The 60,948-nt window shown below is 41.6% G+C and overlaps 1 protein-coding gene across 1 annotated transcript; it reads left to right on the top strand.

The window, feature by feature from the left end:
- The first annotated feature begins 4,497 nt into the window (after positions 1–4,497).
- On the top strand, positions 4,498–60,675 carry TBC1D9 (TBC1 domain family member 9). The gene is made up of 21 exons (XM_086464732.1): positions 4,498–4,624; positions 18,994–19,104; positions 27,116–27,234; positions 28,864–29,092; positions 30,157–30,418; positions 31,561–31,768; positions 34,502–34,708; positions 35,072–35,242; positions 35,705–35,855; positions 37,408–37,622; positions 39,122–39,239; positions 40,191–40,476; positions 41,637–41,766; positions 45,243–45,341; positions 45,462–45,530; positions 46,872–47,112; positions 56,365–56,430; positions 57,676–57,762; positions 58,667–58,741; positions 58,896–58,996; positions 59,949–60,675. The coding sequence occupies exons 1-21, from the start codon at positions 4,498–4,500 to the stop codon at positions 60,672–60,674; spliced, it is 3,798 nt and encodes a 1,265-aa protein (XP_086320858.1). The 3' UTR covers position 60,675.
- Positions 60,676–60,948: the final 273 nt, after the last annotated feature.

Consider the following 60,948-nt stretch of genomic DNA (forward strand, 5'->3'; position numbering starts at 1 on the left):
CAGTGAAGAAATTTTTCCTAATGTCCAATCTGAACCTCCCCTGGTGCAACTTGAGGCCATTTCCTCTTGTCCTGTCATTAGTTACTTGGGAGAAGTGAAGATCCACCCTGCTGCTCTGTAGGTGCCCAGAAGAAATGCTGGATGTTTCCATTCTAAGAATCACCACGTCAGTAGGAACAGAATGCCCTGCTGCTAGCCTGTTATTCTGAAATCACTTTCACTCAAACTGAATTAATGCAGAAGCCAATAAGTGTTTTCATTCATGGCATACAAGTCAGGCAAGAAAGGTTACAGAAAGGAAAATACTTTTTAAAAAAATTAAAATTGCTCTTCTGCAAAGCAGCAAATGCAAAAATCTTCTGTCAGCATCCTTGCAACGAGGTGCAGATGCTTACCTAGCCTATGCAATTAGGGCACACTTTGCCCCCCCAAATTGCTTTCATACTGGTAAACACGCCCCCACCTCTTGTTGCAGACTCCTGGGGCTTGTTTGGGATCCTTTCTGAAACCTTCTCACTCCCTGACCTTGAAAAATTTTTTTTCCAGATTCCCTTGGAAGACATTTTGACATTTTCCTTCTGGGACAAGATATTTCTGGTGGCCTAGTACTGAATAGCTGCCTCAATCCTACAGAAATTAACTACTTCCTATTAGGCCGGTCGTGTTGCAATTTGGAGTAAAGACCTGACACGTGTTGAATCCTACACTCCATACAAAACATACACCTTACAGCAGGTACTTGACACAGACGGGACTCCCATGCGCAACCAACCCAGTAGTGACTTTTGACACTACACCCAAGGCATATACAATAATTCTGGGATGACAACGTGCTTGAGAGTGACTAAGCGTGGTCCTGCCTGTGAAGGACACCGTGACCACAGCTGGGAAGTGGGGAACTGCAGGTAGCGGATGCTGTGGTTTGATAACTTCTGCTCACAGACTTGCTGGATGACCCACAGCCAGAATTACTTTGTATGATTCAGTTTGCTCATCTGTAAAAGTGCTCATAATCCGTACTTGCAGGTCCATGATAATTATTTTTGAATGCTTTGAGTTTCTTCAATACGGGGTGATACGGGCATATAAACACTAAGGTTCGTGGCACTCAAGTTGACCACACGCTAAGAAATCTCAGATACTTTTTTCCCCCCACTTTCTTTTTCATCCCACATCACACCTAAAGCAATGTCCTCCAGTCTTAAAGCTTTAGTACTATTTATAAAATAAAACACTTCTCACAAAAATCTAAACACCCACCTCTCCATGTACAAATAAGGTATTAATTTATAGCAGCTGAAGGCTCTAAGCTTCTAGAGAATGATGGCTGGGTGCTTCTTCATGCTAAGGGAAGTCCTCGTGTAGGACCTATACCACTATTGCTCCAACCTGAACAACGTGCGCATTCTCAAATACAATTTTTGACATCCTGATATTTTAACTTTGCTCCTCATCAGTCGAATGGCTGTCCTGAACCACTAGCAAATGCTAATTGGCTGCATCTAAAAAAAGAGGTCCATTGTAAGAAGGTCTTCAGAGCAATAAACGGTAAAATGTCTGCTTTATTTCATCTTTTTCTGGCTCGAGTGCTGTTTTGTCCGTTAGTCTGATGACATTGCACAGAACGGTTGTCTTTCAAGGATCATGTTTATTTTCTTCCCTGAGAGGTTTATAATACAGCATTATAAGAAACGACTCCTTCATTTGTATTGATATCTGCTCCTGATTTCTTTAATTCCTTTTCAAAATTGAATGGTGTACATTGAAGTTTTAAGTCTAATGGCACAGAGATCTTGAAACAGCCCCATGCAGTGTTAAAACCGCACTGAGGTTCCACCCTGATACAGTTTTTTTCAACAAAAGATTACAAAGCAAGCTGGGGCAATTATTCCTTTATTTCCATTTCAGATTTTTAAAAATTCCTATTACAATTCACAGGACTGGCCAGAAGTTCTGTATTTTGTTCCCAAATTACATGATGAAAAAGAAACTTTTGAAACTTTATAATGGAGCATTAAGATCTGAAAAAAATACACATAGACAAGCATTGTGCACAAGGGATAAAGCTATGTGATGGGCATGAAGGAGAAAATATTTGTATTGGCTTCAACAAAAAGGTCAGCCATGACAGCACAACACTTATTTTTCATTACTGTGAAAGCAGATGGGGTTTCCATTTCAAAACATCTTGATATTATCTACAACAGAGCAGCAAAGAGACACACTATAACCTCATTTTAAATGCCATTTACTCGAGTGACGACATTTTATTTCTTTCCAGTTTTATTCAAATATTCTAGAATCCTTGATGAAAAATAAACAGGAAGGATATTAGAAACTAAGCTTTTGGTGTTCTTTATGCCTGCTATATATGTCACCCTGCTCGCATCTAAAACTGACTAATTGGCACTAACAAGGCCTGGCAGCTGTTTTCAGTGCTTACAGTTTTGCGTGCATAACCGCCTGTGCCCGCTGTCGGAAAGCAAGTTAGGAACGGGAAGCAGGAGGAGGTCCCAGCCTCTGATAATGCCCTTTTCCTTCTTGAGGTCAACGGCACTGTTCACAAAGAAAATTAACTTTATCACCGGCTCTGGCAGCAGCAGAGTGTTGTTTGGTTATTCTTTCCCAAAATGGCGGCATGGCTTTAGTAGTTCTGCTGCAGGTTGTTGGCAGGGATGACACCGCTAGGATGTAATGCCACCAGTACTTCCCGTGACACCACAGGAGCATTGATGAGCCTTATGTGTGTGACATCCTGCCTTTACTGACGGAAGTTACTAGGAATTTTTGCCACTACTTTCAGCTGGGCTAGAATTTAACTTTCAAGCTACTTGGCGTGTAGGTTTCAACTAGAGCTGGTTTAATTAAAAAATAAAATAAAATAAAATTTAAAAATCCCAAAATTTCTTCTCAAAGCTATAAGAAACTTCCTTGTTCAGGATTTTTCTTTAAGAATACTACCCCTAAAAACCCCTGCCAGTTCAAAGGGCGAGGTCATTTCAACAATATCAAGACTCAAGATAATCTGATTCTGTGATAAATTGTGCACTCCCATTCGGACGGCGGTCGCCTGCCTTAGCAACAATGACGGATATGCCTCATGGTGCGGTGGGAGTGAGAGCAGCACTGTCCATTTCCAAGCGTTCAGAGATGATCACGTCCTCTCCTGAACGTTTCACCTACATAGTAACAGCCTCATGACCGCTACCTCAGATGGAGTAATTTCTCCCGTGACCATGACAAGGGGTGCCAGCTTCATGTCAGCACCACTTGATGAAGGGCTGAACTTACTGTAAAGCGTATGAAAAGTTGGTGCCTCGAACATGGTTTTAATATTTTCCTTGGGGTTTCAATTACTCTTCTCAGCATCTTTAGTAACCCAAAGATAAGTATCTGATCAGATGGTAACAGTTTTCTGACTAAAGGAAGGCCAGTGAGTCCAGTCCTTTCCTGACAACTTGTAAATCAAACAGTGATCAGATCTGCAAGGGTACAAAACACTTAGCGATATGTACTACTACGCTCTCCCAGTGTGCTTGGCACACCAGACAAGCACCGCGGTTTATTTTAGGGCTTTTCAGGCCGTCAGAAATTCCCCCCACTCCTAGGCAGCAGGCAGGCTGCGGCCTTCAGCAGCAGAGGGGAGCTTCAACGCGGGTATGTCAGGAGGGGCTGCGGCAAGAGGGCAGGCCCAGCGCCCCCCGCCGAGGCCCGAGCCCCCGCCTCCTTTCAACGCCCCATTTCACAAACTCCTCCGAGCTGCGGGACGAAAACCCGCAGTCTTTCAGGGCGGGCGGTTAAAAAGCGGAGGTAGCGCTCTCTTGCTAACCCCGCGGGTTAACGCCGCACGGACGGAGGGACGGACGGACCGCCAGCTCCTCCGCCGTCCCGAGGGGCGCGGGAGAAGGACGGCGCCGCAGGTGGGACCGGCCCTTCCAACGCCCGCCCTCACGCCAATGGCTGCCGTGGCGCGCGCGCCGCAGCCCCGCCCCGCCCCCCCCCCCCCCCATCCCATCCCGGCGGCCCCGCCCCACCGTGCGCGCAGGTGCGGGGAGTGCGGAGCGCGCGCCCCTCCCCGCGCCAGGCAGAGCGAGCGGCGGCGCGCGGGGTGCGGGTGCCCGCCGTTCTCCCACCGGCTTTTGTGCGGAGAGGCAGAGCGCGCGGCGGGCCTGCGGGGCGCCACCGCCGGCCGCTGATGTCACTGCTGCCCTCGGCGCTGCGGCGGGTGCTGCCGGGGCCGCCGCCGCCCCTGCCCCTGCCCCTGGCCGCTGCGGCCGCCCCTCCGCGCCCGGCCGTGGGCGGGTAGGCGGCGGGAGCCGCGGGGATATGCGGCTGCCGCCCCTCCGCTCTGCGCCCGCCGGTACCCGCGGGGCTGCGCCGTCCGTCGCCGCCGCGGCGGTCGGGCATGGTGGCGTCTGATGCGGAGGGTGCGTGCGTGAGTCACCGCGCCCCGCAGCCAGCCAGCCGGTCGGGCCGGCCTTTGTCTGCGCTGGGAGCATGTGGGTGAACCCCGAGGAGGTGCTGCTGGCGAACGCCCTGTGGGTGACGGAACGGGCCAACCCCTACTTCATCCTCCAGAGGAGGAAGGGGCACGGAGGCGATGGCGGCGGCGGGGGACTGGCGGGTAAGGGCGGCGGCGGTGGCAGGGGTCCCGCGGAGGGCAGGGCAGGGCGGCGCCGCGTTTGGCGCCGTCTCCCTCAGGGGCTCCCCGGGGTGGCGGTCGGTTCACGCCGGCCGGGCGGGATAACAGCTCTTGGGGAGCGACAGCCCGCAGCGGGGGGCTGCAGGGGACCCTCCCCGCTCCTCGCCACCTTCCCGGGCGGTGCGGGGCCCCCGCGCCGGGCCGGGAGGAGCCCGGCGGCTCCGCCGAGGGCGGCGGCTGGTGTCGCGGACGGCGCTGTGAGGCGGCGGGGGGCTCGGGCGCCTGGCTGGCGCTGGGGTGCTGGGCTGTGTGGAGCAGGCTACGGCTTCCTGAGGGCTGGCGCGGTGTGAAGCCTTGTGCGGGCGGGGGCCGGTGCCCGATGCCTTCGCGCGTCAGGGTGTGATTTGCCCCGGTTCGCGGCGCGTTTCCTTTTTTGAACCTCTAGCACATGTTGTTTAAAACAAGACCAAGTTGTAATTCACAAACGCGTACTATGAGAACAGATTTGCTTCTCCGGGATGTCCTTGTGAAGTATGTTCCCTGAATGCTTTGGTTTTGACTGCTGGTAACCGGAGACACTGTTGTAGATGTTTGGGTCATACGCATCTTGGTCTCCGTAATATCGTGCACATAGATTTGTTGAGACCTTTCATCGTTTTTAGACGATGTATATGCATGTCTGAAACTGGAGAGACGGAGCCCTATGGTGTTATCACTGGTCCTTCTTGAATTGGCAGAAAATACTCAAGCTCGTTCTCTGAAAAGCTGTGGGTCTTCCCTTACCCACTTGCATTGCAACTAGTTTTTCAGGCTAATCAAAATAAACGTATGGGCTGCTCTATGTTTGGTTCAAGGTCCTGTGCATATTTACCAGGAGATTAAGTGTTTCTTCAGCCTTTGAATGCTCTATGGACTAGCAAACAAAATATAATCTGAAGTAATGCACCGCTGTAAAGTGTGTTTTCACATAGGCTCTTGAGATCTTCAGTCTTCTTCAGTGTTGTATGTTGATAAACTGCCTCATTCTTGTGTGGAAAGTGACCAGTAGCCACTCCACCTTGGCTATGGATTTCTTTATTTTATTTTTTTTTTATCTTTTGAATTACAAACAGTGTTGGCAAACCTGTAAAAAGCATGTCTTGCCTCAGAGGTTCACCCCTGCTGTATTTACTGAGAAATTCTTTGCAGACTATTCTTTCATGGATTTACCCCCCTGGCCTCTAAAGGATTTATTCCTCTGCCTTACTGTAGGTGGCCTGACAAGGTGTTCTTGTACCTTTCCGACTTTGTTGTCTTTGAATTAGAGCTTGTTTGAGATGCCTAGTCAGTTTTCTCAGCTATTCTGGAAACATTTTGATAATTTGGGGTTTTCTCTTCAATGTATTTGCACAGTGCGTGTGTATCTAAGCCTTCTTGCAGTGTTATGTATAATAGTCTGATTGATGATACCACTGTACAGATGGAGAGATCACCTTTGAAAATGTAGTCCTTGAGTGGGAGTAGGATCTGTAACTGTGCCCTCCCTTTTTTGTGAAGGTCAGATAAGCCAGCAGCATTTGATAGGAGTTCAGAATGAAGAAATAGTTCTGTCCTTGTTTGGGCATTCCCCCCCCCCCCCCCCCCCCCCGGAATTTTTTTGTCCATTGTATCCATTATTTTAGTGTGTGAATGCAGTCTGTACAGTGAATAAGATTTAGGATGCAAAAGTTCTATATGTATTCTGAAAACTGCTTTCCATGTAGCTTTTATTAGTGTCTGTGCTTTGCCTGTCATTGCAGCTGCTGTGGCACTGAGTAGTTACAAATAGCTAATCAATTTCTACGGGGTTTGTCTGTCTGTATGGGGAAGGACTGGACACAAGTTTTAGCTTTTTTCAATGTGTTGCCAGAAGCGTAACTGAACAAACATCCATTACTAGCATGCGGTATTGCAAGGGCTGTGTGGGAACTTGTCAGACCTTGCCATTTCATCACGTGGGTTTTTGACACCATGCTCAACAAAAGGTGGGAGAGGAAGAAAGAAAGGGGTGTAGAGTGTCCAGGCCATTCCCAGCTTGGTATGCACAGTGATAAGTGAAATTCAGGATTACTTGGTTTTCGTTGAAATACTGGAATTTTTCCCTGTTCTGACAGCTGTGGTCTGCCCATTGAGAACTAAGGCAGGTGAAGGAAGCCAATGGATTGTTCTTTGTAGGTAAGACTGGTTAAAAGCAAGGGGTTAAGGGACCTAGCTGATCCTGAGGGTTCAGAATAAATAAATCTGCTGAAACGGTCAACAGGGTACATCATAATGATAGACAGCATGTAGCGTGACCCTGTGGAAGTTCTGTGGATGATAATGGTACAGCTCTCATGACAGAGGTGGAGGTTACCTGATCAAAAGTAAAGAAACAGGGAAAAAGAACCTTTTGTGGTTTTTTGGGGTTTGGTTTGTTTGGGTTTGTTTTTTTCCTTAATTGCTCTTTTGCTCTTTCTGCAGTGACATAATGCTGAACTTTGCTTAGATATAATCTAAAAAGTTACCCACCCGTGAATGCAGTATACAATTTGGCCTGGTTGCTCTGTGGGAAACCAGGTTATGTGTCCTTGAACTTGACTAGAGATACTGTATGCAAGATTTTTCACTGTGGTGGGAGTGGTCTGGATTTGTATATGCGAGAGAGGATGTAAATACAGCTGTCACTCTTTTTTTGTGATCTAACTTCTGCTGACTTGTACTGTCTCATTATTGACTGTTGAAGTCATTTGTCTTAAATTGTAGAATGACAATTGACTTTCAAATTGACGAGACTATGGGCTTGATGACATGAGATGGCTTCACTATGTAACTTAAGCAGTGGTTGGACAATGAGAAGAATTGATCGCTGGCATGGCCCTCGAATCTAGGTTTGCTGTGAAACTGACCAGTCAGCACACTGCTCAGGGTTAAGTGTAATGCCCCTCTCTTGATCTGCGAACTCCTTGGGCTTTGAAGAACTTTAGTTGGGGCTGCACTGTTGTGCTGTTGTGTTGGCATGACTGAAGGGGGAGAGTGAGTGCTTTCCTGGGGTGAATGGGAACGAGGGGGAAAGCTAGGGACAGGCCTCCTCAGTCGGTGCTGTGGCTGAATACTGTGACTGTGAAAATGTGGCTGAAGGTTGATGATCACTGCTAGGGTCTGTCTGTTACCTGTCCCCTGTCACTTAATTACCACCATCCTGTGGATGGAGGTTACCATCACCGGAGCAAAGTCCAGAAAATAGGATTTCTTAGGTCTTTTGACACATCTCAGTCTAAAACCAAGTAGTTTATATAGCCTTGGGGATGGGTGAAAGTATTCTTGGTGACTTTATGTTGAAGTACTCATGTTACCTGTTCTCCTGGATCCACTCTGAGTGCAACAACCCTTTGCAGGAAAAGGACTTAATAGTCACTTTGGGAGAAGAGGTGAAAAATTGGCCCATTCTGTGCTGATTCTCTCTTTTTGGCCTCAATTTATGTAACTTGGTTGAACAGAGAAAGCCCTCTTGTTTAGATACTCGTTTGGACATTGGAGACATTTTCTGCAGTTGTTTTAATACTGGACTGTAACAAGTTAGAAGCATGATGATCTTGTTATGTGTTAGGGCAGTGACTAGTTAGTGAGTCCCTAGAAGTCAACTCAGCTAAAAAATGTATCTGATACTTTACTGAAGTGATTGAGCTTTTCTACTAAGCAGTGTGCATCCATTTTTATTCTGAGGCCTGGACTCTTTTAAATGATTCTGTCCTTGTCAGTACCAGTCACATCAATGCAACTTTCCTTTGTAAGCATGCCTTAATTGAAGGGTTGTTTGTTTTTGTTTTCCTTTTTAACAAAAGAAAAAACTTGTAAAGAAAGACTTGTAAATTGGATTTTAAATTGAATTTTCATTGCTGTTCTACAAACTCACATTATCTTGCATCATTGCATTAATCTTCTAGGACAAGACCAAAAAATGTACTTTTCTGCTTTAAAAGTATTTGATGGTTGATGAGCTTTCTCCATAATTAAATTGTTTCATGCCTTGCAGATAATGCCATGCCTATATTTTTGTCTCTCTCTCAAGAGTTTCGTCTTCCTTTTGTTCACCAACAGGGGAAAAAGTCTTTTCTTTCCTGTTACTGGTTTCACAAAGGTGCCAGATGTTTTTAACCCTTTCTCCCTGATATCTGTTCTGCTTCCTGCTTGTTGGCTCCCTTCCCTGGGCAGCCTGGTAGTTTGGCCTGTATGAAATATTTCCTTTTCCGGAGGGATCCAGTGTATTACGCAGCAGCCTGCATCAGCTGAAGCAGAGGCGTTTGGAGAGCATGAACCCAGATCTCTCCCATCGTTTGGGCACTGTGCCCTGTATGACTGTGTTACTTGCACGGATGTAAGGATCTTGAACATGTCATGAAGTTTATAAATAACTAAAAGGCTCACGGTTCTGTATTATTAAGTATATCTTGCATTCTGATGCAACAAATAGGTTAAAAAATGGCTCTAACTGCTTTCTGCTATACTGTGGTAATGCTTGCCAAACTCCTTTACTTGGAGTCAATATTGCAAGGAATTAGGACGACAAGTAGTTGACGGCAGAGCAGTGCCTCCACTTAGAGCTTACAGGAAGAGAGGTTGAGGGTGTGGTACAACTAGCTTGTGACTGCCGGGCTCCTTTTGCATGTGTGCATTTGTGTGTGGAGGTGAAATTCTAACCAATATTGTTTAAAAAGTTGTTGTGAGGTCTCTTTGAATCCCAAGGCAACTAAGTTGTTCTTAGTTTGCAAGAACTGTTTTTAGGATTGAATTATTTTGCAGATAGGGAATTTATGCTTACAGCTGGGACAGTGCATGTGTGAGAGATTCAGTATGAGTTTGTAAGTCCATGAGATGTTGCCAAAGATGATTCAAATGCTTAAGCAGAAGAGAGCAGATGGAAATTTGCTGACTGCTGGTGATAAAAGAAATGGATGAAGTACTGTCTTTCTCCCCAGACAGTTTTGCAGAAGGGGTTGTCATGTAAAATACACATTGGAAAGGCAGAAAGGAGAGGTTCTGAGCTTGGCTGGCTCATGCGAGCCTTCAATGTCAAATCTAATGTAATTTTTAATACTGTGACAGTGTTCTAACTCAGAACACTTTTCTGCAGCCTTGCTGGACAACACAATTAGTAGCTCAGATTTGGAGGTAAGGTTCTATCTCGTTCTCAACGTCTCAATTCAGAGGGTTGAGGAAGAGGTTGCCTGAAAACCTCTATAAACTTAAGATTTAGAAGAGCTTTTAGCCAGTATATCATCTGTCTGATGAAAGGATGGCATGTGCTTTTACAAATTTGACACTTTCTGTCCTTGACTCAAACAGTTAGGAGTTTGCATGTCAAACTTGGTACGCTTGAGTAGAAACCAAGTGCTTTCTGATACTTTAAATACAGCATTTATGAAAATACACACAACTAGCATAACTGACACGAGTGGTCAGCCTGTCCTTCAGCTTTCTATGTTCATTTTGGCTCATGGGGTGGAAACTAGTCTCTTCCTCTCTGCTCTGGCATTTGCTGCTACACCAAATCTGCTGTGACGCTGCTGAGCTTCTCGTTAGGATCTGCTGTGGGTGTGTTTGCTTCACACTAGTAGATTTCCGCTTCAGGAGGACATGCAGATGTCTAGGGTTGAACTGCTGTTGGATTCTCCAGATTGACTCACCAGTCTTCCCGTTGAATTCCCAGATGCTTTCAGGGGTGCTTAATTGGAAGGTGTCTCATTTCCTGCCTGATGCTTCTCTTGGTCTTCGGTTCTTACAGGTAATGCACAGTTTGCACAAGTACAGTGCCTGAGATGCTGCTGGGTCTAGCTTTATCTTTGGGAGCAGTGTGACCCATCAAGGCCTCTGAGCCGTCATTTCCCATTCTTGCCTTCTGACAAAATGTTAATTGCATAACACATGCCACTCAAGGATGACATGCTGTTTCTCCTAAGATCTCTGTTTGTATGAAACCCTGTTGGAAGTGTCACACAGGATCACAACATAGTAAGCAATAAATATCTAGGGCTCTTAGTCATTTCCTGCATTATACCAGAGTTTGTGTGGCTTACAAGGGTTTTGGTATTACTCTCTGGTGCCACACTGAAAGGTATAGAGAAAGTAGTACTTCTTCACATCAGTTTCCATATTTCCATCAGTCCACTGTCCGGTTACGCATCCTTGTAAGACAATACCCTGTTTCACAAGGGTTTGGGCCTGTGACAGTTTCAGTTAGGGTTCTGTAGAAATAGAAGAGGTTCCACAAGGTGTGCCAGTGTATGCTTTCAAATGCTTTTGAAAGTTAATTGAAACATATGTGTTCTGATATTATTGTTGTTCTTGTAAATATTTGGTATAGGCAGAATCCATTCAACTTTCTCTACCCTAAGTTTTGCGACCTCTACTTTTTTTGTCCTTCATAGTATCACACTTTGGGTGGCTTTTTCATGTAGTAGTCAGGAGCTGTTGCTCCCACTGACTTTGCTAAAGTGTGACGATACAGGGTGTGTGAAGGACTGTAAGCATTTGACTGAAATCTTGCTTTTCTTTAGCTCTTTGATCACTTATCATACTTCTGATGTCTGATCAATGTCGATATTCAGTAATCTAAATTTGCATTTTGCTTTTAAATCTGGTCCTGAGGTGGTCTTAGGTTCTGGAGAACTTCTTCAAAACCTTTCCTCTTGTTTTCTCCTCAAAAGAGAAGTTGTATTTTCTAGGCCCAATTGTTCTTTTTTTTTTTTTTTCCCCTGAAGTTTCCAGGTAAGGATGTGTGAATTCCTACTGCAGCAGCGGTCTTAGTTTCAGCTAGTAAGTTTTTAATGTGTTTTTGTTTTTTTTTTCCTCACAGTCCGATCTTGTGCTTCCTTTCTGTGTTTTCCAGTGTTTTATTAGCCAGGGTTCTTGGGATTTTCTGTTCAGTGTTGTTCCTTCCCCTGGTAAAGTGCCTCCTCTGATAGCTTATTGAAATATCATCTGCCTGCAGGTATTTAGTCAGAACAGTTAGAATTTGAGTGATTTTTTTTTTTTTTTTTTTTTTTTTTTTTTTCCCCTGGAACTATTGCCTCTCTTCAGATTTAGCTTGTGTTGACCATGCTGGGCTTCAGGACTGTTCCTTAGTTCAAGCTCAATTTACTGTGCATGCTTCAGTGCTCAATTTGTGCAATTGATTTTGTTGGCTAGATTCAGTTTACAGTTGTGTTTCTTAATTATAGTGGTAGTTGGTTTTTATTTTGTTTTGTTTTTCTTCAATTGCTCATACGTACTTGGTTTATTCCTTAATCTTACATAGTTTATCTGAATCTTATCTTGGTGCAGTATATTTTAATTTTGCTCTTGGACAAAATTTGTTTAATTTGCTTATGCTACTCTGAGAGAATGGGATACTTAAAAAGAATTAGTTTTGAGTGAAATTCAGTAACTTCCCTTGCTGTTTTGGTCAATGGTACTTGACCAAAATGGCTTTTCCTAAGTGTGGTGTGTGGTTTCGGTGTTGTTTAGAAACTTATGAGTAAATGTTTGTATCGTACCTTGAAGGCATTTAACTCCTTCTGTATTCTTTTCACTGTTTCTCCATTTCATATAGTCTGCTGTGATTGTCATGTAATATAAAATTTATTCTCTTCGGATGTATGAGATTACTTGTTTGGGGTTTTGTCCAAATATCAATTTCCTCTGTGTTGTAAGCCTTCACATACCTGTAACTGGCTAGTGTGTCCTGTCAGTGCTCCTCTCTTTACTTGGCCTTTTCCTACTTCTCCTAGGTTTTTGTTTCAGGTCAAATTGTGGTGGGTTTGTTTCTGGGAATGTGGTGTTTGGATGTATTATTGTGTGAGCGTCTGCACCTGGACGTTTAATCATCTGCAAACTGCGCCTCAGTGGAAATAAAGGCAATTCTTTTGCTGTGTGTGTATATATCTATATGTGTCAAAGTACACAGATTGTAATGCACATTTCTTCTCTGAAGAGAAAAACAGCAAAGTTTTATTTTAAATATTGCTTGGTAGATAACACTGCTAAAATATTTTAGATATTGCTTGGTAGATAACACTGACAAGCGTGGCTGCGTTTTGCAATGATTAGGGCCCTTCAGCTTAGCAGATGAAGTTACAAAAAGTTCTAAAAGCTGAAAGTCTAAACCCAGTCAGATTTAGGTTCAAGTTAAGATACAGATTTTTACAGGGATGGTCATGAGTTGTTTGCATGCCCTGATAAGTACTGTGGTAGATGTTCAATGGCTGATTACTTTTAAGATGTTTGGAAGATAATCCAATTCAGTCACAGTTGTTAAACTTGAAGGGCGGATGAAAACTTTGTCCTTTGTTGCTGCTTTATCCTGCAGTAGTCAAGCCAGATCATCACATTGGCCCTTTCCAAGCTGTTTTTTAAAGATTAGTGCTTAGGTTTTCGATCTTCTCTTGTTTGTATTCATCAGTCTGAAGACAGAAAAAGTAAATACTGTCAGTTTCACTGAACATGTTTGAAAACTCGCCTGCAAAGGGAACAGTGGCTGGGCAAATCAGTGCTCTATGAAACTGATTGATAGAAAAAGAGAGCAGCAAAGGCAGGCTTTGGGGAAGATTGAACAAATCTTAGGCTTTAATTTCAGAGGAAGAATTTGTTTTTCTTGATACCACATTACATGTCTATGTAAGCCAACCCTCATGGGAAGACAATTACCAAATAAGTATTTAGAGGTTATTGTGCTTTTGTTCATATGAATGAACACCTATAAAACAAAACTGTATAACCCTTCATAAAGTTCCAAGAGTGGTATTCACAATGAAGAGGTTATCTACAAAAGTATGAAGATACTATTACCAGGATTGGAAGTTTAACATTGTAATTATTTTTGAGTGGTGTATAATATTTACTATTTGTTTAGTCTCTCCCCTGAAATGAAATAAATAGAATTGACCCTCCCCTTTAAAAGGATTTGTCCATAGTATTAAGCATGGAGTTCGGAGTATTGCTTTACATAGAGTTTTGACAGACAAGTAATTGGATGACCTCATCCTGTAATAACAAATGAAAGAGCTAATCACAGGGTGCTTTCTCAGAAATCAGCTGACCTCTATAATCCAAATAGGTCCCTTGGATGTTTCAGATTTATGACCAGAGCTCATTGTGTGTCCATCTCACTTTAGTGGAAAGAGAACGGATCATCAGCACACTTCAAATATCGGGAACCGTTTAAGCAGTGTGTGTTTAATTCTGTGTTGGAATGTCACGATTCTTGCTCATGGCACGTGAGATGCAAGTTTTCCTGGTTGCGGTGTTGAGCTCATACTCAAATAGACTGCTGACATCCGTGGGGCTTTTTGAGTGATAGCTCATGAGCGTGACTCCGAGTCACAGTCTGACCTGTAATAAATCTTAGCTCTTTTAGAGGGTGTGCTTTTGTGTTTGCTCTATGTGCTAAAAAGATGTATGCTGTTGGTTTAGGGACTTTTAAGATAAAAATATCTTAACAGAAGGTGTTTTGAGAGACTGTCAGGCTCTAGATTATATTGGTATAGAGCTGGGAGAAGGATGTGGCAGGGCAGGGCTCGTCTCTCAGGAGCCAGGTGAGTAACACATGCTTGTGGTCTGGCAAACTGGAGGAGCGGAGGGTGTCTCTGGGTGGCAGTACCAGGCACGACAATGGCACCAACTTCCTTCCAGCTCTAGACAAGGTTTGATGCAAGTTGCCTATGACACTGAAAAATGGCTGTATCACAGGTCCCTGGTGTGTGCTGAAAGCACCTCAAGTCTGAGGACTGTGTGTTAAAGCTGAATGGGAAGTGTCACTATCTGATATTGTCCTGAGCTTTTTGATAGTGTTTGCTGTGCTACAAAGCTGTGGTTGCTGCTGATTTTTGAGGTCTGAAGTGTCATTTATTATCATTCATAAACAGTAAATAAATTGGCTTTGGTGTTTTAATAAGGGGCGCTAGAGGTAGTATGTAATCCAGATCTTCACTCTAGAATACGCAATCCAATTTAGTTTGAGAACTGTGTATTTGAGCAGGTAAAACACTGCAGGCTCACAATCAATCATAAGATTGCTGCCAGGAAGACTGTAGAAAGGTGATGAAGACTGCTTGATCTTTGTGTGTTTTATTTAAATCAAAGTGTGACTTTTTGTGAAAGTGGATTAGTGGTTGTCAGTAAGAAAATCCTTTTGTAATAAAAAAGATTATTTGTGTGTAAGGTGCATAAACTTGCTTTTCCTTTAAAAACACCAATAATTTGTGTTTTGCAAAGAAACTTGCAAATTCTTACAAAAGATTTAAAATAATCTACTACTTGGATTTTAAAAGAAAGAAAAGAAAGAGGGAGGAATATTCCTGCAGCAAAGATCTGCGCCATGGATATCCGAACATCTGAAAACATCGTGACTTATTATGAGTATTTGGGTCCATATACTCTGAAGTGTGTGTGTTTTCAGTGTGGTGACTTAGAACATAACAAGTTGATTCTTCTGCAGGTCATCCCTTGGTTTCATTACCATTTGTGGGAAATTTGTAATCAGTCTGGACTGTAAGCCATCTGAAATGCTGGTCTCCAAAGAGCAGAGAGTGGAGTGGTGCTTGGAAGAGTCTTAACTGACTGAATCAATTGGCTTAGTTTTCAAATCAAGATGACTTGTCTGTCTTGAAAACATCCTTTGGTCATATAGAAATAGTTTGGCTTAAAGGGGGTCTGTGTTATGCAGGAGGTCAGGCTTCCTGTGGTCATAATCCCTTCTAGCAAAAACCAGTTTGAAAATTGGTTGCTAGTGTAAGGGTACCAGTACAGTACATCATAATTTAGTGCATGGATACAGACTACTGATGTGTGTACTTAAAACAAAATGTGAGGCACAGTGGTCAGATAAGTAAAATGTAGTGTAATTTCTTCCTCCAGCATAAATTGTATCAGGTAATCCCTTTACAACTTTTATTCAAAAAGTTGTGTCAAACAAAATGAAGGCATTACCCCTCCCTTTTCCCTCCTGCCTCTGTATGTAGGTCTGATTGCTCTAGACGTTTGGCGTGTGTGTCTTATGGGGCTGTTCCTTGATATAAGGTTACCTGTGCTCAAGTGCCTGCTGGATCGGGGCTGTCATCAGTTAGCCAGATGCTAATCCCAGAAACTTTAACACGTGCTTTAAACCTTTGATCATGAAAACTGCTTGCTTGAACAAGGGCTTGCAGATTAAGTATTTTTACATTGCAAATTCCTTCCCTTATTTCACTATTTAGTCAGAAACCTGATGAAATAATGAGGAAAAAGTTTGCAATCTGTAGAGTCACAGGATTTGATGCCTGGATAATTCACTGGCTCTTGCCCAAGGACCAGTCTAATCTAAGGAATATGATTCTTTGTTGCCTGTTCTGTTTCTATCGAAACTTACAGTTACGTATTTCTTAATTGTGTCTCAAAAGGTACTTTCCTATACGAAGAATTAATGAACAGTATTAAAATAAATGGTTATACTTTTTTAAAAACTTTATTATCACTTACTGTAGAAATTCCTCAGAGAGATTATCAGTTTGAACTGCTGTGATTTCATTCTGGTTTCATCACATTGTCTGCATTACAAAGAAAACCCTAAACACCCAAACCCAAAAAACCAACACTAACCTACAATGCAAAGTGGAACAGTTCCTGAAGGAGAGCAGTCAGGGGTCTTGCATGATTGCAAGAGTAAATATTAATTTGCTTTAATGTATATAAAGCCACCTAAATTATTTTTTAATATCACATGTATGATCTATCAGAACAGCTGTTTCGTGATGTAAGTAAAATTCTACTGATAAACTGTCTGTTGCAATTATCTTGGCAAGCTAAACTGAATTTCCATGGGGTCTTCTGAAGTTCTGTGAATTTTCTTCCTTTTAACCTCACTGCATGGTTATTTCTACAACCCATTTCCATTGCTGAAAAGGCACTGGACAATTTCTACTTACTGTACCCGTGGAAAGTATTCTTTCTTTTCTTTTCCTTAACTACCTCTTATCTGTTGTTTCAGTGCTGGCTAATCTCTTTAGTTTTCAGGGTTTTTTTATAGAGTTCTCAACTTTTCTTGAATACATAGCTCTACCTTACGTTGTTTCGGTTTGGTGGGACAGGGGGATGCTCCTCTCCTATCTCCCACATACTGGGGAGAAGGAGGTAGGATGGGAAGCCTCTCTTAGCTTGATGTTGCTGCACAAGTCAGTAGGTTTGTTCTGGCTTCCTGACCTTACCTGTGTATCCCAGTTTTTACAGCTGCAGCACCGTCCCAGAACTAGTTGCAGAATTGGTTGGCAGGACCACCCAGACACCAACAGATTTGCAAGTATAGCAGGAGGAAAGAAACAAGCATATTTTTAGAGATTATAGGGACTTAACAGTGTATCTGTACCTCAGAGAAGATTACATTTGGCCAGCTTACAATTTTATTTAGATATTACATCATGCCTATTGCATGTTTAGTACTGTCAGTAGACATGTGAACCTGCAAAGCATGAAGAATCTTTGGCATAAGCCCTGCTACGTTTGCAGCAAACCCAAATGATTAACGCGGTGCAGTGTCTGGCTTGGTCTGCTCAACTCCAGTTGAGAAATACTCTTGAGCTCGCTAGAACCTTTAAGCATTTGAAGATCTTTGCCCATGGTTATAGCACACAAGTGCTTTCTGGGCCAGGACTGTACTGGTTTGGTGAAGCTAGAATGAAGAGTGTATTTAGCAGAAAAAAAAAAGTTTAAAGGAGCATTGTAGCCTACTTCAGTCTCGTGATTTGAAAGGAGTCAAGGTGTATCTAGGAGGGCTGGTGGAGGATTAGAGGCAGTTTGTTAATGTACACCAGTACTCAAAATGCATGAGAGATGAGGGTTTAAGGTGGCAATAGAACAGCTAAAGCTAGTTAGACTGAACATTGGGATATGTTACATTAATATTTTCTGTTCATATCCTGTGATAGGCAGATAGCTCTCTAACACTGCTTACTAATGACCTAATGTTGTGTTCAAGTTTTTCTTGTGTATTTCAGAATTCTTGGGTTAAAAAGTGGTGGGTATTAATGCGTTGGGCAGGAGGAGACTACATTTGATCTTGCCTGTGAAGATCTATATAAACCAAAATACAAATACAGAACACAGAATGGGCAAACACAAAATCACTCGTAGGTGGGGTATTTCCAAATATCAGTTTCAGTTCAGATTTAAGGGATCTACTAAGATGGAAAATAGGTAGTGCTTTTAAATCTTTGTGATGCATAAAGCAAATCTGAAAGAAGAACAGCGAGGGGGACAGTCTTCTGTACCAGTTGTGACAGTGCAGAATGAGGAACTGATAAAAATATGACAGTAAAGAATGAAAACAGCCACTTGAAAGGAGAAGAGGATTTTAACAGGAGTGTTTTAGAATGTTTTTTTTGGTGCATGCAGTTTATTTCAGCTGTTTAAAAACACCTAATTTCTACCCCACTAAATATTTGCAGAAAAAAAAATTTTTTTTTGAAAGATCATCCATCTGTTTTCAGTATGTGAATTTGCTGAGAACTTTAACATGAGAACTTAAATCTGACATCTCTGCAGGGGAGATGAAAAAATATTTGCAGTGGTGAAAAGGGGGGAAACTTTCACATATTTTAAAAATAAACGAGGCTTCCTGGTTAGAGTTTTGGTTTGTGTGTAACTTCTTACTAAAGCAGGATCTAGAATTTGTGGAAATATAGTTAGGAATTGTTGGTAGCATTTGGTATGCAACTGCTGATGGCCTCCTTGGTAGCAAAGAATTTTCAAAGCTACTTCGGGAAAACAGTATGGCTTTGTCTTTCTTCAGTATCCTTTCAGCTGAAAAACGGCTTGACTGTTAGGCATTTTGATCCCTTCTGCCCTAAAGAATCAGACCATTAAGTAGCAAAATTATTTTTGCTGGAAGTCTTAGTTTTTCCTAGCTGGTATTTGAGTCTTGAACCTTTCTAGGGTGTATCGTCTGGGCTTTTTTGTTGGTGTTGGGGGGGGTGTGGTGTTATGTTTTTTGTCTATTTTCCCCGGGGCTCCAACAGTATATGAAACACAGGAAAGGACTAAATAACTTTTAAACAGGGTTTGCTAAAATGGCCACCTTCTGTTTTGCTTCAGTTTGTCTGCTTTTATGCTAGGATCAATGTGTATTTCAGAGTTGAAGTCTTGTTGAAACTGAAGATTTCCCTGTTGAGTCACTTCCTTTCTTTACAGCAAGAGGCAACAAGTGTGCGGATGAATGTATAGGTCTGCATTTTGCTGTGGAGGGTGAAATGGAAGCATGGGGGTGGGGGGTAGGGGGGCTGTGGAGCCCCCTTCTGTGGAATCTTGGATGATCCATCACTGTGTATTCATCAGAATTTCTTGTTCCATAGGTCTCCTTGTGGGTACTCTTGATGTTGTGTTGGACTCCAGTGCCAGAGTGGCACCGTATCGAATCCTCTACCAAGCACCAGACTCCTTGGTCTATTGGACTATTGCCTGTGGTAAGGACAAACATACTGTCATGCGCATTTTTATTCTTCCTGGATACTGTGCAACAGAACTAATAGAGCATCCTGAGTGCTGAGCACAGTCATTTCAGGACAAATAAATGGGTCAGGATGAAAACCTGCTCTAGTGGTTAAATTAAGAAGCTCCAGAGCTTCAAATACTCAAGACCTTGAACACCAGCATGTGTGTGTGTTATGCACAATGACTGAGTAAAGCCAGAAGTGACCAGGGAGCAGGGACAGAAGCCTCTGTTATTTCCCACCCTTCATCTCCCAAAGATGTTTCCAGACAAGCGGTCTAGTATCGATCCCACCTCCTTGCATGCCACCTCTTCTACATGCCCATGGCTCACTCCTACAGCACTTCTAAAGTGCAGCATTTCTTGTGATGGGGTATCTCTAAAGAGTATGGTACACCCAGGAGTACCTAGGTTATAGACCCCAAATTCCCCAGACAGGGCATCTGGCTTCCCTTGAAATGGAAACCAGGAAGGTAAGTGCAACCCCAGCTCTCACCTGAGTACTGAATAGCAGTATGGCATTTCCTGGGTAGTGAGCTTGGTCTCCTCCAGGATAAATACCATGTAGATTTCAGGGATGCTCACCTCCTGAACGTTTATTTCGGATGGTGTGTTTGCCTTATAAATATGATGTACTTAGAAATTCAGAAAGATGCTAGCTAGGTTAAATACAGAAGTGTGTGTTCTTATATAGATGCAACCGCTCTTAAGAGTTTTTGTCTTTAAGGCTCAAACTTTGACAGATCTAACTGTAAGACTTTCTTCTATCATTATAGTAGTTGGTGAAATCAATGAAGTTGACATTTTGGTACATTAAATAGGATTCTTGCATGCATCAGATCCTGTAAATACTAAATGCTTATTTTTGTGGTCAGGTACCTATTGTAAGTAACATAAAGCAGTATGTAGTTGGTTTCTGGTTCTGTTTGCTGGTTCTGAAAATAGTGACTGAAGCTGGATGCAGAAGGTTGAGGTTATTTAGCTTTGATTGGCCAAGCTCGTAAGGTCAGAGCCTCAGTTTGGTAGTGTTGCTCTTCCGTTGTAGCAAATGGAGTCTTTTGAATGCAGCTGCTGTAGTTCTAAAGTTTCAAACACTGCTTTAGGCAGCGGCCAGAACTCTGCTCATTTGAAAGAAAATTGAGAGAGAACAAATGAAAAGTGCATACATGCCTGTCGTCTCTTCAGTAGACTGGTAACTTCCAGTGCACCCCCAATGCTGCCTGACATTCAAAAACAGTAGTTAATGAAGCTGCAGACTTCTGGCCTAACAGTGCCCTCTCTGTGCCCATTCTTCCAATAACATTTGACATATAGATTATTTCAATGACTTTTCCTCCAGACAAATCTTCTCTCTTGGGAAGGGGAGGAGGGACGGATGAAGGTTTGCCATAGATCTAATAATTTTAGCAATTCAAAGCAGGTTCTATTCTTATGAGCATATGATTTGTGTGTCTGACAAAGGTGATATCAAAGTTGTGTCGTGTTCTGAATGCAACAGTAAATTTTTTAATAGCTTATCTTTGCCCAAGTATTTCTTACTTTTGATAGTATCAGACCTGAAAGAAGGCAGCAATTTAAACAGCCCATTTCCCCTCTACACCTATTAGTGCCAATTCACTGAAGATTTAAAATTCGTATAACATAACTTGCTTTTAGTGACAGCTAATAGTAAAACCAGGTATTAACGAAATTGTCGATATTATGAAGGTCATTGCCAAATCTTCATTGAACTGCTTGCTTTGTACTGCCAGCTACTCTGCTGTGACCATGAGTAATGGGACTTTGCGTGTCAGCTTTCCATGGATCTTATTCATGAGAAGGAAGGGTAAAAGGACTTAATAGTACATTTATTTACACTGTTTATACACAAGCAGAGGTAGTTGCAAATGCACCTACAATCCCCTTCAACCAAATGTCAGTACACAGCAATTAGGAAGAACCTCTGTCCCATAAACTTGAAAGGGAGCAACTAAGGGCACAAATTTTCTTGCTGTTTGTAGACTCCCTTCCAAAGAAAATAGCATATCCCAAAGCTCTTAACAAAACAGTGTTGAGTCAAAGACACTTGTACTATGCACATGTTCAGAAATTAATTTTTAAGACTGTGGAAATAGGCCAAGTGACTTTGCTTTACGTGCATTTGCAGGTTTTTTGCATGACACCTATAGATAATTACTATAATTTTATACCTACAATGTGTGTCTTCTGATAACCAGGGGCACAAAATTGGAGGCAGATAATTTATGGCCCCAGAATAAACAAATGTACCATATGTGTAGAAATTTATGCTGCTGCTGAACTGTGAGTGTTTTGTTTCTCTTCTGTGACAGACACTGCAGGTTTTATGTAGAAATACGGTACTGTGTTTACATTTAAGCTAGTTTTAATAAGCATGCTCTTCAATTATGAATCTTAACCCTAATTGGAATTACTAAAGTAGTTAATATAAGTATCTGTGCTTCCATTTTGTGGAGTGTTTCTTGAATTTTTACTCTCCTAATATCTAGCTGGTTGACTGGGTTAGTTATTTTTGTTAAATTAGACTGTGCTAGCTTAGTCTCGTCACCGGGAGGGAATAGTGTGCCTCTTGCAGGGAGGTAAAATTTTACAGAGAGCGAATTATTTGTCTACACAACCTTGAAGCTGAGCAGCCAAGTGATGCCTAAGGCTCTGCGCTGTGGTTATTTTATAAATTTGCAACTAAAGCAAATCCTTCTGAACGGATCAAGGGCTGTTGCCATTACACAGGTTACTAAAGGATTTGGCTGCATTTAGCTATGCAACTCTGATTTGTCCTGCATTTTACAGCTATCCCTCCGTATTCCCTAGGGGTAGACTGCTGGTTATTTGGTACTTGTAATCACTTATTTTTACAGAAATTTGTCGTATTTTCCTCTGCCTTCCATAAAGCGATAATCTCCATCTTCAGTAAGTAGCTATACAGAGTGACTGGAAGAAATGTGACTATTTCCTGCTTTGTTCGTGCTGTGTGACATTTGGTCTTGTTCTGTACAAGATTATTCTGAGGGTAAAAAATAATCCAAGGGGGTTTATTTGCTCTAAAGTGACTATTTAAGTTCTGTTTAGACCCCAGATTTGTTTATAATTAATTTTGGATGTGAATTTTCTTGGTTATTAATTCTATTAAATCCAGACTGTATGAGGATTCTAGCTGGTAGATCTGAGGCTTTATGGCTCTATAAAGGAGGCCTGTTAACGGCACATTCTCCAGAGCAGTATTGTGTTGAAGATGTCATGAGTTAGAGTTCTGTCTATTGAACTATACAGGAAAGATGTTACTGGTAACTTTTCAAGAACAGTTTTAAGCATATTAATTTTGTAATGGTCTAGAAATCCAAAATGTTGTATGGGATCAGCCTGTGAATCAGTGTATTGTAATAGCCCTTCTGTGTCCTGTGTCAGTGTCCCTCCCCAGTCTGCTGGTGCTTAATTTAGGGGGAAAAATGATGGTATATGTAAACTCTGTTTGGAAATGAACAACTTTTTTTAGATCCTTCTCCACCTACAAAATTTGTGTGCTTTTCAGGTATAGAACCATTGCTGTAGGTTTTTTTTTTGTGATAAGGGTGATTATGTGCATTTTCACAGAAGTTTCTGAATCTGTATTTCACATGCGGAAAAATAAAATTATGGATCCTTTTAAAGCACCAACCGTGAAGTTTTATTACATGCCTTGGTTTTCAGAAAAGCCCATGTGCTTTCGTTAACAAAGCTATAAGTTTTAGTTAGAGTCCTGTTGAGTTTACCAGCCATAACTATTTTCTCCTTCCTCCCTGTGCAATTTGAGGTTTTGCCACTCCGCTCCTGAGCCTGCAATTGCTGGCAAGAACAATTTTAGGCTCCCTGAAGTGTTACAGGTTCTCTTGCAGTGCATTCTGTTAATGGCAGCAGTTCAGGTTGACTAATAAGCATCTCGGGTAAGTCCCTACTTGGAAGCTGTCTCCAGTTATACTTCTGAATGTGTTTGAAAGCATCCCAAGTAACTAATAAGACAAGAGGAAACAGCCTCAAGTTGTGCCAGGGAAGATTTAAATTGGACATTAGGAAAACTTTCTTTACTGAAAGGGTGGTCAAACATTGGACCAGACTGCCCGGGGAAGTGGTGGAGTCACCGTCCCTGGAGGTGTTCGAAAAACATGTAGATGTGGCACGTCGGGACATGGTTTAGTGGGCATGGTGGCATTAGGTCAGTGGTTGGACTTGATGATCTCAGAGGTCTATTCCAACCTTATGATTCTATGTTTATATGACTTGCTAATTTTCTTAGTCCTGAAATCAGTCACGTTCCCTCTATACCTTCACCTCTCACCTTAGACAAACCAACCCAGATACAAGAAATCTAACCCTGACACCCTGAGATGTTCCCGTGTTACTCCACTCTGCCTGTCAGGCAATTGCCCCTTCTCATCCTCTCTCCAGCACCATGCATCCTTCGTCCATCTGGTCTAGATCTCCCTTAGCTTTTGACACGCTTATTCATCTCCTCCCTGAAGGCTGAGGAGGAAGGCTCAGTCTCCCAGGGATGCTGGCCGGCATTACACCGTTTCAGCAGTGGAGCACACCATAAGCTGAGTGTACCATTTAGAGCAGGGGAAGGAGTGATTAGTAGCCTACTGTATGCATTGTAGCTATTTTCCATTTTCTTTCCTGACAGTCTTGAGGGCTTTATATTCCACAGTGCAGTGGTTTAACTGTTACTTTTTTTTTTCCTTTACATAAGGGAGAGATATTGCTTGATTTACCTAAAAGGCCAATGATGGCAGAATGGTGAATGCTTCTAATGTGCTAAGATAGACAAAGACGTAACAGTAGCAGAGTTAAAATTGACTTGTAGTTTAAAACATTGCAGCAAAAGTGTTTTTTAATCCTGAGTGAACAAAGCAAAGAGAAAGATCTAGACTGATGATAAATTGATGAGACCTGGGGTATGGGTTTTGGCCTGACTGCATGAGCTGCTGTAGATGGAAACGGAAACAATGAGATGAGTTGTTTCAGGTTGAGAATAAGCAACCAAAGCTGTTTCATAAGAGCGATGAAAAATAATTGATGAACTGCAAACAAGAAATAGACAGCTTTAAGAAATCATGATAGTGTGTCTGCACTGCTTGTCACTGCTTTCAAGAGATGAGTGATTTTTCTGGTGACAGTCTAGTTCTATATACATAGCTCATGTATTTCATCATTGCTTTTTACAGCAGTGTAAAAGCCAAGAAGATATAAATTAGTCTTCAGACCACCCCCTGAGTTCCAGAAAGGTCTGGTTGCATCCAGTAGTTTTAAGGAGAAACAGCAGTGGCAATCACTTGTGGTTCTGAAATATTTGTTACATATGCAGGCTGTTCTGCAACCTGATTTATGTATCCTTACTAGAATTAGAATTGCGAAATTCTTCTGGAGGTTGCACAGAATGTTACTTTCTGTTGCTTTAATTGGAGTTGTGTAAAGCTCTGATGGTATACAGTAAAGAGAATATTTTTCACTATCATGTGTCACTGAACAAGGGAAAAATTTGTTTGGTATGTTTTCAAGATGGTTGCATTGAGTTCTACAAACCATGGAAAAACTTATGTGCAAACATGTGACAATTTGTGCCTGTAGTGAAGCTGAAGTTATTAGCAACAACTTGTTGTAATTTAGCCTCTTTCTAATGGTTGCTTCCCCTGAGTCCCTTTGCTTTGTTGGATTCTGTAGGTATTAGTTAGCAGGTAGGTACATTTACTTGCTAGTTCTGAGTAAAATGAGCCAAATTTGTGATTTGAATAAAAAGATGACATAGTATTGGTGCTATTTCCTACCTGGATTGAGATAGGAACATCTGTACCTGAAGCGTGATTAAAACTATATGAACATGTAATGTTTGTTTTCTGAAAATACTTAAAGTCCTGGTTTTGAACATAATTGTCATCTTTTTGGGGGGGAACAATTTTTTTTGTAAGTGCTTGAATTTATTCTTCCTTCAGGGTGGGTACAGAGAGATCCTGAAGAGTTCCAACAACTTCATTCTGCAAGATTTTGAGAACAGGGTCAGAATGGAAGTTATATTTATTACAATCCATCTCAAGTAAAATAGAGGTGAAAATTCGCATATATGAACTAGTTCCTACAAGAAGCTTTTTCATCTGTGTTCTATACTACTTTACAAACTACATGTATGCTGATTCCTCAGCCTCAAAGATATTTCATTTGAACCCTTTTGGTCTCCTAAGCAAACTAGGGTTGTCGAAGTTTAGTTTATTCTTATGTCACTAAAAGTAAATGACCCCGACAACCCTCTTCCCCTAGAAAGATACAGCTTTCTTAGAGGTCTTTCAGCACTGTTCTTTTGAAGAAGAGACATTGTAATAGACTGTGGTGGGTTGACCATGGCTGGGTGCCAGGCACTCCCCAAAGCCACTCTAGCACTCCCCTCTTCAGATGGACAGGGGAGAGAAAATATAACCGCAGGCTCGTGGGTCAAGATAAGGACAGGGAGATCACTCAGCATTTACTGTCACAGGCAAAACAGACTCGACTTGGGTGGAAAACCATAATTTATTACCATTAAATCAGAAAAGAGTAATGAGAAATAAAACCAAATCTTTAGAACACCTTTCCCCTACCCCTCCCTTCTTCCCAGGCTTACCTTTATTCCCAGTTTCTCTACCTCCTCCTCCTGAGTGGCTCAGGAGGACAGGGAACAGGGTTGCAGTCAGTTCATCACTTGTTGTCTCTGCCCCCCTTTCCTCCTCAGGGGGAGGACTCCTCACATTCTTCCTTTGCTTCAGCGTGGGCTCCCTCCCGTGGGAGACAGTCCTCCATGAACTTCTCCAATGTGAGTCCTTCACACAGGCTGCAGTTCTTTACAAACTCCTCCAGTGTGGTTCCCCTCCACAGGGTGCAGTTTTTCAGGAACAGGCTGCTCCAGCATGGGTTCCCTGCGTGGTCCCAAGTCATGCCAGCAAACGTGATCAGGTGGGGGCTTCTCTCTGCACGGGGACACAGGTCCTGCCAGGAGCCTGCTCCAGCACGGGCTTCCCATGGGGTCACAGCCTTCTCTTGGTGCATCCACCTGCTCCAGTGTGGGGTCCTCCACAGGGTGTAGGCAGACACCTGCTCCACCGTTAACCTCCATGGGCTGCAGGGGGACCGCCTGCCTCACCATGGTCTTCACCACGGACTGCAGGGGAATCTCTGCTCTGGCACCTGGAGCACCTCTTTCCCCTCCTTCTTCACTAACCTTGGTGTCTGCAGAGGTGTTGCTCTCTCATTCTCACTCCTCTCTCCTGCTGCAGTTGCCATTGCGCAGCTTTTTTCCCCCCCTTCTTAAATGCGGTGTCCCAGAGGCACTGCCACCATTGCCAATTGGCTTGGCCTTGGCCAGCGGTGGGTCCGTCTTGGAACCAGCTGGCATTAGCTCTATCAGACACAGGGGAAACTTCCAGCAGCTTCTCACAGAACCCACCCCGTAACCCCCCCCCCATACCAAAACCTTGCCATACAAACCCATTACATAGACTTTTCAGGAAAGTGATCCTTTTCAGCCTTTGCTACTGAAATTTTATATTTTTTTCATTATAGATATATATAATGATTGAAGAATTGGGAAACAAAGGTAGAATATAGAACTGTTGGGCTTTTTTGTATTCTTAACAGCTGCAGGTAATACCATTGCTAACTCTTTAATGTGACTTTGGGCAGCTCAGTGTTGTTGCTGTGGTTAGAATTCTCAATGTTAGGGAGGGTTTGCTCATGATACTGCTATTGGTAGCTTGTGGTTCTCACAGAATAATCTTGAAGATTGCTACCTATTTATTATAAAATTAAAAGACTATGGGGAAAACTTTTGGAATTTTCCAGGGACAGAGCATCTGGTACAATATTGCATCTCTAGTTACCGGTGAATTTTATTAGAGTCTTTTGTTTATGATTAAGAGGACATTGACAATGGTGAATTACTTATTTTGTGGCTTTTTTTTTATATACAGGTTGCTCAAGGAAGGAAATCACTGAACACTGGGAATGGCTTGAACAGAATTTGTTGCAAACTCTTTCAATCTTTGAAAATGAGAATGACATAAATACATTCGTCAGAGGAAAAATACAGGTAGTTTAAATATATTATTATAAATGTTGTTAATGGTAAGTGTGACTGGAAGGAAAACTGATGTGAATTCTGAAGAAATTTGACCTGGCAGTCACCAGCTGCTCCACCTTTTTGAAGGAAAACCAGATTCTAAGTAGCAACATATGTGTAACAATTAGGGGAAACTGGGATTATTGCATGCAACTACAGCAGTTTGATTAAAAAAATAATATATCTAAATATATAGGCAGGGCTTCAAACATTGTATGTTCTAAAATTAATTGCACTGATGCTTCTGTCTTAAATTTTGACAGTTTTCTATATAACTGCTCTTCCAATACAAAGCTTTAAATTTTTTTTTATGCATTCATTGTATAATGTCTCCTTACCCTCTTCTGTGTAGTTAGATCCTGTAGCGTTGGCACTTACACTTCATTATAGGTGTTAGGAGTTGCTGGTCAATTTTTTTATTTGTTTGTTTTTTGGTTGGTTTTACCAGAATTTCTTTTCTCCTTATAGGACAGATAGTAGCTATATGGGCAAGAAGTATTTTATCCACACAAAGAGTTATCTAAAAATAAATATTTTGGTAAAAGACTGATTGTAAGCAAAATTACTGTACTTAACTTGGTGTGTGTTCTAAGCATTGGCTTTGTCTCTTTCCTCTTTTAACATTTCATGTAGTAAGTCAGCGGTCTTAAGAATCCCGTAGTTGTTTGTGTTTTACTAGCGAATCAAGTATGAGGGCTGTAGATGATCATGGAAGCACCTTATGTTTGTGAAATATAATCCTTTAATGAAATTGTTACTTCATAGAGTTGGACAAATATTAAATGTGAATTATTGTTCACTGTCTTATACTCTGCTTTCCATGTAAATATGGAGCAATTTGAAGGCAAGATGTCACTTTACTTCTTTTAACTTTAATATAGAAGGCAATAGTGAAGGTTTATGGAAGAGATTGGGGAAAATAAGTGACTAGACCAGAACTTCAGTATAGAACAGAAGGAGCTGTATAGCCTTTGGTGAAAAGCTGCCCTTTGATACCTCAGACTGCTGCCACTTAAAATTTGATGAAGGTCACCTGCACCTGAAAGTGTGAAGGATCTTTCCATCCTGCCAGTTAATCTAATAGGAGATACTTTTTTTTTTCCCCCGTTGTTCTTTTCTTTTGCTCAAGGCCTACTAAGAGGGGTCAGAAAATTAATTTAATATTTTCCCTAATGAATAGCAGATCCTTTTTTCCTTTTACCTTTTTCCTTCCTTTTAGAAGAATTTTCTGGCGAAATCCTATCCCCTATGCTCCTCAGGGAGCATATTTGCATGGAAGGGGATAATATTACAAATCATAGCTGCTTTACAGAGTTGTTATGAGTATTTGAGAGAGGCTGGTTAATTTAAAACAAGGTACTGGCAAGTGATTGGTGTTTGCTTTTGACATAGGCATGGTAGGGAGCAAGGTCATCAGAAAGGCAGCCTTGAATAAATAACTATATAAACAAAAGAATGAGCAGAAGAATGAGATGAGCAAAAGACTTTCCTGACATTGCAGTAACCGTTGTGGCCTCTGGCCCAGATAGCAATGCGAACAAGGATATATGATACCCCATGGCAACTAACATGCTGTGTACTTCTTTCACTCCCTACTAGGGCATCATTGCTGAGTACAACAAGATCAATGGCATCAAGGAGGATGACGATACCGAAAAATTTAAGGAAGCCATAGTGAAATTTCACAAGCTATTTGGGATGCCAGAAGAAGAGAAATTAGTGAACTACTACTCCTGCAGTTACTGGAAGGGGAAGGTTCCTCGTCAGGGCTGGGTGTATCTCAGCATTAATCACCTTTGCTTTTACTCTTTCCTTATGGGCAGGGAAGGTATGTTTTACAGCGGAGAAGTGATCTGTGCTTCTAAGAATTGTTAGGGAATCTTCTGTAGTTTGTTACTGTTCATCTGCTGAACTGCTGGGGGTGCAAAGACACTGCTGAGTAAAAGAGAAACAGGCAGCAAGTCCCTGATTGCCACGCTGCTATCTGTGCGCTTGTTCCCTTGTTTGTTTTGTATTTCTCAAAGTAGTTCTCTGTAAAAGAATACCTGGGCATTATTTAGAGGCATGGTTCACTTCAGGGACTGTGCCCAAGAGGGAATGAGATCACACCAGTTTTGGCTCCTGCTCTTATGCAGTCCTCAAGTACTACTGTGGCAGACTTTGCAGCCTCAAATGCCACACTTAATCTTGTACAACACGAGAGCATCACAGGGGGCTCAGAGGAGACCCGGGATCAAGAACTACATAGTGTGGATGCAACCAGTCTGCTCTAGAGGGGAGTTAATTCTAAGCAGTGTAGAGGTGAGCGAGTCTGCAGCACTTGTTCATGGGCAATCGATCAGTCCCAGGTCTTTCTGTTTAGCTGCATAGACCTATCCTAGTGAATGACTGGATTTTTTTTTTTGACAAAAATATGTGTAGATTTAGTCCCTGTTTAAGGACAATATCCTAATCTGTAGTGCCGTCAGAAGAAAAGCCAAGGATCTGTCATTACTGTAATATTTGTAGTACTGTAAAATTTGTGAAACTTTTTAATGTATAAAAAGAACGCAGGCCTGTCTGGTATGTTTGGGCTACATTTCTTTGCTTCCATAGGAAAAGAGGACATCAGAGTCTGAGCAAGTGCTGTGGCAATGATAAACTACGTTAGCCCACCTAGTTTTGTAATGCTTTTGTGTTCTGTACAGAAGTAAATGCTATTTAAACTCTTATCTGCTGTTTGTGAGGTGATCATAGTTTGTTTGTACAAGCTGGGTCTATTTGTGCTGTCCTCCCACCTTCTCAAGATGCAGGAAAATTTTGGCTGAATACATTTTGTAGGAAGAGAAAGATAAATGCTTTCAAATGTGATAATTTTTGTACTGAATCTTCTTTTTGTTTGCTTCTCTTCAGCAAAGTTAGTTATCCGCTGGGTCGATATCACTCAACTTGAGAAGAATGCTACTCTGCTCTTCCCTGATATGATCAAAGTGAGCACAAGGTCAAGTGAACATTTCTTCTCAGTATTCCTTAATATCAGTGAGACATTTAAACTGATGGAACAGCTTGCCAATATAGCTATGCGACAGCTTTTGGACAATGAAGGATTTGAACAAGACAGGTCATTACCCAAACTGAAAAAGAAGTCCCCCAAAAAAGTGTCTGCACTAAAACGGTAGGTAGCACTGGCTCTTAGTCGTTTCTTCTCAGTCCTTTTACTTGAAGCACTTTGTCCAAAAGTTCTCTAATGTTGCTGCTGTTTACTGTTACTTCAAAAGGAATGATTGATTCCAGTAGTGGCAAAATGTGGATAATTAGTTAAAATATAATTACTTGGTCTCTTGTTGAAATAGGAAAGGGAAAACGTTTGAATATGAACATGTTGCAAAAATAAACATTTGAGCCAAATTCTCATTTATTCAGGAGCTCTTTAATTTATCTCTTGACACTGGCTGCATTAGGTATCTGTTGTAAAGCCCTTTTATGTTACCAGGAGAAGGTAATAAAGCAATTTAAGTGTTCCTAAGAAATGTGCCTAAAGTTCATGCTTCCTATAACTGGAACGGAAAAATTACTCTAGCTAATGAATTATCCCTAAAACATTTTAGGTAACAGAGATACAAAAAATGACGTAAAATTCTAAGGGATAAAAAAAATACCTGGAAAATATTTCTGCTTCTTTTATAGGTATCATACTGCAATTTGATAGTTTCTTGTTAATTTTTCATTATTTTATATGTTGGTCATGTTAGTGAACCATACAGAACCTGTGCTTGTTTATATTTCTCATTACTTAGTGACACCTGACATGCATTATATCATTTAGGTTTGTCTTTCCAACTATTTAATGTTTTGCACTGTGCATTTTCAAGACTAGGTTTTGAAATTGTTAACAAACTCTAGCCCAAGGGATTTCATCATGTTAATAAATAAGCCTCAGAGAAGCATTTTTGGTGCGTTACTTGGGGTCATACATTATTTAATAATAATTTAATAATAAAGGGATTCACCATATATATTCTCAGAAAGCAGGGCTGAATGTGAAAAGATCACCCAACCTGTCCCGCCTGAGAAGTCAGGATGAATGTATCTAAGTTGTTCCTGGCAGAATTTTTTTTCACGTAGTTTTAGAATCTTTCAGCAGCAGAGACTATACATCCCCTATATGCAAACTATTTCCACTGTTTGCTGTACACTCAGTGCTTAATTGAGTTGTATGTTGGGGGTTACTTGCAATGATTTGTATAAAATATATCTTAAAATGTATTATGTATTTCTTAAAACAAGGAAAGCTTTCTGTGGGGTTTTTTTTTTTAGGGATCTTGATGCCAGAGCAAAGAGTGAGAGATACCGTGCATTGTTCCGACTTCCCAAGGATGAGAAATTAGATGGACACACAGATTGTACTCTCTGGACTCCATTCAACAAAATGCATATTTTGGGTCAGATGTTTGTTTCTACAAACTATATTTGCTTTACTAGTAAAGAAGAGAACTTATGCAGCCTTATTATCCCTCTTCGAGAGGTAAATATTTGTGTTTGTAACTTTACAGGGCAAATAATAAAGCAATATCCTATTGGAAATTGCATCCTAGCTTTGATGTTCTTTTCATTATTGGTGAAAAACCTGTTTTCATCCCTTTAATCTCTTCTGAGCATATATTCTGATGTGTTCTAAGTCATATTTAATGACTGTGTGTCTTACTTCAAAGTTCCTACTACTGAAATTCACAGGGAGTTTTCTCTGTCAGTTTTTACAACCCTCATGAGTCCTTCCTTTCCCATAATTTATATTCTGATTTACAGCCCTATGGTACATTTTTTGTGCCTCATAGGGAGGGGCGGACAATAAAACTTCATAGATTGATGAGTGGAACTTCTATTAAAGAATCTGTCAGATAAGATTTGCTTTTGTCAGATATAAGAAGATTGATAATCCTAAAGATCTGGATTCTCTTCACACAGCCTTGCAATCATTTGTTCCTGTATATGGAAAATATTTGTCAGCATTTTACAAATTGGTGTGTTTCTCTTTTTAAAAGCTGGCTGCTTAAAAGAGATGTTCAGTAAAAAGAATGAAGTTTGATGGAATAAAAAAAATGATGCTGGGGAGGTTTTTTGACTTGATTTGTGGGTTAATGGAAAAATGTGTAAAGTAAGTCTTGGAAATAGTAGCAAAGCTAATGTAACCAAGGACAGTTTGCTTGACTAAAGAACCATGGAGTATTTCAAGGCACTGTTTTCCCCCTCAATCACTAAGAGTAAAATCAAATGGTATTTGTTTGGTAACTTTGAAGTACAGCTTCTCCACGGTGTGTTGCAATGACTTTGGTTGTTTGAGAAGAGACATTCAGTTATAGTTGCAGTGTTTGTCTGAAACTCCAAGGCAGCAATGATCCTCCAGGTAAAGCGGTGGTGGTGAAGGAGAATAAAGTCTGCATTTAATAGGACCTCTTTTCTTGGATGCAGATTCAGCAACTGCTTTTGATAACCACAGCCGCAGCAGCGTGGGATTCGAAGCAAGTCTAAAGCTTCAAGAGAAAGAAATAGCTGGAGGAATAAGTGCTTTAGTGTGAACAGGTTAAATCTCAGCACCGGCAAGGAGAACAGTAACACACTGGGGTAGCAACAGTCCTCAGAACAACTGATCAGTACCCTTAATAATTAAAGGGAAGCTTTCTGTTTAATTAAAACTTTGGGTCAGACCCTAACCTAGTTCCAGTATTCTGCGATATCCTGGAGATGGTTTGACAGATGAGACAATAACAAAACATTGATTCAGAAATAATGATTGGAAAAAAAATGGTTGTGGCTGACTGCACTGCTCACTGCACCCAGTAGGTGCAGCCTCCAAGATCAGCACTTCAGATATGTGCGTGTGTCTGCTTGAATAAGAAATAAGCGGATATGGGCTCTCGTTATAGTAAAGCATTCTTGCTGTAATGTCTGTCCTGTGCCTCTAGAACTTGTCTGTCTGTCTGTGCTGATTACACCCAAACAGTTTTTAATCGGAACAGAAAAATGACATAGGAACACTTTTTAGCTAATTTTAATATGCTATTAGTGAACGTCCTTTAAGTTAATGAACAATGAACAGATTTGTAGTTAACAGAAAAATAAAAATAAGTTGGAAGGATAGAGAAGTGATTTAGCACCTGAGCTGTGCATTGCAGTCTTTAAATACATCTTCAAAGAAAATGTGTGAAAAATGGTTATCCTATCCTTTTAGCTAGAGATATATTAATATTTATAGCAGTAATATCTTACCATTGATCTCTATTTTTAAAAGGTTAAAAAGAGCAAAAGTAAAGGTCCTAGTAAACTGAAATGTGCCACCGTCTATTCTGAAGGTAGTAAGACAGTTTTCATTACCTAGGAAATTGTTACAGAAGTCACAAAAGCAGTGGTTAAAAGTACTTACAATTGTGATTTGTGTTTTGGTTGATGTATGAACTGCCCAAACTTGATTCGTTGGTTTATTTGTTTTTAAGGCTAATTGGTAATGTTTAGAACACACAGCTGTTACCCACAGTGTTTGACATCCCTGAGATTTCTTTGTGTTAATGTGCTTTACCAAAACCTCGGGGAACTAGTGCCCTGTACTCGGTAGATTGTAGTATGAGTGCTGTTTACAGGTTGGAGTTCAGTTAGATTAGTGACCATTTCACTAACAATTGGAACCTCCACCTCACAGGGTTGTATGTTTTCCTTTGTAAGGAAAGATGCGGGGTTAGTTTCCCTTTGTGCAGGTTTCTGCATACGGCCTAAATACAGTTGCAATAACAGTTATCACAGTATGCAACTATATTAAAGTAGAACAGAAGTGTTATCCCAAAAATGGCTTGTTCACATATACTGGCAATAAAAAGTAAGCAAAAGTCTCCGATTCAGCCTGTACTGGTGTTAGAGAGCAGGAGAGGGATTTGGAGGTCCTACAAAAAAGCCCATAGATGTGCATCCCATAGAAGAAATTTTATTTTACTGATTCTTTTAAAATAAAGCCTGAGGAAAATAAACTAAGCAGTGCAAAGGAATTTTGCTGGATAATGTACTGAAGCCAGTTATTTGAGGGATGACAGTCTTCATCTTTCAGACTTGGAAGTCCTTGTATCCAAATCCTGTTTTCCTGCAGAGGGATGTCAGTAGTGATTTGATATAAGGGCGGAAGGAGCATGGGTTTATTGTATTAAGATGGTTTCTTAGACCAAGCCACTTGATTAATTAAAGATCTTAAACTGTAGCTACTGTTTCTCCCTAGGTGACAATAGTGGAAAAGGCAGACAGCTCCAGTGTGTTGCCCAGCCCGTTATCAATCAGCACGAAAAACAGAATGACGTTTCTCTTTGCCAACTTGAAAGACAGAGACTTTCTTGTACAGAGGATCTCAGACTTTCTGCAACAAACTACTTCAAAAATATACTTGGAAAAAAATATTTCTGGAAGCTACATCAGCTCAGATGATGAGGTATGTGGAGGAACATGAATGCTTTACTAGAAGAGAGGGATTACCTCTCTTGTGTTAATACCTTTAGCTTCCTTAAGCTGAACAGTTAAAAATGTTACGATTATGATAGCTATTTTTTTCGTGTTAGACCTAAGAGAACTCACCATTGCTGGGGGGGGTGTGGGAAGCTGTTGAGAAACTGGAAGCGATTTCATTATTCTATACTGGTTTAATTTCTGCTGTTATGTGCTCAGTCTGTGAATGTACTTGGGTGATTTAATTTGCTCAGATTTTGTTAGCTGTTAGCATGGATAAATTTTGAAGTAAAAAGTCCAGACTCTGGCTCAGCCCTGTGTCGGTATTGCTTATGACTGCTTTCTACAGGTTTTTACAAGATCAAGTAGTTTAATTTCTGCCAGCCCTCATAAAAGCCTCAGCTCTGAGTCGGAGGGAGAGCGACAGTTCAATCTCAATGACAATGGCATTCCCACAGCAACTCAAGCTTTAATGACGATGTATCGGCGGAGGTCACCTGAGGAGTTCAACCCCAAGCTGGTAAAATACACCTCGGAGTGCTGTATCTGACTGAAAAAGTTGTTAAATTATGTTATCTTTAAAACCCATGTTTCTGACCCAGAAGAGTTTCATTGTGCCACACAAGATTAAAAGGCAGTATTTTTCACAGAAATAAAGCATTGAACATGCTGCTGTTTTACCAATGCAAACAACTTCACCGCATAAAAAAAGCGAAGTTGGATGTGAATCAAGGAGAGGTGGTATGCCTGCTCTTAAGTACAACTGCTTCAACAATATTCTTTTAACGGTAAGGTCTACTGGGATAGAAACTAAGAGATGGGAGGAGGCAGCCCATTAAGAAGAGGATTGGACTGTGGCCAAGTTATTTCTTGCTTGCTTGAGAAGTTAGGATGTTGCAGGCTTTTTAGCACTTAGCATTTCAATGGAGCAGAGTGTTAGAAAGAGAAGCAGCATCTTTATGCCTGCCTTTTTTGCTTTTAGGCTAAAGAGTTTTTGAAGGAACAAGCCTGGAAGATTCACTTTGCTGAATATGGCCAAGGAGTCTGTATGTATCGTACAGAGAAAACCAGGGACCTTGTGCTGAAGGGCATTCCAGAAAGTATGAGAGGGGAACTTTGGCTACTATTTTCAGGTGGGTATTCATTTGAATGTGACTGTGAGATACAAGCAAAAGTGTGAGGGAAGAAAGAATTTGAAGTGTCTAAAATTATTTGGAGCAAGTAAGGCTGTGGTAATTAGCAGGTGCCAGACTGGTTTAGACAAGAGTTGTGTTTAGACCAGTAAATATCCTTTCTCAAACAGGCTCAGATAGGGAAGAAAATAAAAAAGTAGAACACCCACTCTGTTATCAGTATTCAGTTATCAGAAGCTATCAGTCTAGGGGCTTCTAGATGTTCAACAACCACCAGCAGGCCTGCTTCCCATTTGTTTAGTCATTTCTGAATCCAGTTAAGCTTTTGGCCTTTGCAGCAAATTGTTGCAAGGAATTCCAAAGTTTAAGCATGTTGCATGGAACCACTTACCTTTTTGTTGGTGGTGGTGATAAAAAAAAAAGTTATTTATAATTAACTGCTCCCAGTATGTGAAAAATGGTGAGAAAATATTTCTATCCATCTTCTGTGCCATCAAGGATTCTCTAGATCTGTGTCTCCTTAGGCTTTTTTTCAAAGTTAAAGAGTATTATTAATTTTATTACTAGTTGTATGGAAATCGGTCCATGCCTCAGGCTTTCTTCATAACCTCTCATTTACTGTATGCCTTCTGTAGTTCTGCCCCTCCCTGAGATAGTTACCACAGCTACCCATACTATTTAGGATGTGAGCACACCGGGGACTTCATATGATGACCTAATGATGCTCTCTGGTTTGTTTTCTATTTCTTCCCTAATAATGCTTAATCTTGTACATCTTCTCTTTGCTGCTGGACATTAAACAAATGTTTTCAGAAAACATACGCAGGAATGCATAGATCTGTCCTGTGTCTGATTAATAGCTAGTTTGGACCAGTTTTCATGGTGGATGTATAATTGGTATTTTCCATGCACATTACTTTGTGCTACTGACACTTGATTTCCTTTGCTGCTGAGATTTTCATTTCCAGAGAAGTTTTAAAGTTGGCAGTGAAATCTCATAGCAACTCTGTGAGCATGCGATAGTGTCCCTAAGACAGGCTAAGTGCCCTGCCCAAGAGGAGAGTGTCATTTTCAGAAGCAGGAATAGAGCTCAGGAGTTCCTGTCTCTTGCTTTTGGCTGAGGTATCATACTTTCTGCAACCAAGCATTAGTCTGCTCCCTCCTCAGGGCAAGTAACTTTCTCAGAGGCCTGTTTGGAGTTAAACCCACAGCCAGCTAGCTCCAGAAAGAGCTGTGACTGCACAGCTGGTTTGTTCTTCATGCCTTCTGTTTCATTCTGGCTGAGAGAGAGGCTTTATCTTGCCTTTTTTTTAACATGATTATAGAATGCATCTAGAGAAGACAAGAAGGGGTGATGCCTCAATCACCTAAGCACATTCCTTTTTTTTTTTTTATAATCACTTTTACAAAAATAAGATTGCATGTTTGCTTTCAGAGTTCTTGTTGGTGACGTTCAAGGTGAAAGGGTAGCAGAAGATCATCCTGTTGGGACACTGTATTTGCTAACCCTTGCTTTGTTCTTCTGGTTTTAATACTGTTCTCCTGCTCCCAGGAGCCATTAACGAAATGGCCACTCATCCTGGCTATTACGAGGACCTAGTGGAGAAATCAATGGGGAAGTACAATCTTGCTACAGAAGAGATAGAGAGGGATCTGCACCGCTCCCTTCCAGAGCACCCTGCGTTCCAGAATGAGATGGGTATTGCTGCTCTAAGGAGAGTCTTGACAGCTTATGCTTTTAGAAATCCAAACATAGGATATTGTCAGGTAATTGAAATACCTTGGCACTCCTTCAGTTTCTGGAATTCCAGTTCTTTCCTTATACTCCTATTTCTTCAGTCGCATACACGAGTATTTGGCCGTGTAAGGTACATTGGTACAGTATAATACTGTGAGGTAAAGCCTCAGTGCTGCAGAATTACAGTAATGCTGAGGTCAGAGGGATTTGACGTGAGGACCTACTCTAACAGAAGTATTAGCAGCGCATGCTGAGATGTGCGTAGTTTTCTGTAAGCATATTTTCTGCCCATAAATCTAGAGACTGGACAGAGGATGATAGCTGTCCTGAATTGCACCTACAGAAAATGACAAATGGACCCTGAAGAAAGGTTGTTTTCTTTTAAGCAGGAAAAAAAATACCAAACTTGTAATTGTTCAGCTTTAAATTTTTACCTACTTGTTTAATGTATTAGTTGAAATAACCCTCCAGAGCTTCCTTTACTTTTTAAAATTATGCTGTTCAATCATTCAAAACAAAACTAAAAACAAAAACACACAAAAAAACCCAACAAAAAAACCCCAACAAAACAACAAAAATAAAGCACCCTAGAAGATGTCTTATCACTGTGCATCACAACCATGTGTCGGTAGAGTTAATGCTGACCAGCACATGGTTTTGGAGTTCTTATGCCTGTGATTCAGGTCAGTTTGGTTCTGGTCCCAAATCATTCTTTCTTGTTATGTAACTTTGACTTATCACTTGGGCCATTTTTTTGCCTTCCTACCTATTTTTGCAAAAAGGAAACTTGAATTCATGAGTATTAAGAAGCCTGATTAATGTCTGACTGTTAAGACTCCTAGATACAACATGAATGAGTGAAAGTGCAAACAATTCCAACAGATACCATCACAAATTATTTAATACAGGCAATAAAGAACTGTCAGGTACACAGTCAAACATGGAAGATGAGCAACAGAAAGACACTTGCTGCACTATGCTCTGGTTGTTAGTGACTGACACTGTTACAGGCACTTGCCTCAGCTCACAAATGCTGTGTCTTCACCCTTTCATAGGAGCAGAAAGCATAGGGAGTGCAGACTGCCTCTATGAGGAGTGGGTGGTACAGCAGGGGCCGTCACTGGTGCTCTAGGATGCATTTTATCTGTATCAGACATAGATTCCCCAAGAGCACCTGTTGGCAGAATATCAGTGGCAGTGTATCTGGATGCTTGCAGACCTGAGTTGGCTCTTGATTATAAAAAGAAACCTTGATTTATTTTTTCTTAAAAAAAAAAAAAAAACAACAAACAAAAAACACCAAAACCAAACAAAAACCCCTAACAACTTTTTATGGTTTGTTTGAGGCTTTCTTAAGCCTTCTTTGGGGCATTGGGAAAACACTGCCTGCTGTTTTTACAAGAAAATACTTGAATAGTTTGGGATCTGCAGGGGGAGATGTATCTAATTTCCTAGCCATTTATCTGCCCAGTTACTGTGCTAGATACTGAATAAATGAGTCTAGCAATTTATATTCTCTTTCTTTCAGGCTATGAATATTGTCACTTCAGTACTCCTCCTTTATGCAAAAGAGGAGGAAGCTTTCTGGCTGCTGGTAGCTCTGTGTGAACGTATGTTACCTGACTACTACAACACAAGAGTTGTTGGTATGTTACGGGGAAATTTTCTAAAATGACAGTACAAAAATGAACAAATTAATTGGTCTTGTTTGTGCTGAAACAAGCGTGTGTAAATGTACACGTGGCATAGATAGAACTGTGAATGCTAGTGGCAAGACAGCTTGCTCAGGGGCGTCGAAGCCATTCCCTAAACAGATACTGTGATAGATAATAGTGCTTTGCTTACTTAGGATTAGATGGCATTCTGAAGTGAGCTTAAACAAAGTGAATGAAAAAGAGATGGGAGGCTGAAATTTGAATTTTAGATGATCCAGTTCTCTGTTTAAGGTAAGGTGGAAACAGGAGCTTTGGCAATTTGCAGCAGAAGTCTTTGTACCTGTTTACCTCTGATTTGAAAGGGCATCAGTATCTGAAAGCCATTGTTGTCAGATGACAGTTTCCTTGTGTATGTGGAAGTGAATGGCTCTTCAGTTTATCACTGTCTCTACTGTAGCTCACAAATGCTTGAGATACTCATTCAGCCTTAGAAATTATTCTTCCTGGCCTGCTTAAGACACTGATGTTATGGCACAGATATGTATAACACAGGGTTCTCTTGAAATAAATCCAAACCCTCGCAGTTACTCTGGCCTCCTCTGATAAGTGATGCTGAGAAGCCTTATTCTAGTTAGTTATGGTAAGTACTAAGCCGTCATGTAACTTCTTTAGCTGCTAAACCAATTTGACCCTTGGTTAGCTCTTATGAAATGTATAATTAAACTAAAAGCTTTAATTAGAGTTCATGTGGTGTGTACAGCTCAGTAGTGGAATAGAATCCGTTATTTGTTTGAAAGTGAGAACATGTGTATAAGCATCATGTAGAATATTCTTGTTTCGTATTTATATATATAGAATATATGTATGTGTATTTTTCTCCCCTAAATGGTGATGTGGTCAGTTGCTCCCAAATTAATGCACATCCAACTTTATTTTCAACAGGAGCATTGGTGGATCAGGGTGTCTTTGAAGAGTTGGCTCGTGACTATGTTCCACAGCTTTATGACTGCATGCAGGACTTGGGTGTGATATCCACCATTTCCCTGTCGTGGTTCCTCACTCTTTTCCTTAGCGTAATGCCATTTGAAAGTGCAGTGGTGGTTGTGGATTGTTTCTTCTGTGAAGGAATAAAAGTGATATTTCAGTTAGCGCTCGCAGTCCTCGATGCTAATGTAGACAAGCTGCTTAACTGTAAAGATGATGGAGAAGCAATGACAGTCTTGGGAAGGTATTTATTAATGAAAATAAATTCTCTTCATTTTATTTGCCTTTTTGCTTGCTTTTCTGATTTGTGGTTTTCTTGTGTTGAAATGCTCAATTTAAGCCAATACAGTATATGTAAATCTTTAAATGCTTATAGTCCCCTTTCACCTATATAAGGTACTTTTTATATTATCCTAAAATAAAGTTAAGTGACCAACAAGATGCAAATTCTCCTTTCAAGACATTCAAATTAACTTCCCAAACCTGGTTAGAGAAACTTATTTTGGTTTGTTATTTTGGTTGACTGCATGGGTTTTGTTACTTCATCTTTTTCCTGCCACCTTTTAAATGCTGCTAAGAAAAAGCCTTGCCCTCAAGGGAAATTGTTTTGGGAACAGACTAAGCAGAACTCAGAAGAATTAGGTGGGCTCTTGAATGAACAGATTTCAGTGAGATGGGAGCCTGATAAATAGACTGGATTGAGTCATTTCATATAAACGAACACTGCTGAGTGTAACCTCTGATTTCCTTGTGTTTGGTAGTAGTGTTTAGTTTTCAAGATGCTGCTGAAACTTTGGATTTCTTTTTCCTAGTAAGTTTCATTAGTATAGCCTTAACTGAAGCCTGTTTCTGATTTCTTTGGGATTAAAGACGACTGTGGTTGTGTTTTCTCTGAAGTAAGCCCCAGTGCTTGCTGAGGACTTAAGTGTTCTGCAGCTGCAGGGTAGAAGACAGATGATCCACAGCAGCTGCACCGGTGGGAGGAACAAGCCCTTAAAGCCCCTTGCAGCGAGGCTGGGCAGTAGTAGGACAGGGAGGTATGTAGACTGAAGCACACTGACCCTTGTTCCCATGGTGTCATAATTCCCTTAGCATATTTAAACAGCCAGAAGCAACAGACCTGTTCATTAAGCCACTTGTTTGTGGCTAGCTATGTTTGAGCTATTTCTTGGTAAGGATAATGAATTAGCAGGGTTACCTTAGCTCTCTTTGAGAAAAAGCAGTGTTAGGATTTGTCAAATTACTGATGTCAGAAATCATGTAGTCTATTAGTAGAGTGATTTGATCATTTTTACATTTAATAATCTCTATGTAGCTCTTATTCTGTTAACACTCAGAAGTGAGCGGGTTCAAATGAATCTTGGGTTTCTCATGTCTTTTTTTTTTTTTCTTCCCCCCCACCAGATATTTGGACAGCGTAACAAATAAGGACAGCACTCTTCCACCCATCCCTCATCTTCACTCACTGCTCAGTGATGATGTAGAGCCTTATCCTGAGGTGGATATCTTCAGATTAATCAGGTCTTCCTATGAGGTAGGATAGGATTTCTTAACAGGAGCTTGCCAACCCCCACTAGTTCTGCTTTACAGAGGAATTTGATATTCTATAGTTTGGCTTTGCTTGAAACCGAAAGAACATAAAAGAAATCCTGACTCATCTCAGAAGCCTGGAATGGGGCAGGGGAGAGCAGTTAGTCTTTCTTTTAACCAAAACTTTTAGTTAGAACTGTTTTGTATAGAAACCTGCGGCGTTAAAGGAGAACAGCCCACAACCAAAAAGTGTTTTACAAACCTAAGACTGAACTTAGATGAGAACCTTTTTTGAATTAAAAGTTTTTCATGCTTTTCCAAACTGGAATATTAGTGAAATCTGTATGATTTCAGAAGAGTTTCCTATTATCGGTGGAAATCTGTTTCTTCTACCTTTTTTTTTTCTCAGCAGGTGCTGATTATAACTGTGGGCCACTAGCTTTTGTATTATCACCAAAGCTAAAAAAATTTCAAGTGAAAGGAGCTAAAATTTGCAAACCAGTTTTATTGTCCTTAAATTTTAAAAATAAGCCATCAGTTAAAATAGCCCTGATGATTACACTGATGTATTGATTTTTTTAATAAAAGCTAAAGAATAACTTTAAAGACTTATTCTCCTTAATTTCCTTTTTTTCTTCCATTGACATGGAGGGTAAATTAGTGATTTTAGTTCAGGATGTAGGTTCATACCTAGCAACATGACTTCCTATGTCCCTAAAACCTCCTTGCTTTAATAACATGATACCTGTTTAATGAGGAAGTAGGTAGTGCTCAGTGTATTCTACACTGAAGGGCAAACTGAATCAAGTTGGATGTATAGCAGTTCTCCTTCACACAGTGTTAGGACGGGGAGAAGGATGTTTATGTGAAATTCTGTTCCCATTGTAATTTTCTGATTTCCTCATCACGAAGGCAGCTTGCATTGCCTTAACTGCTTTTAGATGAATAACCTGACTCCACCCAGAGTTGTCTTTTTGGGATTTATGCGGCACAGAACCTTGTAGCCCCTTCTAGATAAATAACCAGCTGTACTCCAGTGTAATTAGGCAAAACAAATAGCATGGGGATTGAAGAACTATGAGGAAAGCAGGAGTTGGTTGCAAAAAGAGAATTAGTTTCAGGAGAGTTATTGCTGTTGGTTGATTTAATTATTAAAAAAACTCCTAACAATTCAATAGTAAACTGTCAAGATAAAAAAAACTTTAAGGCATCTGCTACTCAATGACTGTTACGTTCCTGAATTAGTTCTGTGCAGTCGAGGCTGGGAACTCATTTAGCTTTGTTGCTGCTACAAAGAGCGAAATACTAAGTAAGTGAGTGTACCTTTGCTGTTTTTAGAATTTAAGCTGTTAAAGATACTTGTTGGGTAACAATCTATCCTTAATCTTCTAGACATTTATTGTTTTGGAAAAAATAGGAAGACTTCCAGCTGAAAAAAATGCGTTTTCTTGGCTCCCTCAAACTCACCCATACCACCCCCAAGGAGGGGAGAACCTTGTCTCTTGCAGACTGTCCTATGATATTTGTCATGGGAGTGTGATGGGTGTGAGAACTTGGTGAAGGCGTAGCGCTGGCAAAAGCACAATATTTGGGCTGTTCTATGAAGAGCTACTTTCCATCATGCTCTGATCCTGTCCAGCTCTTAGGTAATCATGTTAGATGCATATATGAGAAGTCTCCAGTGAAAGCTGAAGTGATGCAGAGAAATTTTTTGGTGATTGATTGGCACCCCTTTCTCTGATATTGAACTGACTTTCTACTTTTAAAAGAAACATTCTTGAAATAAGAGGATATACATAACAAGTACATTTTACCCTGCCAGTAATTTTTTTCATTTACTGAAAATACTTTTAATTAAGAAATCTCTTTTCATTCGTTTTTGCAATTAATTCAGAAGCCATAGAGCCTGGTGTTATAATAATTACAATAAAAGTGACTGAAATAATGCATCATCACTACAGCTTTAAAAGCCTCTGCATAGCTCAGTAGTTGTCAATGGAGTGTAGACTCAGATATTCAGAACTATTACATGCTTAACACCTTTGATTTGTGTGTTAGTTAATTTAGGAAAAAAAATAGGCCTTAAACACTTAAGCTGCATCCATAGTAGTATCTGGATCTTGGCCATTTTAACTAAACAGCTGACACTCAAAAGTCTCTGCTGTTGAAAGGTTTGGTACGGTTTTGACCTAGAACAAGTGACACACTTCCAACAATTCCTTGTACGATTTTAAAAGTTAACACAGTCAAGGGAGCATTCCCAGACGGCAGCTGCACGCAGCCTTACTTTTCTGTAGGCTATGTGAGTTTTAGTTGTAGGGCTGTGAACAGACCATCTCATTTGGCCTCTGGACCAGAGAATAAGCCCTGATTACTGGAACAGATGTGGCCTCAGAGCCACAAAAGACCTCTCTTTTCAAGGTTTTGTGACCTCTGTGGTGCTTGATATTCATGGATGGTTATCTAGATTCCATTTTTTCAAAAGAGTTCCTTATTTGCAAAACGCTCCAAATACACGAAACATGTTTTTTACTCCTGAGGTACGTGATAAAGGTGCGCAGCTTTACAGATAAACACAGGTTTAGTGTTAATTTGATCGCATAAGAATGTTCTAGCAAATTATGACCTGCTTATGTAGATGCGCTTGCACTGGAAATGTAAATCCATCCTGTATGAAAGCATATCTTGCCACCACCTTTTAATTTAACATGTGGCATACTTGATGTCTGGCATTATTGCTCCTACTGGTCATCTGTACGTTTCTAGGTATGTTACAAGTGTTTTGATGGCAAAAAAACTTCCACTTGCAGTTTGCAAAAATGAATCTTGGGGATTAGGCATTCCTCTACATATGAAAACATGGAGTGTTATTCCTAGTGGCTTTCCCCTAGGGTGCTTCTGAGTACATACAGGAGCTTGCTGAGACTAAGTGCGTTGTCAAAAAAACTTATGAAAATAAGATTTAGGCACTTTAGAGAATCTTGTTCCTAATGGAAGTTGCATTCTTGAGGCTTGGTTTCACATTCTTGTGAATGTAAGGACTACTCTACTGTCTCAGCTGTTAGAGAACCAGTTAGTCTAAATATCTTCTCTCTCTGTAGCAATTAAGAGAGATTCCAGGACAAGCTGAAATAAAACCCTGCAGAAGGAGTTATGGAACAATACATTCATAGAGATTTGCCAAGCAAGAAATTTCTTAACTACTGAGGTTATGGTTTCAAATGTGAGGATTTGTAGCTTAATAAAGACCTTTCAAACTAAATGAAAAGAAGTTACTGTGAACAATAAAATCTAGTGAGATATTCCTAAAGTCTTCCTAACTTTTTCATGTGTTAGAAAAATGCCTTAACAGCACTTTTTAAAATATACCATTTGTGGTATATCACATAATTAAATTAATTTTTCAATTATATTAAAGGCAAGCTAAGTATTCCAGATACCAATACAGAGACTATCCTATACTTCTTTTTCTCTTTTAAGAAATTTGGAAGTATTCGAGCAGATTTAATTGAACAAATGAGATTCAAACAAAGGCTGAAAGTTATCCAAACCCTTGAAGATACTACAAAGCGCAATGTGGTAAGTATGGAAGTAATGTTCTTTGCAAAGATTAAGGTCAGTCAGCTTCTGAAATTTAATTGAGCTTTTCAATGAGACATGGATTTAAAATCTGTAACTGTTAATGTTATGTTTCAAAAGGTGCGAACTATTGTGACAGAGACTTCTTTTACTATCGATGAACTGGAGGAACTGTATGCTCTTTTCAAGGTAAAGCTAAGTGAAGATAAGGTCATGTGCCTGCAGGAAATGCAAACATTTATTTTTTCTATATGGGACTGTGTCTTTTGTAAAGACCAGGTTGAGTCTGTAGTTGATTACTATCAGGTATCTTAATACAAACTTGAATTAGCTGCTGTATTACTGAATATATACAAAACCCCCAACCAGTTTTTAAAAGCTCAGGAAATAAATAATTCACTAAGTGATTTGTCCATGGAAAAAACTAATATACTGATGAAAACTATTACAATGAAAAAGTGAATCGATAGAGGCTTTTGATCAGTCTTTAGAAACCTACGTATATGTGTCTCTACCTGACACAAGTTTTGGAATTTAGCACAGAAATACCTTTATTCTATTGTCTCAGACAGCTAATACTTCCATATCACAACAGCTGATTGTTGCTGTCGTAAATGCTTTCATGTGGACTGTATTACATGGAAATTTAGTATCACAAAGGGATGCATCTTTGTAAGTTTATTGTACAGCAATGCTTTTAGATCCACAAATTTAAAGGTGAGCGGTTAAAATGCTTTAACTTCACCTTCATGCCCGATGCCTTAAAACAAGCTACTTTCTTCCTCTGTTTTGTTATAACAGGGATTTTTTTTTTTTTTTGGTATACTATGAAGAATTTCTTTCCTTTAAATTTCCTATCTGTAATGTCAGGTCTTAACAATCTTAACAAATCCTGCAGTGCCTTCTTTCAGTCCTCCATGGAATCAGGGAGACCGAGTCAGACAACCCACCCCAGTTAATCACTGTGCAGTGCCAGGACATCTTTCTCTAAGCCTCTGAATCGTTTTGAATTAAATTCCACCAAAATCAGCTCCAGAGCTTTCGCTGACTTCAATAAGACTGAAAAAGTAGGACTTTATGCAGCATTTTTTGGACTATACAGTTCAACAAAAATATTAAAAATAAGCAGCTATTTTCCTATGCACTGATACTTCACAAGATTCCCCTTTCTGACTTGACTGTGTGATGGGGTTGAAGGGGGACTTAGCACAACAAGCATGTGTATATATGCAAGCCACACCTGCTTACTGCCATGTTCAAAACAGGTATTTCATGTTTCATCTGACTGGGAGGCAGAAGTTGTTTTGCTTTATCTTCTTTTTATGTAGAGGGATGTGTTTTTGTGCTGGTTAGAGGAGAAACCCCTTGCAGAAGTGCAAGGGCTAGGTAGATGGGAGTAAATCTGCTAGTCTTGTGTTGTTTTAAGAATGTGTGTGTATGAGTTGTTTGGATTTTTTTGTTGTTGTTGCTGCTAGCAATGAGTTGTTTCTAAAGGTGATGACAGTCTCACAGCATTTGCCTTCTGTTCAGGCAGAACATCTGACTAGCTGCTACTGGGGAGGAAACAGCAATGCAATTGACCGGCATGATCCCAGCCTGCCTTATCTGGAGCAGTACCGTATTGACTTTGAGCAGTTCAAGGGGATGTTTGCTCTCCTCTTTCCTTGGGCATGTGGAACTCATTCAGATGTATTAGCTGCACGCTTATTCAGGCTTCTTGATGAAAATGGAGACTTGCTCATCAACTTCCGTGAATTCGTCTCTGGGCTAAGTAAGGAGAATTCACAGCACTCTCAAAATAATCTGACCAAACTAGTTTGTTTCTAAAGGGGATCCAGTCCTTCAGAAACACAGATGTTACATTAGCTGACAGATAATGAGTTTGATGTGTGCCAGTTTGCATAAGTCACCTTTGTTTTAAGAGCTGTTCATGCTACCGTTCAGTTCATTTTATCATGCCTGTGACAGTGGTCCCCACCGGGGTTTAGGCTGGTCTCAGTAGGTGCATCTGCATTAGCCAGTGGTATATCACACTGGGAGAAGGACATGAACTACACATCCGTTAGGATCTGAGGATTTCCCCGACTGCTAACTCTGAACATGAAAATGACCTGCAGCTTGTGTGCTTAAGTGTAATTACTTCTAACCAAAGTATTTCCTTTGGGAAAGTCTTTCATATGTTCTTCTGTAGTGTTCCTCTCTCAGTGACGCTGCATTTTGTTATCTGCTTCTCAAACTTCCCCTGAAAGTTGGGAATTTATATCTGTTGTCACTGCTACCGGCTCTGGAAAGGGGAGGGAGGCAGCATTTGCTCCTGTGGTTGTTCAGGAAGAAGACCTTTGAGAAATTTATGTGCCCATATGAGGAGCAGGGGAAAGATAGAGTGAGGATGCTAGTTTTGTTTGCCCCTGAATAAAAGTACTTCTCTTCATAAGTCTGCTGACACCCTACATACGTGTGTCCCTGTGTGAGGGGAAGGTGTCACACTTCACAGTATATGCAGTGAGAGGTACCACCTGTATTACTACTGAAATCAATAACCAAGACTGCAGACTGGAACTCACCTGAAAAGGAGAAAGTGGAGGTGCAGGTCAGATAGTAAGGCTGAATGTCATTAATGGAAGTTACAGCCCGTGCAAGTCTTGCAGAAGGAAGATTTCAGGACAAATCCAACAAAGGAAACATGCAAGCCTGAGGCTTAATGTGAAGAAGCAAAGATAAGGTGGAAGATGCAGGCAAGACCTGGGCGTTGCCAGAGCAACGCCGCCCTCTAACACCTACAAAAAGCAGCGTGGGGAGCACTAGCAACCAGGAGCGCTGCGACCAGAGCGGGCAGAGCGTGGAATGTCAGCTAGAGTGTGGCATGGTAGTTTGCGCGGGTAGGGCACTGAAGCTGACAGTTTGAGAAGCCAAGGGCACTTCATCTGAGTGAGGTCAAGCAAAGGGGGCATGGCATGTCTTCTGGGCATCTTAAGTTGTCTAAGCAGTTGGCTGTGTGGACAGGACCAGCTACGGTTGCAACCATAAAGTTGTGAGCCTTGTTAGTGGTTGCCACCCTCTTGGAAAGATCTCGGAGCTCTGCTAGGGCAAGAGGTGAACTCAGTAAGTTCAGTTAGTTGTAACTAGGCGTGCCACAGCAGCCTGAGCAGTTGGTGGTGTGGGCAACTATGGTGGCAACCCGGGCAAAACCCGTCGTCCGAAGAAATGTGGTGACCCAGACAGAGGTCCCGGGTAAACTTGCAGGTGTCCAGGTCACAGGCTGCAGGCAGTGCCACAGCCTCTCACTGGCAGCAGGGGGCAGCCATGAGTATGACTGTGCGGTGTGAGCAGGTAGATGATCTGCTCAGCCCAGTGGCACAGCTGCAAGATGAGGTTGAAAGGCTACAAGAGGAAATAAAAAGGCTTAGGAGCATTAGGGAGGCTGAAATGGAGATAGACTGGTGGAACCAGGCTCTGCTCTCCCTACAACAGAAATGGGAGCACCCACCAGATACCACCCAGGATAAAGGGGCCCCTGTATTCTGCCCCCGTCAGGGGCAAGACAGAAGCCTAAATGAAGGAGGTAAGTGGAGGCAAGTTCATGGCTGTGACAGAAAGTGAGCACCCTGCTTGCCTGCCTCACTTCCCTGGGTGCCTCTGAGAAATAGATAAGAGGCCCTGCTGGAAGACAGCCAGTCAAATGTGGATGTGGATGATAGGCAGCCTACACCAGAGGTCTTACCACAGTCAGATAGGCCTTCCAGCCATATAGCAACCTCTTCCACAAGGGAGAAGGGAAGAGTTACAGTTGTTGGAGACTTGCTTCTAAAGGGAACAGAGGGTCCAATATGTCAGGTTTACCCTCATCATCGGGAAGTCTGGAGTCTTCCTGGAGCCCAAATTAGGAATATCACTAGGACACTCCCTGACTTAGTGCAGTCATCAGACTATTACCCACTACTGGTCTTCCAGGCGGGAGAGGAGGAAGCTGCATCCTGTAGTCTGAGGGGAATGAAGAAAGACTTTAGGGCCTTGGAACAGTTACTGAAAGAGTCTGGTGTGCAAGTTATTTTCTCTTCCCTCCTTCCAGTTGTGGATAATGGTATGTGATGGAATAGAAGGATCCAGTCTGTAAATACCTGGCTCCAAGACTGGTGCTACAGGCAGGGCTTTGGGTTCTTCAGTCATGGCTGGTTTTATAAGTCATGAGGCCTGATGGTGATATGTGGGAAAAGCTTATTTTGTAGAGGGAAAAGGGTTCTAGGGCAACAATTAGTAGAGCTCATACATAGAGCTTTAATCTAGATTCAAAGGGGGATGGGGTTGTAGCTGGGTTTGCACTGGTGGGGCAGTGTTCTAGTATTACTGAAGACCAGAAGGCCTCCCATCCCCCTAGGGTGAAGTCAGTGTGCTCAGCTCGCTCCCTGAAATTCCTGTACACCAATGCACACAGCATAGGGAATAAACAGGAGGAGTTAGAAATCTGTCAAGGGATTATGATCTGGTGGCAATTACAGAGGCACGGTGGGACAGCTCACATGACTGGAATGTGGTCATGGATGACTATGACCTTTTCAGGAAAGACATGCCAACAAGGTGAGGTGGTGGAGTTGCTCTTTATGTGAGAGAGCAACTAGAATGTATGGAGTTCTGTCCAGGGGTGGATGAGGAGTGGGTTGAGAGTTTGTGGGTGAGAATCAAGGGGCGGGCTAGCATGGGAGATACTGTTGTGGGTCAGGCCACCTGATCAGGATGAGGAAGTTGGTGAGGCCTTCTATAGGCAGCTGACAGCAGCCTTGCAATCACAGGCCCTGGTACTCATGGGGGATTTTAGCTGCCCAGATATTTGCTGGAAGGCCTACCCGTCTAGCCATTCACAGTCCAGGAGGTTCCTCCGGTGCATCGACGATAACTTCTTGATGCAAATGGTGGATGAGCCAACTAGGAGAGGAGCACTGCTGGATCTTGTACTCTCTAACAAGCAGGGTCTGGTTGAAGCGGTGAAGGTTGAGGGCAGCCTTGGCTGCAGAGATCATGAGATGGTGGAGTTCAGGATCTTGTGCAGTAGGAACAGAATACCAAGCAGGATCACAACCTTGGACTTCAGCAGGGCCAACTTTGGCCTTTTCAAGCAATTGCTAGGGGAAAACCCATGGGACAGGGTACTAGAAGGTAAAGGGGCCCCAGATAGTTGGTTTATATTCAAGGACTGCTTTTTCCAAGCTCAAGATCAGAGCATGCCAGTGGGTAGGAAATCAAGAAAGAGAGCCAGGAGACCCGCATGGTTAAGCAGGGAACTAATGGGGAAACTCAGGTGGAAGAAGAGAGTCTATAGGTCTTGGAAGGAGGGGATGGCCACTTGGGAGGAATATGACTGTTGTCAGAGGATGTAGGGAGGCAACTAGGAAAGCTAAGGCCTCCTTGGAGTTAAGCCTTGCAAGGGAGCTCAAGGACAACAGAAAGGGCTTCTTCAAACACATTGCAGACAAAACTAACACCAGAGGCAATGTAGGCCCATTGTTGAATGAGGTGGGTGCCCTGGTGACAGAAGATACAATGAAGGCAGAGTCACTGAATGCCTTCTTTGCCTCTGTCTATACTGCTGGAGACTGTCCTCAGGAGTCCCAGACCCTTGAGGCCCCAGAAGAAGTCAGGATAAAGGAGAGGTTTGACTTAGTTGACGAGGGCTGGGTTAGGGATTAATTAAGCAATCTGGACATACATAAATCCATGGGCCCTGGTGGGATGCACCTGCAGGTGCTGAAGGGAGCTGGTGGAAGTCATTGCTAGACCATTCTCTGTCATTGCTAAGTTGTGGGGAACAAGAGAGGTGCCTGAGGACTGGAGGAAAGCAAATGTCACTCCAGCCTTCAAAAAGTACAAGGAGGAGGTTCCATCTAACCACAGACCGGTCAGCCTCACCTCCATCCCTGGAAAGGTGATGGAACAACTTATCCTTGGTACTGTCTCTAGGTGTATCAAGGATAAGAGGGTCATTAGGAGCAGTTAACATGGCTTCACCCAGGGGAAGTCATGTTTGACCAACGTGGTAGCCTTTTATGAAGACCTAACCGGGTGGATAGATGATGGTAGTGCAGTGGATGTGGTTTATCTTGATTTCAGTAAAGCATTTGACACCGTCTCCCACAGCATCCTCACAGGTAAGCTGAGGAAGTGTGGTCTGGATGATTGGGTAGTGAGATGGATTGTAAATTGGTTGAAGGAAAGAAGTCAAAGAGTTGTGGTCAATGGGACAGAGTCTAGTCGGAGGCCTGTATCTAGTGGAGTCCCTCAGGGGTCAGTACTGGGACCAGTACTAGTCAATATATTCATCACTGACCTGGATGAGGGAACAGAGTGCGCTGTCAGCACGTTTGCTGATGATGCAAAACTGGGAGGAGTGGCTGACACACCAGCAAGACCTAGACAGGCTGGAGAGCTGGGTGGGGAGAAACTTAATGAAACACAACAAGGGCAGGTGTAGAGTCTTGCATCTGGGAAAGAACAACCCCCTGTACCAGTATAGGTTGGGGACTGAGCTGTTTGACAGTAGTGTAGGGGAAAGGGACCTGGGGGTCCTGGTGGACAGCAGGATGACCATGAGCCTGCAATGCGCCCTCATGGCCAAGAAGGCCAATGGCATCCTGGGGTGTATTAGAAGGAGTGTGGTCAGTAGGTCAGGAGAGGTTCTTCTACCCCTCTACTCTACTCTGCCCTGGTGAGACCGCATCTGGAATGTTGTGTCCAGTTCTGGGCCCCTCAGTTCAAGAAGGACAGGGAACTGCTGGAAAGAGTCCAGCGCAGAGCCACAAAGATGGTTAAGGGGGTGGAACATCTTCCTCATGATGAAAGGCTGAGGGAGCTGGGTCTCTTTAGCTTGGAGAAGAGGAGACTGAGGAGTGACCTCGTTAATGTTTATAAATACGTAAAGGGCAAGTGTCAGGAGGATGGAGCTGAGCTCTTCTCAGTGATGGCCAATGACAGGACAAGGGGCAGCGGGTGCAAGCTGGAGCATAGGAGGTTCCACATTAAGATAAGGAAAAACTTTTTCACTGTGAGGGTGGCAGAGCACTGGAACAGGCTGCCCAGAGAGGTCGTGGAGTCTCCTTCTCTGGAGATGTTCAAAACCCACCTGGATGCATTCCTGTGTGATCTGCTCTAGGTGATCCTGCTCTGGCAGGGGGGTTGGACTAGATGATCTTTCGAGGTCCCTTCCAGCCCCTAACATCCTGTGATTCTGTGAGACAGGAGCTGACCACCCCTTTTTTGAATATAGCAGGAATTATTCCCTGTAAATGACTGACATCTCACCGTCTATCATGTCATTTCATGGCAACCTGATGTTTCCTTCAGCTTTACTTTTTGATTCTTTTTGAGAGAGGAAAGGTTTCCAGACTGGCTTTCAGCAAAAATTTGTAATGGTATTTTTAGGTGTTAGGGCTCCAAATGCAGCCTTGGATGAAAACCTCTGTACAGCAATGGTAACACCAGTGCTCTCGCCGGTGCAGCATAGCTATGTGACAGTAAAACTGCTTGCACACCTCTCTTTCACACCACCCAAAAAATCAATGCTTCCTGTGATGCAGTTCGGAATTGTTACTGGCAGACAGTCCCTCAAATACACTTAATGGCCTTTTAGACATGATCCATGGGTTAACAACGCTTGCTGCTTACATGATGCTGTTAATAACAAGCAACCAGTTATTGGTCGAGAGAGCATTTTTAGAACCAATAATGAGAACAAGGAACAGTGTTGAGCACTGTGAACAGAAATTAATGTAAAATGCACAAATGCAGTCACAACATGACTGCACTAAAATCTTCAATGGGTTAAACAATCACAATTGCTTATTCTGCAAAACCACATTTTTTCAGAAACTAAGCCCAGTGTGACATAGCTTGAAAACTTTTTTTTTTAAAGAAGTCAGCCCCCCTGGCCCCTTTTGTTTGAAGCACCACGTGAATGGTAGCAAGGACAACGCAGTCAACAAAAACAACATGGGATTTGTTTGAGCGTATTTCACCATGTTTCGGGACTTATAAAAATTCCACGAACATCAGCTGTTTCAGTCTGCCTCACCAACCCAATAGACCTTGGCCAAGAAAATGAGAAATATTTTCTGCTGGAGCAAGATGCATCTGCTCAATGGGGGACTGTTGCCTTTTCCTTGTCGCTGTCCCAGAAAGCATGGTCAGAGGATGGGCATTCTGGAGATGACCTGTGGGCACCATCCTTTCTCTTTTACTGTGTCCGAACAGCAGTATTGGACTCTGGCTGTGATTGCACAAGTCTCGCTCCCCTAAAGGATGCATCCTGTTCAAGTACTTCCCAGGCATGGCCCATCTCGGAGGGTGCTTGTTGACAGCTGAAGCAGCCATGGCACCTGAAGCATTTCCATTTCACAACTCTCTTTCAATGGCCTTGTTCCATGTAGCTGTAAGGATTTGTTGCCTTGAAGCCTCTCTTTGATGCCACTGACTCCTTCTAGGAGCTTCATGAAGAGGAGGTAAAAAGGGGTGCTGTGTCCTCCAGTATGGACTCATGGCCTTGTCTTCTGTGTCACCATGAAATTCTTGGGATATGAGCACTGTAATCATAACTGGGCATCTCAGTTTCGTTTTCATAACCCATGCAGCAGATAGCTCAAGAACGTCCCACTTCACGTGCTTCTAGCACCTCAGCTGAGCAAAGATGGAGCAACCTGGCATATTCTTCTGTACGTTTACTCTGTGTCATGTTACTGCAAGTTAAATAAAGGAGTGATCATGATTAGTTTGTTCTAGTTGTGCTGCTCAGTAAGGGTTGTCAGCCTTGGTTATGTGCTCTTTGGGGTGTTCACTCATGAAGAAGCTTATCCGCACCCCGATACCACACTGGGTTGTAGTTGTTGACTCAAGATCCTAGTAAACTGGGGAGATTTCCACACAGACTCCAAGTGGCCCCCTGCCTCCCATTGTGTTTTTGCGATACTCCCTTCTCAGAGCACCCAGCTCTTCCACCTCTCCAGTGACTGCTGGTGACTGCAGCCCTTGCCACAGCCTTGTGCAAAAGTCAGTGCCATGAAAACTGTCTCTCAAGGAGTACCTGAGTGTTTTGTGGGTTTTTTTGTTGTTTTGGGTTGTTTTTTTTTTTTTCTGAAAACAGCTTTTCTCCAAGCACAGGTTGCAGGAGGATGTTCAGAAAGCAGTGTTAACCTCACTACTCCTCCTGTCCTTTTAGGGAGCTAAATGCTGTACAAATACTCCGCACCCTTCCACCCGTGTTCAAGAGAGAGGCAACAGAAGCCAACACTTCTATTAACACTAAATTTTATTTTAACAGAACAAAGTTCTAACCTGTTAAATTACTTTGTTAATGGGCTCAAAAAAGACGGGCAAAACTGTGCACACATGACATTATGCCCAGAAAAGACTTGACACCTGTATAGTGTTGACAGAGGGAGAACAGTCAGAAATGGGGCTCAGTGAAGGTTGTTCCTAGTAGTGTGTGGCAGTCAAGCCCTGAGAGGGGTAAGAGCAGATGTGAGTGAGGGCATCAGTTGCAGTGTGAAGGTGACAGCTTTCACTGTCGCTGTTGCGGGTAGAAAGATTCAAAGGATGTAGTCGTGCTGTCTTCAAAGCACAGCTGCTTCTCTCACCACAAAGTAAATTTAAAACTTCTGGATAAAAACTGGCGATGCATCATCTGAGACTCGTACTGCAAAAAGACAAGACTTGTTAAAGGTTTTAAGACCTGTGCCTCCAGAGCGCCAGGAAGGAGGTATTTCTAGTTGCAACTAAGAATGGTCTTGACACCTCCCCGGTGCTGTTCGCAGGCCCTCTGCAGGGTTGTCTGCTTTGCTGTTCAGGGATGCAGGGGCTGTGCAGGAAGCCACTGAATTCTCTGGGCTCTCCTATGAAATTATCCCTGTATTGCAGTGTGCAGGTCAAAGTGGCGGCCTAAGCTGAGGTATCCACCCATACAAAGGTCTCCCCTAACCCTCCTTAATAGGGGCACATCTATCAGACGTCTGTTCCTCTTCCGTTGTCTTTATGAGTTTAGCCTAATTTTTTTTGTTGTTTAATACAGCATCAGTCATCAGATCTTGGGTAGCCCACTGCAGCCAACTGTCAGGCAGTTCCTGCAAATTGTCAGTAGGCTGTTCTTCCCTTTGTAAAACTTTCCAACCTCTCCCGGGGGAGACCCAGAGGGTTGACTCTGAGACAGTCCAAATAACATCTTTGGTAGACATGTCCTGCGTTGTGTTGTCTTCATTCACATATATTTTGAGTGGAAAAAGGACCTGGCATTAGGAAACACACGCAGATTCATCTTGGTAAGGTAAAGTAAATCTCTGTGTAACCTGATTAATGAAGGTTAATTCATTTGTTTATAGATTGTATGCCCTAACAAGTAAGATTTTTTAAGAAGTCTGATTATCGGTTATTTCAGTACTTTAAAATTAACTAATACCCATTTAATTAATTGGAAGAAGGGGCTACAATAGACCACTTGGATTTCATACAGCTAATTGTAGTGCAGACCAGAAAGGAATAGGGGTTGAGGTGGATAAATCACTAGAAAATATTGCTTGAACATCAGTTTAGCCCATGGCTAAGCTGTGATAAAGCTGTTTACTTGAATTTCTCTCTCTTTTTTTGGTAAATATCTTGTTCCAAATCATGTGATGTTATTATCAAATCCTCAAATCAGTGAGTTTGAAGTCCACACAAAAAGACTTTCTTAATTTTCAGCTGGAGGCCTTTCTGAGCAGTAATGTGGTGATCATAGATTATTTTTAAGCCTTATAAAATAGACATTTAATGAAGGACCCAAGCTTGAAGTACAAAATTCAGGGTAAGGTGGTCTGTGTTATCTTGCTATTTCTACTGCAGACCATATGATCTTAGAAGTCAAATGACTGCCTTATGATCTCAGGCTGTAAAGGGAGTACAGTGCTTCCCACAGTGAACATAGCAGCTTCTAAAACAAAATACTGTAGCAATAATAAATAGAATGGCGTTGAATGCTGAGTGTTAACATACTGTATGTGATGCTGTTTAGGTGCAGCATGCCATGGAGATCTTACAGAGAAGCTGAAGCTGCTGTATAAAATGCATGTTTTGCCTGGTAAGTAAATGATGTTAAAATAGCTGTCATCTTGTCGAGAACAGAGATTTGGAGCAGACTTGTTTATGACTAGCTTTCCCAATTAAAAATTAATTTGTGGGAATTATTGTAGCTGTTTATGCAGTGGTAAAATAAGAGAGTTTCTACCATAACCAGACATGGATTTGGAAAGTCTGAAAGCACCCATGCAGCCCTCTATTGCTCCTGCCACAAACAGGATATTTATAGGTGTCTCTTGCGTGTTTAGCTGGGGTCGGTGACTTCCCCCATGCATAACAAATACAGTGTTCTTCAGCATTTGTTACCAGAATGCACTTTATTTAACAGTGAGGCCACCTTAAAATGTTCCTGCATGCCCTATCACCAGGCTTGCTTCCCGTTTTGCCCTCTGGGCTGCTACAGCTGTTTGCAGAGGGAAGCTCCGGATCGTTTCATTGATGCGTTTTCCAGGGAGCTGTACCAAACTGTTGGACTCAGCTAAGTGAGAAAGGCAGTTTAGGGTGGAGAGGGGATGGAAATTCCTCAAAACAGTTTTGCCCCTGAAGAAAATGATGTCCTGGAACTAAATCCTCTCTGGCTTGTCACACATGTGCCATAAAGAACCTGTTGCTGTCCTCGCTGAATTTGCGATTTTAAGTATGTTGCCACTGTTTGGGTGATGATATATGTTTGGGTTTTATTCTTGTGCACATTCACATCCTGTCATAAAGATACAGAAAAGCTTTGAGAGGACATTCACCTTCGTGTTCTTTTGAACATGTGTCCCTGATTGCTTCCGGCTGGTTTTCCCGGAGGTGGGCTTCAGTGATTCACTAATTTAACTGGAAAAAATGACAGTTTTACTAAACTCTAACAGAAGAGATCAATTGTCAAGAATGCAGCTTCTGGTATTCGGTGACTGGTAAGCTCATACAGAATCATGACAGGCTCTTTGCAGATGACAAAGCGTTCAGACTCTGCTTGGGACATGCTGAGCTGCACAGAAGAAAGTGGTGGAAGTAGATACGGGAAGGTGGGCAAGTCAGCCTCTGAAGGGAAATGGCTACTTGTTAGTCAGGCAGTATTGGGTGTCGGGGAGGAGACAATACAGGTCCAGTTTTCATCTCCTGTAAGCTGAAGAGACGTCATTCCTAACCCATCACATCCTCAGACTTCTGACATTCTAAATGTGTCAATGGAAATATGTTCTAGTTTTTAATTAAAGGGCGTTAATTTTTAGTGAGAGAATTTTATTGTATTGCTTAGATCCATCCCCTGAGCAAGAAGAGCCAGACTCTGCTTTTGAAGCTACTCAATACTTTTTTGAAGACATCACACCAGAATGTACACACGGTAGGCATCCTTTGTCTTGGGCATGAAAAGATGAGGTAATGAGTTTCAAACAACATGTCCTTTTAGGCAGCTAGTTTTTAAATTGGATTAAACTTTGAAAGTGAAGTATTCTCTGTAAAAAGTAGTATGTAGTCTTTGTACGTATTTTGATGTCCTTGGAGGTGTGCACACCAAGAACTCCCCTGGATTGTGCATAGCAGAAGTACTCTCAGAGTGATGTCATCAGTGTGTTGCCATAGACTTAATTTTGTGATAAATGCAGTGTGCATTCCTTGATGGAGAATGAGAATAGATATATTTGCTTTCAAGATACATTTGGATCAGAACTTAAAATATGCTAAAAAACTGAAGCCGAAAGATACATGAAAAGGTAGTTCAGCAGTTTGAAATCTTTTTGTGCCCTAATGAGAGAGACCTGGGTCTCATTGCTGTTGTCTTAAATGGCATTCTCTTGATGTATTTGATGTTAAGTTTCTCTGTGATTCAAGAAGAATATTGCCCGTCCTTCAGATCACAGGGGAAGGAAGGTTGTTTGAAAATACAGATATGAATTAATAGACTAGAGATGGCAATTTAAAGTCCTGATAGACAAAGGAAGGTGCACTAAAATAATCACCAAACACACATCATGCTAGGAGCTGGTTGTGTTGTGGTAACGCAGGCTAATCATTGTACTACGCAAGCAAAACCTAAGATGGTCCCTGTCTTAGTATGTACGTTATTAATTCTACAGAACTTGTTAGCAAAATGAAGAATAAACAAAAATCATCATTTAGTCCTATCCTTTGATATTGTGCATTTTCTGCAGCGTAAACAGCTTCTTTGTTTTGCACTGTATACACAACAAGTATGTATGTATCTAAACCCACGCTGATCTCTCTCCCCACACCCCTCTGCTTCCTAGTTGTTGGCCTAGACAGCAGGAGCAAACAAGGAGTAGATGACGGGTTTGTTACAGTGAGTCTGAAAACAGACAAAGGTATGCATGGTGCCTCCATTTGAATTACACCTTTCATTTCTTGTAAAGATGCTCCTTTTGAAAAGGGAAAAAAAGTATTAATTTAAGGTTTCTTCATGGACTTTTCCTGCATCTCTGGGTAATTTGTTGAATTTGCTGTATCTCTGGGTAATAGGCAAGAAGAGCTCACAAGAGAATCGAAATTATCTGAGAATGTGGAGCCAAGAGAGTAAATCCAAAGCAAAACATGCAAAGGACTTGCCCAAACTAAATCAGGTACTTCTGCTGACATTTACTTATTTTTCATTAACTTTAAACTTTCTCCATGTACCTATAAATTTTCTATACATTAACACCAAATAAAGGTTTTATTTTGAGGCAGGTACTTTCTTACCAGAGCAGCAGTCAGCTGATCACAGAAGTTGTTTTCAGCATACTGTAACTGGCATTCAGCTCCCAAAACATCCTCAGAATTAGATACACACATGTAGGAATGATAACATTTTATTTTGATCTCTAGACAAAGGGTGATATGACACTGACTATGATCAGCTAGCTCATAATGTGCGATACACATTACCTGAAAGAAGCATTTTATGTTTTGTAATTTGTCAGTTGTCAGTCTCGTCCCCCTTAGATCCGTAGCTGCTAAGGAGGAGGAGATCCACTGGGACAGCTGTTTCCTCCAGAGCATATAGGGAGGGTTTGTTCCCTGTAGAACTTCTTACTTAAGGTAGCCCTAAGCGAGTCTCCTTCCTATTTAATTTGTGAGTTTTGAATTCCAGGGGGCTCATGTCCAACTAAGTTACTGCTGTCAATTAGGAGAGTGCTGCAGGTGTCTCTTTTTGTTTTTCATTATTTCTCATTAGTTTTATCCAACTCCTAGTTATACTTAGCGTCATTCCTACAAGAAAATCCACAGAAATGAATGCTAAGTGTCTCACTGCTCACCCTCTGTTGCCCTCCTGTGGCTGCAGAGAAATAAATTTGTCATATGTTGAAAGAAACATCCAACAGTTTATTTAAGTAGCTTTGAGAGAGGCAACACATCTGGCCGCCCAGTCATAGGAAATGCTTTCTAGACTGCACCTGTATTATTTCCAGTTCCAGTTTAACCACATAAACTATCGTGTCATATCTCCATTCCAGACTTTTAAAACTGATTTGGTAGGTCTTGGTCTGGTTTGTTTCTTGCTGCCTCATTAATGTTTCCTCCCTCTGTGTTTAGGGACAGTTCATTGAACTGTGCAAGACCATGTACAATATGTTCAGTGAGGACCCCAATGAACAAGATCTGTACCACGCTACCGCTGCGGTGACAAGCTTGCTTTTGGAGATAGGCGAGGTCGGTAAGCTCTTCAGTGTGCAGCCCACGAAAGAGACAGACAGCAGCAGTACCAACTGCAGCAAAACGGTTCAGAGCGAGCTGTTTCAGAAGAAGGAGCACCAGCAGTACCCCCTCGAGCAGCACAAGCCGTTCCAAAGCAGCCTCGTCAGCAACAGCGAGGAGGCCGTTTGTACCGACGGCACCCTGGGCATGCAGATGGAAGACATTAAGCTCGAAGACTCTTCTCCCAGGGACAACGGAGCCTGTTCTTCCATGCTCATTTCCGATGATGATACGAAAGATGATAGTTCGATGTCCTCCTACTCAGTACTGAGTGCAGGTTCGCATGAAGAAGAAAAACTGCACTGCGAGGACATCGGTGAAGACACCGTTTTGGTACGGAGCAACCACACCGCTTCTCTTCGTAGAAGCACGAGCATTGACAGAGACTGGGCCATTACCTTTGAACAATTTTTAGCCTCCCTTTTGACTGAGCCAGCGCTGGTTAGGTACTTTGACAAGCCTGTGTCCATGATGGCTAGGATTACTAACGCTAAAAACGTAAGGATGATGGGTAAACCAATCACCTCAGCCAGTGACTATGAAATCTCTACTATGTCGGGATAAAAGGCAGTCGGGTTTTTTATTTATTTTTTTTATTCTGTATTTATTAGTACCTGGCACAGGCCCTGGTATTTTCAAAACATGATTGTTTTCACTAATGTGAAAATGTTGGGGTGCAAACTTAACGATCTTGAAGTATAATCACTCTTTCTGTGGGAAATGTTACACAAATGCAAATTTTATTCAAAATGCAGAAAAAAAATAACAGTTGTCAGTGAAGTGTGTGTATTATTAACCTTGCTGTCAATACAAAATGGTAAAGATTAGTTCTTAATTT

This window comes from Leptosomus discolor, chromosome 4 (genome assembly GCF_034619465.1).
Source record: "Leptosomus discolor isolate bLepDis1 chromosome 4, bLepDis1.hap2, whole genome shotgun sequence".
Classification (NCBI taxonomy): domain Eukaryota; kingdom Metazoa; phylum Chordata; class Aves; order Leptosomiformes; family Leptosomidae; genus Leptosomus; species Leptosomus discolor.

Excerpts from the sequence above, each read along its gene's own strand:
- TBC1D9 (XM_086464732.1), top strand. The coding sequence starts at position 4,498 with ATGTGGGTGAACCCCGAGGAGGTGCTGCTGGCGAACGCCCTGTGGGTG. Across the intron at positions 30,419-31,560 it reads AAAGTGTCTGCACTAAAACG|GGATCTTGATGCCAGAGCAA; the intron begins GTAGGTAGCACT and ends TTTTTTTTTTAG. Across the intron at positions 57,763-58,666 it reads CACACCAGAATGTACACACG|TTGTTGGCCTAGACAGCAGG; the intron begins GTAGGCATCCTT and ends TCTGCTTCCTAG.